This window comes from Pomacea canaliculata, linkage group LG8 (assembly GCF_003073045.1).
Source record: "Pomacea canaliculata isolate SZHN2017 linkage group LG8, ASM307304v1, whole genome shotgun sequence".
Lineage (NCBI taxonomy): Eukaryota > Metazoa > Mollusca > Gastropoda > Architaenioglossa > Ampullariidae > Pomacea > Pomacea canaliculata.
In genome coordinates this window covers 12,024,740-12,096,828 of record NC_037597.1, presented here as the reverse complement: position 1 = coordinate 12,096,828, position 72,089 = coordinate 12,024,740, and the positions used below count along the sequence as shown (strand labels likewise).

The following is a 72,089-nucleotide window of genomic DNA, read 5'->3' as shown; positions in this document are numbered from 1 at the left end:
CAACAACAACAAAACCCCTCAAAAAACACAAAAACAAAAACAAAACAAAACAACAAAAACAAACAAACAACGGAAACAGCGACAAAACAATTAAAAAAAAAACACCGAAAATGAAAATGCAATAAGAAAGTGCACTAGGAATGGTGCTTTATGCCAATTCTGATGAGAACATGCTAATAAATATACATCAACAAATACACACCTACACAACTGCGAATGTATGGTGAGGTCAAGGGTTAGGGGTGTGAGGACCTCCGCCTCTCTAAGGTCACCGAATCACATACAGCGCATGTTGTATTTGTTTTTATGTCATCATCCTCATCATATATCCAGCGTGCCAGTGACACAGTGTCACAGCTGTACTGTCGGAGTGTCAAACATGTGTCGCTAGTGACCTACATGACCTTTGACACCAGCGAACTCTTGCAACTGGCTGCAAGTGCACGCGCCACGTCCGTCTTACAAAGCCGCGTGCACCCGTACAGCAGCCTGGCGTCACCCGACACCTGTTCAGCCGCCGGCTCACATCTAACCGTCTGTTCCTACCCTGGGCTTCTTACACAACAACCGTCAACATAACACGTGATAATAATAATAATAATTTGGATTCCTGTTACAGCTCTGCTCACATACTGTCTCCACCAACAACAACAATTAATGATTTATACATATTAGGACGCACTGTCATGTGATAACTAGTATAGGGCTATAGTGTTGGTGTCTCACTTCTGTCCCCTCCATGAAACAGGCAGTCGCGCTGGTAAGCAGACTGTCAGGAGGTTGAATGGGTAACTGTAAGTGGTGTTTGCGAGACGGGTAGCCGGCCTTTGGCGGCACCGGACCGTCGGTGGACAAAGGGCCAGGAAGTCACCACTCTCCCCTGGGATCAGTAGGCCGTGACCGCGGACCGCTTACATCATGACGGACATAGACCAAGGTCAGATTGGAATGCGGGATGGTAGTGTCGGTACGGGGGATCTCTCAGAGAGCATTGTCAGATTACGCCCGTTAATTATAGAAGTCCGCGGTACACCTGAGACGTGACAACAGCGCTGGACACAGGGTGAATAGGAAGCCAGACTGGACGGCGCCGGAGTCGCCGATCGCATGGCTAGTGAGAGGGGGTAAAGAGGGGGTGTAGTTTGGGCTGGAAAGCCAGAGTGACCACCTGTCTATCATGTGTTAGCTACGTATGATTGGTTGTAGCTAGGTAGCAGAATGGTTGAAGGTAAGACTGAGAGTATGTTGACCAATCACGAGAGAGGATGATCCTCGCAGATGAGGATTTAGTAGGGTGATCGGTCAAGCCTCGTGGTCTTTCGTACCAGCACTCGAGGAGGAAGGTTGTAGCCGAAATCTGTTCAAGGCTGTTCAGATTCTCTGCTGTGAGTTTGTCTGGGAATCGTGACAACTGCAGCACAACCGACTCAGAGGTGTGGAAGACCCGCTCTGTCGCAGAGTGTACGACGCTTCATCTCCAGCATCTGTTTGGTCGCAAACAGTAGAGGGAGGCTGGTAGATAAGTGTTGGTCCTGTTAGGCGCTGTTAAGCTTGAGACAGCAGTCCGGCCTAGGGACGTGAGACAGACACGTGGTGGCACGTGGTGGTGCCAGAGTCTCAGCGCTTGCGAGGGAGTCAGCTACGATCGACGGAGCATCATCAACGGATTCTCGGACGTCAACATCGGAGGGGCCCCTCAAGTGACTAGGGACTTGTGTGTAAAGATAAGTGGCGTGTGGTGTGTGCAGTGTGTAGTTTGATTAAGATTAGTGAATCGTGGCTCATGTTACCTAGACTAGGGATTAGGATAACGGGACACCCTAGATAACGACCATATAGTTATATTTGAAACTGCATCATTGATGTAACTTGTATAATCCTCTCGATGATTAATAACTTTCTTTTATACACTAAATTGCCTTGAGTTGTTCATTGGGGTATGCGTGCTGGGGGCTCGAGCTAATTAAAAGTGTTAATTGATAAGCAATTTAGTGTGAGGGCACGCGGTAAATGTCGACGTGATTTGGTAGAGGTATCGAGAGTGTGATAGACCGAGGGACGGAATCACAACCTCTACCATCTACACGGGCTCTTCCCCAGGAGATCGCGACACGCACCTGCTGACCTCGTCAAGGTGGCCTGGCTGCTAGTGCACTCGGGCTGTGCCCCTCCTCCCAACCTCAGGGGCACGTAGGAGGAGAGGAACGCAGTGCGAGTGTCGGTCAGACTGCACCTGATGAACTCTCTGACGTGCTTCACACCTCAGTGCACGCCTTGCACTCACTCTCACTTCCTAACATTTTACAAAAATAATTTTAAAAACTCCTCCCGAGCTTCTCCAGGCGAGTGTTATGGACGGGAAAACACGAAGCCGCAGGTAACATCCATCAACAATCGTCTTGTCAACACAAACACCCAGCTGCTCTCGCTGCTCTGCCGCCATCTTGCTGACGTCACGAGGGGTCGGATGGGGAAGGGGTGGGGCTTGCGGGGTCGGAGGCTTCAAATAGCCGTTAGGAGTGGACATCCACAGGCAGGCTTTGTAGGAAATAGGAAACAAACTTTCTTCGTCCATTGCCGTCGCTGCTTCCTCGACAAAAGAACGAAATGATTTTGAACAGACTAATTAATGAGAGAGGGAGTGGTACAGGACTGTGATCTTTTGTTGACAGGGTATTATTTGCCAGGCTATGACTTATAAACAATAATATCACATTAGTCAACATCAGTACAAATGCACCAGTCAACATCAGTACAAATACAAAAAGACAGCGAACTCAGCTGCTGACGTAGGCGTTGACAAAGAACTCCTTCATTATTTCTTTTTATCAAGATACCAATACTCGAGAAGCCCCGCGCACCCCACACACCCACCCCACAACGACGGCGCACGTCCCCAATGACCCGCCACCCGGATCTCAGCCACGGCGACGACAGCGCCGACATTGCCGCTAATGCCCGACGTTTGTGAAGTGGAGAAAACCTGTTGAAGCGACTTTTGTGATAAACGAGATTAGACGAGAACTGTTTGGCCTCGGTGTCATCAACTACACCACAGACAACACGGTCACCGCAAAGGCTGGCACAACCGGGTGGAGAACAATGACGCCACTCCGCCACCCGGCTTTCAGATGATGGCTGCACCCGCTTAACGCCCACACAAAGGCGAGAATGACGTAGTGTCGCCGATGTGGTAGGTGACAGGATGCAATGGTGGGCTTGACATGGCCGAGGTTCTACATCGCCATCACACATCACACACCTCTTCTGCTCGATCTCAGGGTGGAAATGTCAGGGTAGCAATCGACCGCGCTGTTTTTGAGCATCTCAAGGCATCTCTAGAGCTTATCTTTAAAAATAAAAAGTAGGGTGAGTAAAAATATAGACAAAGGTGCTCTTTGTTACAGACCGCTGAACGCCTGTCACGTCCTCACAAGCTCGTGACCTAACCGGCGGGCTGTCTGATTGGTTGTTTCTATGCATCGCATGGTCTGATTGGCTGCAATTTTTCGTAGTTGTTGACTGCACTTTCTACAAAAAAATAAAAAAGAAATGTACCTCGGTATTTTCTTGCAAAAATGACAGACATTTTCTCGCCATTTTTCATTTTCAACCACCTCCGTTGTCAAGTAATGCTAAGTGCACTGTCAACAACCCAGCCACAGACGAAGCCATCCAATCAGACCATGCGTTGTATAAATACCATCCAATCAGAGCGCGTCTTGCTCACCGCAGTCACTGCCACTATCAGTCACTGAGTGCACAATAGCAACTCACAAGTGTAGAGACATTGAGTTTTCTTTCATCACACAGCTGAAGGTTTACAAAGTGAGAATCTGGACACTTCACTGGTCTCAGTAACACATCCCATAGGTTCCCCGTAGTGTCTCTCGGGTAGATGCCTAAAACCTAATTGTACTACCCGTCTACCCCTCCAACCTCCAGCTTGTAAGCCTAGAGAGCAAGGGTTAGGGTAGGTCCATCGTCTACAGACTGATGCTGTCTGCCGCTGTCATCAGATGGCATGAGACTTGAGAGTTGGTCCTCTTCCTAAAAAGTTGACTCTTTCCATTTCATTGTATCACGTGGTGTGGTCTTAGTAATGTCCCCCAGAGGCGGCGTTAGGACCACGCGGGGCCTGGGGCCGACCATCCGCGCGGGGCCGGTTACATTGAGTACGTGTATCAACATCCCTATTGATATGATGCCGGAAGCACTGATTTATATACAGTTAGATAGGCTGGATGTATTTCGCGAAATAACACACGCATTTAGTGTTTTAATTGTTCGTAACCGTTTGTGACAGTAGCGGTTTTTTCTTAAAGCGAAATAATATGGTGACGGTAACTTAGTAAACTTCTTGTTATTATTGTCGGGTTTAACATGAAGACATGGGTTCAATAATTTGTTTGATTAGAACTTAGAAGTCTTTTCTGAACGTCATTTTTTGTCACAACTTGTTTACCACAGCTACATGTAGCAATAAGTCAGAAAGATGACCTCGGGTAAGGTGACCAGACGTTCCGGGGGCGAAAGCAGGACGCGTGCCGATGACGGTGACGTCACTGACAAAGAGCGCTGAAAAATAAGGGGGGGGGGACTTTCCTCTGACTTTGCCGAGTAGTGGTGCTTTCAACGGCAGATCTGTCCAAGCCACTACAATATTCCATTTAAAATAGAAAACCGGAATTTAAAATTTAAATTAAAATATTCCTACCTTATCTCCCGCTCAGCCAACTTTGCGGACGTGAGGTGAGGCGCTGTAACAAATTATGGTACTTCGCCATCTTGCGAGGCTGTTACTCCGAAACCCTACTTCATAGACCGTGAATCTCCTTGTAAAGTTTCGGTCATTGCAAGATAGTGTCATAAATTTTTTCACAAGGATTTCGTGAATTTTCCCTGTCAAAGTTGCACTTCACAATTAAAAGTCCTTTCAGTATTTCCACCTTTAACTGTCTTTTCACTGGCGTCTGGCGATGTTCTTATCGTCCCCGACATTAGTTTAGTCACGGATCCGTACTCACAGAAAATGATTACTGGAAGTGAATAAAATGCCGGGCAGCGGAAAACACGCGGGAGGACGAAATGCCGAGAGGTGAGGGGAAATGTGCTGATGTAGGCTTGATGAGATGGCAGGGTATCTGGTGTACCCGGGCCCGCGGTTGTGAAGGGGCCCGGCCTTGGTCAGTGGATTGTTTTCCCTCTTTTTCTTTTCTCTTAAAGAAGGTCTGAAGAAGGAACACCCAAGCAGTCTGCAGTATACAATTTCCAGACCTAAGGTGGGCGGGGTAGTCGGGGTACGGGCCTGGTGTCAGAGGGCCGCTGGACACAATGATTTATCGGCATGAACCGTTAAAAGAACGTTCGTGCATTGAGGTCGCTGGATTAATGTGCCACTTGGGGGACCTGCAAGCAAGTTGGAATCGACAATAAAAAGGTGGATATGTTACTGATGTATGGCCACTCTGTGAATGGAAAGGATGGGGCCCGCCGCTGGCACTGCAACCTCTAAGCCCGAAGTGAGAGTTGTCAAAAGAACTTGTTTCGTAGTTACTTCAGAGATACATCTAAGCTCTCTGGTTACTTCACGACACCGTGAAACTTTCTCTTCCCGTCTCTCCATCACCAAGCAAACTACATTAGTCTACAACTCTATACCCGGGGTGGCCTGTGGATGCCTTTGGATCGGCATCGTCTGCCAAAATGTAAAATGCACTTGTTTTCATTTTTTTTTTAATTTAGCCTAGCTTACTTTTCTAAAAATTTATTATATCAAGTATAACAGAGTTAGAAATCGGCATTCTGTAGCATTCCAACACAAAGTTAAAAGATAAAAAATAATAACAGGGTGACATGACTCGTTAGAGGCTGCCTTCAAAGGAAAGCGAGTGACTTCAAGCAGCTTCATTTTACATAATAAAGTCGGCAGGTGAAAGCCATTATGTACTCATGTGTTGTCCATTCCATATATCACGAGGTTTGGGGTGTAGTCACCTGCCACTGGGAAGTGAGGGAACTCGGACAACCGTAACCAAAGAAGCTGACACCTCAAAGGGATGACCAAACGACCACCGGCGATGTACCAGCTGCGCGTGCAATGAGATATCTGCCGGCAGGTCATTGTCGTCACGGGTCAAACACCGGAGCCCGCACAGCGACGAAAAGTAAAGCGGGATCAAGAAAACACAGCCAAAACCAAAGGCGCGGATCCGAATCAGTGTACGGTATTTTTAAAGACAAGCTGGACATTGTGGACTTGCCACAAAGCGAGACATTGGGCATCCCGCCCGGACATTTTATGAGCAGGCGGGACACGAGGTCAAAAGTGTCTGGTCATCTTACCTCGGGGCTGAAGCGCGGGGCCCCTTCGAGAGCGGGGCCTGGGGCGGCCGCCCCATTTGCCAACCCCTAACGCCGGCCCTGATGTCCCCCTTGTGTGAAGCGGAAAAGAAGGGCTGGAGATGATTAGGTGGAACAGATTTCACTCACGTGTAACAGGTTGCTTTAAGGGTTATGTTCGTCGCTAGCGGCCATAATTAGTTTTTCCCAGTGGCCTGGTCTACGCAACCCAGTTAAAGATTACCGAACTCTGACCTTTATCAAATGTTTTCTCTCCTCAATCATCCTGTTAACATATCAGTGTACACCTAAACCATAACTCTAACCTTAGCTCCAAATCTTCTTACTCTTCTCGAGTTAACGCGCCGTGTGTGTGTGCCTGTGTGTACTTGTTTCTGTGTGTGTCTGTGTGTGTCTCTGTGTGTGTGTCTGTGTGTGTCTCTGTGTGTGTGTCTGTGTGTGTGTGCCCTTGCAGCCGAGTGCTAACTGTGGGCCTCACATCTGGAGAGGCTGTAGAGTCAGCGGTTCTCAACCTTTTACATGTGGCGACCCCCCTGACGAACACCGGTACGTCCGCGACCCCCTTAGCCGGCTAGGTCGGTGGAAGAGCGGGGGGGGGGGGGCAGCTTTAGCTAACGTCGAACGCCGCGTCGAGGAAATCAATGCAATTCAACAACGGAAGAGCAAAGTTCGTATCTGCAAGAAGTATAACTGTTAATGAAATTTTACTAAAGCTAATAAATATTATTTTATTGGACACTCACTTTGATTAATGAGAAGGTTGAGCCTGCTTGCTGTTGCATAGAGAAGCGAACCTGTGTGCGATGTTCGTACCCACTGCTATTCGCAGCTCAGCCTCTGCGTCCACACGATTTCTGTATTGAGACTTCAGTGCTGCCAATGCTGAAAATCCTTGCACACACATATACGAAGTTGAAAATGGCAGCAGAACTTTCATTGCTTTCTCAGAAAGGAGAGGATATTCACCGTTGATGCTAATCCAGAATGTTGGCACTGGTGTTGTGTGGAAGACCATTTTCAGGGATTGGTCACTCGAAAGGTCGATGAGCTCTTCTTCTTCTTGCGTGGACAACCCGCTTGTGCTAGGATCAGCCAGAAATGGATTACGAATCCAATCGTATTTAGTCACATCAATTTCAGCGAAATAATGCTGAAACCTTTCTTGCAGTCCGTTTAGATGGGCAATAATTACATTCTTCACCTGATCAAGATTCAAGTTGTCAGCCTTGCACTTACACAAGCACGGAAACATATCAAAAATATTTTCTTGGCGTATCTTTTGCGTCCACAACGAAATTTTTCGGACGAAAGCATTCATCTTGTCAGTTGTTTGTAATATGGTGGTGTAATATAGGGGAGTCAGCGATGAGAGATTGGGGGAGAAAGAAAGCAAAAGGCGAGAGGAGGGAGATTGGAGGCTTAATTGTTGAGAGGGAGATTGTGTTTTTGAGTTTTGGAAGTGAGAAGTCACTGCATGCCGAGACAGTGTACTTGAATAGGAAGAAGAGATTTGGAGTTTGAGCCCCCGCACCACTCGGTTACACAATGTAAACTAATTCCACTAATACCAGTATAAGAAACTTTTTTTAAAAAATGACCACCTTCGCGACCCCCTTGTAGGCACGTCGCGACCCCTTGGGGGGTCGCGACCCACAGGTTGAGAACCGCTGCTGTAGAGGATAACCTAATCCTCAGTCCACACCGTTTCTGTCTTATCTCGGAATTTTATCATCTCCCACGTTCCCTCCGTGAATGGCCCAAACATTACTGTGTTTATCAGGCTGTGTTCATCGACAGCTTTATTGCTTACACAGCGCCGACACCTATTGTCGTCATGACTTTGCCAGGCTGACTTGGAGTAACGACTCGAGTCACGTGGGAGCCACCTCCATTAGTCCTTGCACCCCGTTACTTGAGTCACGTGGGAGCCACCCCACTAGTGAGGAGTCCTTGCTACCCGTTACTTGAGTCACGTGAGAGCCACCTCCACTACTCCTTGCACCCCGTTACTCTCTCTGTCTCTGCAGGGACGTGTATAGGTGGACTGCTGTCTGTCTGCCGAGACCAACGCTTAGCCTCTTGCGAAGTTCTCCGCTGTTAGTCTCGGCGAGCCTAAACAAAGAATGTGAATAAACCGGAAGCTTTGTAGTTTCATGCCTCGTTTTAGTAGTTACCTGGAAAAAATCGTCTGCCAGCATTCCACTATACACTTTCGTGGTGTGTGTGTCTCAGTGTCGGACTCGATGTTGATGGCGGTGTCGGTTTTATTAATTATCTGTGTGCCACAAATGGATTATTTACTTCCCGCATTCTCTAATAAGGTCGGAAGAGAGATTATTTACTCTTGACACCGATAAATAAACCTTCAGACAACTTCCTGCACTTTGCACAGTCACACTTCACGTGCTCCTACTTGTAACTCAACTTTGTGTTACCAGCAAATGCATGACAATAAAAATTATTTTTAAGAGTTAACTGATGTGTAAACAGCTAAGAAATAATAATTAAAACACTTCTGTCTTTATTTTTACTTTTCTGGTGTTTTATATATTTGTTCACTTTATTTTATTTTTTTTAATTTATTTATTTATTTTTTTTTTTTTTGCTGCGCAATGAGCATTCTTCTGAATGGATACCTGCACATTACAAATAGACATCATCATCATCATGCCCGCATTCAACATCATGGACACAGCTTGGTTCATGCCCAAAGGTAACCTGTTCCCATGGTGACTGGGTGAGGACGAAGCTTGGTACACCTGGTGGCAGTCGGACGAAATAGTTGACAAATAATCACCGAGGCGAGCTAGTGGAGGAGACAGCAGCACCCGCAGCATCCCTGTGTCGGAGGCAGGTGCGGTGCCACAAGCCACCTCTAGTATTCTCGGCTCCCTGGAAACAAGAAACTGGCGCCCTCTGGTTGTCGGTGGCTTTTTAAGTGCTGCTGATGCTGCGGTGATGATGGATGAAGCAAACAGCTCTGGGATAGATGCTTTACCTCCACAGATATCAATACCGACATCCCAACATCTAAATATTTCTTCCCAGGAGAGGCCAGACCTGACAGGTTGAAACACGATTTTTGTTTTCTCTGTCACTGGCAATCAGCAGCTGACATCAGATCCTGCAGTCGTTTGAGAACATGCAGAAGTGATGCTTGCTTTCCTCTCCTGATGCCGAGCTCCAACCGACGCACGCATGCGCACTCTCTTTCCAGCTCACGCATGCGCACTCTCTCTTGTTCAAGCACGCATGCGCACACATTACATAGGAGCGACACATCTCACGGACACGCAAGGTAATGAGAATGGCAACAGACTGTCAAGCTGTGGCTACAGAACCACTGAAGTGAAACTAAAGGACATACCCTGACTGGTCCTGCTTCATCACACGAGCCGCCATATTGTTTCGATTCTCGTAAGACGATAATCACTCGGCAGACGATCTGTGGCCTCGGTATTTGAAATGCCTTGCCAGTGGATTTTTGTATGTTTATTAAACTGTCAATGTTTTTCTTTTCATAACCTGATTAAGTTCTTTGACTGCAAAGGTGAGGAGGCAGATGTCAACCTTTACCTGTTCCATGATCTCTGACATCACGAGTAGCAAGATGGCGGTCAGTCGGTGGTTCCACCCGTGCTGGGTCTGTCCTGTAGAGTTGGTGTACAGACGTAGAAAACACAAGAAGAACCAGTTGGGTATCAAGTAACGGGTATAAAGGTGTGCATAAGCCCAGGAGCCAAAAGGTGTGTAAACAGCCAATGACCTGCTGTACAGGTGGGCTTACAGAGGGTTTGACCCACCTTCCCTCACCTATACCTGCAGCGCTTATTTTTGTGTGGATGTAAGCGGCTGGCGCGACATCGAGGGAGGCTGGCAGGTGTAAAATGTAAAACAACCCCAAACAAAGAATTAAAAGGTGACATGCTTGTGCCAACTGCGCCATTACAGACAACAGTTACAGGCGCAAGATGGAGGTTCTTCCCTTGCAACAAGGTGACTAGTGTCAGATGGTAGCTGACTGCACTCGCTATCGTTAATGAGATGTGAGAGAGAGAAGGAGAGAGAAAGAGAGAGGAGGACCACCAGCTGTGGACCTGACTGCCAATCCCAGCTGACTGTGCGCGAGAGCACTTCCTGTGGATGGCTGGTGGTCCCGGTGTTACAGTAGTTTAACGGCAACAGGACTGAGGTTTGTTTTCATCACACTCACCAGCACCTAATGCCACATTCCAGGGTTCTTGTGTGTTCAGCAAACCCCAGTAGTCCTTCACATCCAAAGGCCACCATGTGGAGGAAGTCTCTCTGGTCCCAAATCATCCGATTCGCAACCCTCCCACTTCCTGATTGGACCGCGGTAAGGTCTTCATCTCTGAGTTGTTGGAACTGTGTTTTATATACATAAATACAAACGAGAAATAATTAAAAAAAATAAGCTTATGCTGCTACCAACAATTACTTAAATTTATTATAAAGAGCCATGCTGAAGAATGATAACAAGGTTGTATACTCTGAAATCTGAACAAAAAAAATATTAGCACTGACATCGTTACATTGAAATATCAACAAGAAGATCGTATCACTAATAACATCCCTGCACTGAAACATGAACAACAAAATATTATCATTAGCAGCATGGTTACCCTGAAATATAAACAAGAACATGTGAGACTAGTGACATGGTTACCCCGGTGCACCCCGACTAAAGGACTGGCAGGCTTCCTGCTCTGGTCAGGACATTTCCCTCGTCTCCACCACCCGATGTTGTAAACATCCTGCTGGCAGATGAACTAGCTTCTTTTATTAGCTTACCTTCCAAGAAGTGGAGGAGGACGATGAGCTGCCAGACTGCGACTGAAATTTTCATGTAAATGTTTTGTTTGAACTAGACGATTTCCAAAATTCAGTAAATGCTTTTTTCCCCCCAAAACTGAGCTTTAAGTATACTTTATTTACTCTATGGACTCTGTATCTTCAAGTGATGTGAACATTTTCAAGTTCTCGGGTTTTTAAAAATTTTTTGGTGGTTTTTGGTTAGTTTCCTATCTTTTAAGCTCAGCAGCTTGTTCGCAGCTTTTAAGAAAGGATGAAGGTGTTTGTTTCCTGGAGTTCAACTTGATTTCTACCAAGAAATCCACTTCTCTGTAAGAATAATATTTTATTATTATTTTTCCAATTATATTTCTACTCATAACAACTGTGAGCACAAGCAGTATTTCCCAGCGGGTGGACATATTGCAATAAAATAAAAACTGTTTCTTGACATGAGGGAGGAGATGACCATAAAACTGTCAACACCAACATCAGTGTTTGCTGCGACTGGTCGACAGAACTTCCAGTAATTCTATCTCGGGGTCTGAAACTCACCAACGGCTTTAACTGGAAGTTTGAAAACCACTTACACTTTATGGACGAGAAACACCGATACAAAGTCAATACAAACCAATGAAGCCAATCACATCTGGAAGAGAGTTCAGGATAGTTTTACGATGTGAACACTGTTGTTTATCCCGGACAAACACTTTCCATTATTTCTATTGTTCCTGACAGTTTAACCAGACAAAACATTTATCAGGCCTGGACAATTCCAGAAAGTGTGATCATCTTCTGTCTAAAGATTTGAAACTCTTGCTGCCATAGAAGGTCGGGTTGTCAACATGTCCTGTGTAGGGTGGGCAATAATGAAAATTCTTGGAGACAGTCTGGGGGAAGGATGCAATGGAGGCGTCTGCGTGGGAGAAGTGAAAACAGAAACTTCACAGAGATTCCATGTTAATTTTATTTCTAACCAGTAGTACCATCATTCTTATGCATTGGTGACCACAATAATAGTCATCTCATTTCCTATGTACTGGTCGCTAAGTGCGTACATACAGTAGGACTCAGGGTTCCACAGCATTTTTCTTGTTTCCTTTATCTGCTCATCCTTTGCTTATTTTATTCCCGTGCGTGTTCTCGCCTTCCACACGCAAGAGCGAGGCTGAGGAAGTCGGGATCTTCCCTTTCCTAGCCTGCAGCCCGTGGTGATGGTGAGACAACCGAGTGTCACGTGCTCTACAGTCAGCACCACCCACCACAACGGTCGCCGGGACAACTTTCATCTTTCTTTGTGGTCTTTGTCGCTGGCAGTCAAAGCATTCCAGTCCCACCTACTGAGGTTGACTCGGGAGGGAAAAGCTTTCACCCTGCAGTCATTTCCTTCGCTCATTTTCGTCTTCAAAAGAAGCAATCGGCATAATAGCGAGATCAAACATGTAAGTCGATGGACGGAAGCACAGGGTGATATACGCGAGGACAACTAAAGGACTTGGCAGGACCGGGACAACACCACGTGATACGAGGTGTCTATAGTGCTCGCGCTACTCTGTGATATGTTTGTCCTTTTCATCTAAACATCTCGCTTATCTAGTGCTTGCAGCAGCGACAACATCATCGCCCTTTAGTCGACACTGTTTTTTATGGTGTACTCGAGACTCGACGACGAGGACCGTTGCCTGGAGCTGTGTTCGTGCTGACAGGCCATTTCTCTTGTCATCCGCTTGCTTCTCATGGTTGCTGCTTTTTGTACATCAAGTCATGCTATGCAGCCCTGTCCCCAACTCCACGCAGTTTCTTTTTCCTATCTTTAACCTTTGAACTGCTTTGGTTGTATGATATGACATTATACGACGTGGCATGACATTACTTGGGCTGATGCACAGAAACACAGGTGAAAAATGGGAAGTCATAGTGACTGAGGGACGCTTTCCTCCCTCTCCCTGTGACTGAGAAATCGCATCGAGCGTTGAAGGAATCTCCTGTGATAACCGTGTGATGATTCTGTGAGAATCCTGTGATGATCCTGTGATGATCCTGTGCGCCAAGCACCAAGCCACGTGGTCATCTCTCCTCCTCCATCTCAGTGACGTGTGCAGGTGAAATGTGAAACACGTGGGGTCTCGTCCTAGTGACTGCCGCCTGCCTCTGTCAGACCAAACACCGGGCAGGTAAGGAGGGACCCAGCCTGCTGCTTGTTTGAACACTTGACCTCAGCCTGTGGGTCACAGTGTCAACTGTTACTTTTCAAACGCGCTTTCTGGCTTTTGGAAGAGCTGCCTGCTTCAACACGACACGACTCTCTGTCAGTACCTCGGTTTCTCTGAGTTTGGAGGAGGTCTGGAGGTGTGTGTAGGTGGGGGATGGGATGAAAAGAAAGAAAAAGCTAGTCCACGGCAACGTCTGAAGGGGGGAGGAGGTGGGAGTGTTGACAACAGCGATGAACACCTGTCCTGCAGTCGGAGCAGACGACAAGGTGGGTGAGTTGTGAGATGAGGATGAGCGCCGTTAGAAGTTCCAGCCGCCCACACGGTGTGAGTGACCCTAACAATCGCCATCCTGTACATTCACCCCGCAAAGCTATGGGAAACCACGTGACAGCAGCGACAGTGCAAACGAGTGAATGGTGCTCACCATGGCAACAGGCTCTCCAGCAAAGCGCATCATGCGCGTGCAAACAAAAACTGAATTCCCCAGCACACTCCCCCCCCCTACACCCTCCATACACTCGGTGCTTACACAATATCATGAAATAGTTTGAAAACTATCCGATTGCTTTAAGAAACAAATCTGTCATCGGCCGGATGGTGAAGGGATGAGTGCGTGTCCCTTGTGATGCTGTAAAGCAAACATTTCAAAGTTCAGCCTGTCAGTCACGTGACTACTTAACTTCAGGGAAATCAGTTAAACGAATTTTCATACGTGTGACCAGATTAGACACTCTGCTGAATTATTTCAATGTATGAGCCTGGCTATGTGCACAAACTGGACATTTTTTATTTTCATTACTTCCGTGATGGGCTCCTTCATCTGGATTTTTTGACAACTCTGAAAACTTCTTGCGACAAAGTGTTTCACTACAAAAAATATAAATTAAAGTCTTAGAAACTGTAGTCTCTAAATTGATGTGGATGTCTCTTTTTATGTAGTGATGTAAAATTCAAATAAGTATTTATAAGGAAAGGACATGCTCTTATAAACTGTTCTCGGTAATGCTAATTAATTAAAATGTGTTTAACAAAGACCATCTTCGCTTCTGGTCACTTTCACCTCACCTGTTGTGTTGCACCTGAGAAATTTAATGGACAGGTGATCGCATGGCATACGTGTTGATGAGAAACAGTTTTCATTTCAATGTGCTGTGTTAGAAAAGTAAATCATAACACACTGAAAAAGCAATTCATTAATCTGTATGAAATCATGATGTACAATGTCACCAACCCACTAGCAAAGTTCAAGGGGGAGGACTAATTGCTGTCCCTTTATTGGGCCCACAATTAACTCAAGCCTCTGTTTGATTTGAATTCTCTGTCGACTACTCAGCAGCCGCTAAGCAATTAAGCTGTGTGAAGGAGGCAGTCGTGATGATGTAATTAGAGGTAGATAATAGGTTCACCGTGTTCTGCGCGTGACTTCTTGTTATTAGACAGCTCTCACATACACACGAGACAATAAATATATGTGTGAAACAGAGTGAACTCTTTTATTGCTGCAATAAAACAATTGGTTTCTTTGTTATGACCGTTTTATGTCAGTTTTAAACAGTTGCATGGAGGCAGCTGCATGACAGGGCCATACTACTGAGCAGGGCGGGTTAGGGAGGGACAGAAGGGAGGGACAGGGGTAGTAAAACAATAATGTGACAGAGTTAAGAACGGTAGAACTTTGTACTGATTGACACATTGACATGTGACTGAGTGCAGTGCTACGTGAATGCAAAGTTGATCACGTGTCTGAAAGTGCTCGTGTCCCCTCGTGAAAGTGCCGGTGACCCTCAGCTCACTGCTGTAGGTCTCTCCTTGCACCTCGCACACCTTCACAGGGTCGGGTGCTTCGTCCTCTTGCTGCACACTTACTGCCACAGTTACACCCACCCCAGACCATTTGCTATCAAGGCCTTTGTTATGTAAGAAGTGTCCGTTCTATTAGTTCTCCTCACAGTGACTTATCTCCCTCGCTGCCTTACCTTCCCCCAACCCTTTTGCTAGCTGGGTGGACTGGAGGAAGTTTGCTGCGCTACTCGGGTATCGAACCACGCGTCTGTCAGTTTGGACGCCAGTGCTCTAACCACTCGGCTTTCTTCTGTGAGTGAGGTGCAGATGGACTGATTCAGATAAAAGAATTTTTAAAAAGGCGACCACAGCTATCCTTGGTGTCATTTCATGAGATTATCCCAAAGCCAGCAAGACACCTGAGGCTGGTCCTGGTCACGAGCCGCAGTCGGCTTACTGACATTTGATGAGGAGAGTTTAAAAAATGAGGAGAGAGAGAGAGACGAGAAAGAACACAAAGAAGGAAGATGGAGACACAGCAAACAGCATGGAGGTCGCATCGTTCACAACAAGTTGGACAAAAATCAAACTCAAATGCATCGTTCATTGCAAGATGTTTATTGGGCATCTGTGACTTTTTCCCGGCCAGTTGACAATGGCACTGTGGGGGCCCTGCGGTGATAAACCTTTCTTTACACATGAAATGATACATCTTGTCAAACAAATCACAAACAACTGTGGAAACAAAACAACAATCGTGTGAGCCACCTTGTAACAGTGTGCATGAAACAGATAAATGGACCTTCATTGTTGTCATTGCTCTCTCCACCCAGCCACCCGCCCACGCACACCCACAACTTTAACCAGAAATTAATTAACTATTCAAATACTTTTGTTAACCTCTCCTTATGTACATATAATAACCGTTGTAGACGTTTGAAAAGCACTTTCAATTCAGTGTACTGACAATCAGAGACAAACCTTGTATGAATGTGACAGGCATCAGTGTTTCTAGAGAATGATTATTTATGTGAGTGCACTAGGAACACAACCCTTCTCACAGCCACATTTATTTGTTTCTCTTGTTCTCCACTCACACATTCAGACAAAACTGAACTGGCGTCCGTGGACCTGGCAGCTTTTTGTCTCCACACTGGAACAATGGCAAACTGTCAAGGCCCGTTAGACAACATGACAAGCACACATGCTCTCAGGCCTGCAGTCACCCTCACTTGTGGTAAACAGGAGCATCATCTCGACATAAACACTATATTCCTTGTCAACCCACGCGCGGTAAACAACAAAGCAACAACAACTTTCTTCACGCAGATACACCAAGGGGGTTGTGGGTAAGTCGTTGGTCTGGACTGACGGACCTCGAGTGTTGGGACCAACTCCTGCTGCCATTCCAAGTTTAGACAAGGGTGGGGATGCGGGAGGAGGGCGAGAATGGGGTCACTTCCGTGGCACGTGACAGCGACAAGAGCGAGAGAGAAAAGCAGCAGTCCCTCCCAACCCTCCTTCACTACTGGAACTGCGCACAACGCGCCATCACACCCACACACACATACACACCTACACACATACACACCCACACACATGCACACCTACACACACATCCACACAACATCTGATACCTGAAGTTCTCGTGCCATTGTTTACGACCACCGCGACCTTGATGACGACATGTCCGTTAGACAGTTGTGAGCTGCTGACGTACAGGGGGAGGGGGAGGACGCTCACCACCACGCGCGCCACCTTCAGTGTTGTGAGTAAAGTCGGTCAGGCCGCGTGGAAAACAATAGAATATTTGACTCAGCAACAACCTGCACTACAACTATTGAGCAAGCGCACGCTTGGGGGCGGGATTATGGGAGTTGCACTCCTCCTGGAATTTTTTTTTTTTTTTGTTAACGGCTAAAGCAATTCCGTATGTTCCCGTACTTTTACTTCATTCTCTCCCTCTCTCCACGTTTCCATTTTTGTTCTAATGGGGGTGTCTCAAGTCAGCGTGCTTACATTTCTACCACCCAACCATTTGCACAACTCATTCATAAGATATTTCCACAATCTCCCCAGCCCTCCCTCCCTTACTATCACCTCTTGTTTTATTACATCGACGACGATGTTCAGGTTTTTCCTCGTTGAGAATGGTGTTGTCTATAATCATTCATGACGACAGTCCGTTATTTGCTGTCAGCTGACCTATTCTGACTGAAATTCCCTTTCGCGTTCATCCCTCTCCCCCACTCACCCGCCCCCTGATGTATTCTGGCCGCCAAGGCTATTTTTAGCGCGGTGCGGGCCACAAATAGACGTGACGCACACGGCGCACAGCGCACGATCTATTTTTGTCCACCGGCTTCCGTCACACGTCAGGTGGGCGGGGCCTGCGCGCGGCGGGTGATGCCAGGACTCAACGGCGACAAATGTCACGTGGGGTCGCAGCGTCTGGAAATAGTCGTCACCGTTCTCGTCCCCTCCACCCCGCGCCAAGTGCACTTTGCTGATGCTAACACCCACCCCAGCCTCTCCAACCCACCGTGCGCGTGTGTACAAGCTGTGACGTCAGTCTGCTCACGTAAGGACGCCGCCACCTTGGGTGTCCATCGATTTTACGATTTGACTGCGTACGACAAGCTAGTCGGCTAATCAAAGAGCAGCCACAGAAATGTCAGCGCACATGTGACGGGTGGATACCCTGACTGAAAGGTTCAAGTCCTTGATGATCATAAAAACACGGGGTAGACATGTACTCGACTTTGACACGACGACCGTTGCAGGTGGGATTTGTCCAGGATCAAAGTGAAGCTGGAGGGTAAATCATAAACAGATGAGAGGAAACAAAAGAACGGGGTGGGAGAAAGAAATAAAAAAATCTGGCCGCAAGGCGATGAGTCTTTTTTAAATTTATTATTCTGATAATATTCTGATAACACCCGACTGACAGGCCGTCCACGAGCCAGGATAACGATAAAGTTTGTGTTTCTAGTCAACAAGTCAGCTTCTTAGTTGGCGAACAGCTCACTGTGACCTGAACTGCTGACCTGTGATGTAACGGCAATACCCGTGGGAATGGTTATTGAGTAAAGCCTGTTCCTGTTATCTATTTCTTCTGTCGTCAACCTCAGCGGGTCACGCTGGTTGACATGACTAAACTAATCCACCGAGACAGCAGGTGTGGGGTAGAGGAGAGCAAAACAAAATGGACTGGCACCAAGCTACACCATTCCACAGACTCCACACATCACAACTTGACAAGGCAGCGTTCTCCTACACCTCTCTTCTCCTACACCTGTTAGTGTCTTCTCCTTCCTATATCCACCGTCTCGGAACCTAAAATATTTATCCAACTACCATAGGATGGCAAGTTTTGCATTCTAGAGCGACTAGAAATCTGGGGTCAAGAGCGGCTGAAAACGGGGTCAAGCTGAGCGCAGGAGACCTGGTACTAAGCAGGTAGTAAGTAGTTTTCACTCGGCACCGACATCTGTCCCCATAAAATGATGACCACAGAGGGCAATCTTTACAGGCGAGAGATCCTTACTACAACCACGACTAGCCAAATACGTGTTTGAACTGTGACCTACGTGACCCCTTACCCCTTACGCACCTTTTGGAGTAAACCTAGCACCTACAGAATATCCGCTTGGAAAATGGCAGAGGAGACATTTTATGGCGAACCAGTTACAAGTCTGGTAAATAATTATCATCGTCATCACATGTCAATCATTAAGGCATATAATTAATGTAGTCATCTTGTTTCCTGTTTTGCACATCCATTCATCCCGTCTTCCTTCCGCCCACCACACACACACACACAGACGATGCACGCGTGTCTCATGGACAGTTCAGTGTCACGTGGTGTCCCACAATGCCGGTGGTCTGGTTAAAAAGTTCCAAGAGCGTTTGTCCACAGGCGCGAGTCACCGATTGGAGTCTGTGAGAGAAGGAAGGTTAATTAATCACCATACAGCGGTCACTCGGTCTCGCTCCAGTCGCCAATAGCAACCGTTAGCTCTCGCCTAGAGCTCGAATCAGGTTGTTGAAGACGACGTCCATATCGGAAAAGAACTGCTTGCCGCGCTGACTCTCGCTAGAACATGACGAGGACGGCGACGGCGGCGAGGACGATATGGAGGAGGTTGTGTCTGGCAAGAGCGGCGACACCGCGAATACGTCATCACTGTCGCACATCACCGCCGCCGACGACGACTCCGGTGCGACAGAGGTAGTAGTAGTGGTGCTGGAGACGGTGGAGGTCGCCTCCAAGCGCGTGACCAGAGCGTCCGTCATGTCGTCCGTGATGCGGTCATGCTCGGACACGGCGAACGCCTCGTCGTGCAGCAGGTAGCTGTTGTTGAGGACGTCGTAGTGCAGGGCAGGGCCGCGGTGGCGGTACAGGCTGTAGCAGGCGGCGGCGGCGCGGCGAGGACCACCCCGCAGCTTCTCCTCCCGAAGCTCTCGCTGCAGGCGCTTCATGGTGTTGTTGATGAGCACGGAGCGCCGCAGGAAGTGCTCGGGATCCTCCACCGCCCGCATCTTGTGGATCGACAGCTTCAAAATGCGCCGCCGCTCCTCCTTCCGCTGTTTCGGGGTGTTGTGGAACGGGCTGATGCGAGGCAGTTTGAACCCGCTCGTCACTGACGACGAGGCCAACAGACTGTCCTCACACTCTCCTGTCGATGTCGGGTCTGTGGAGTCTGGGGGATCTTGGACCAGGGCCACGACGGCGTCAGCGGTGGTGGTCGTGGTAGTAGTAGTGTCAGGCACCTCCTGCTCCTCCATGTCGCAGTTCAGATCACGTTCCTCAATGTCCGCGTGGCACCTACCACCGTCTACTCTTCGTTTCTTGTGACTGCCTCGTCGTGGAGAATCTGCTTGGTCGTGACAAGCTCGGTCCCTGAGCTGACTAGAGTTCACACACTGCTCATCACACACGTCAAAGCTCTCGTCCTCACAGTCATTTCTCTGATGCCGCTTGCGTTTCAAGCCAGAGCCACGACTGGTCACAGAGAAGTGGTCTTCACCCACCTCACCGCTGTCCGACACAGCCACCTCCAGGACCGCATCCGGGTGCAAGTCGCTGCCCATGGGTAGAAAGGCCACCGAGGCATCGTCCACCGGGGGGGACAGGCGCCCGGACACGGGGAGCTCGCACTCCAAGGCCACCATTGGCACAGTGTCCACAGAGCAGGTCAGGCAAGTGGCGAGGGGGAAGTCGGGGTGCTGGGGGTCAGCCTCGCAGGGGTCAGCACCGTCGTCGATGGAGTTGGAGGTGGAGGAGGCGGCGCACACGTCCAACACCAAGACCGAAGTTTCCGTGAGCACAGCTTCTGTTGCCACACCCGTCTCCTCCGTCGCTGTTACAAAGGACAAGGACAAGGACTCCTCACCACTGCTGTAGTACCCAGCATCCACTGCGCCGGACTCGCTCACTCGACGACACGATCTGCAAGCTGGGTGATGACCATGAACGCTCTCCGATTTCCTCTTCCGGAAACGGCACATGACCTCATGCTCAGGGTCAACAGCGTGTGGACAGTCGCTCAAGTGGACATCTGCAAACACGTGACATCTACCAGGTTATTCCAAGCAAAATACCGGAATAAACCGACGGAACAGAGATCACACACACACACACGTACACACACACAAGGACTCAGTGCCAGGCAGCAAACAACACCAGATGGTTTATCTGACACAGTACACAGGAAGAAGATAACGAAAACGAAAAGGTTTTAATCAGATTAAAGCAAAGTGTTTTTGCATGCTCAACATACCAAATAATTAAATCTACACACAATTAATCAACAATAATTAAAAAGTCCACTTGACGGATTGGTGAAGACCGGAAGATTGATGTTCACTGTTTACAAACAACTGTTACCGGTAAGCTAAGCGAACTGAGTAGAGTGATAGCAAAACAAAGCACACAGGCCATGTTTCCTGTTTTTAATGTCATTTAATCTTTTTGTTTGTTTGCTTCTTTCTGAATGTTCCCTATTCCTATTCCCCGTCTTCTCTAACCTATTCCAGTAGATATCGCGAGAAAAACTCTGTGTACAACCTCTTATCTGGTTTCAGCCTGGCGACACTATGACCGGACGATAATGTCTAAGTCCGAATATGATGGCTGAGAACAAGCAAGGTGGAGAAGTATCCTCGACTCACGGAGCTTGGAGCCGAAGCTGGAATCGAACCCACCACAGCGCGGTCAACAAGAAAACGGATCTTACAAACATATAGATATATATATGACCCTAACTCTGCTTAGACCAGCCAACACGTGCTGTGGTGGCTGCTGTTCGTGTTTCTAACACGTGTAACACCTCTCACTCTTGTCATTGTCGCTGATGTCACACAAACCGCCGCTAACCCGCGTGACGTCACCGGCTGCAGATCACCAACGCCCTCTCCAGGGCGGCCCTGTGATCTGGCGTCACTGTCAGGCGCCGACTGTTTACAAACCTCACATCAAAAAGCTGCCGCCAAAGCTCGCTAGGATCTAACGGCCTAACGATTTAGTGCGATGTTAGTCGAGATGGCAGGTCCGCGAACAGAAAAGACAGAAGACTGTAAACGAACGGGCAGGGCGCTCGGGGGCAGAGACTTGTAACGTACTCAAACTTCCCAGCAGGACTAAACTTCTCAGTTCAAACTTCCGATGATTAATAAACATTTTCTTGGGTTTATTATCAAAACAAGCTCAAAGCATATTGTGAGTTGTGCTTTGCAATGTTATATGTTTCGTCATTTACTTTTATTTCAAGTAAAATGCCAATCGAAGATTCACGTGACCGAAGCTTTATTTTTCTTCGCTTCATGACGAGTCAGCCTTCGAATAATACGCTATTCTATACCAGACGATGATATTTTGAAAATATCAGCAAACTATTCGAAGCACAGCAGCGAAACCAACGTCTCGAAGCGAAAAATAAAGCGATCGGTCATGTGCGATTGGCTACTTGAAATAAAAGTAAAGGACGAAACATTATAACATTGCAAAAGCAAAATTATGCAACTCACAATATTGAGACTGCCCACCGTCTCACCCACCTGACGATGCCCCCCACCACACACTGAGCTAGGTGAAGGTGTGCTAAACACTAAAAGTGAATCACTACATAGGTGGCAATCCACCCCAGGCTGGCACCCGCACAGTCAACCCACCCTTAGCCTTCCCACCCATACAAAAGCAATAACGCAAGTTCAGCAGTTGTATGATGGAGGTTGAACGGGAGGAAAGAGGAGAGGGAGGCTCGTGGTCAGACAAATAAAAGCACGTGAGCAAGATCTGTTACAGGTGGTGTGGTCTCAAGTGTAGGTCACGTGTTGTCACCCTCACCCCAGGGAGAAGTGGAGACGAGGCAGGAAGAGAGAAAAAGGAAGGAATGCCTTTAATTGGTTATCGCAGGCTGACAAAACCCGACCCCCAGCCTCCTGCCCAGCTCGATGGGGAGACAAGGAGAAAACACTTGCACATAATATTTTAAATTATTTATTCTCTTTTCGCCACAAAAGATTTTGATCTTTCGGGTTAGTTGGCTACAAACTTTACGAGCAAACAAAACAAAATCTGTTTCCGTTAACTGGTTTAAAACGCCAACAAAGTACAAGAGACAAACTAAAATATTGATTTTCTTTCCGGAAGCTCAACTAAAATCAAATGTTTTCTGTTGACGAGAAAACAAAGGAAGAAGAGTCAGCAAACCTCAGCTTGCGAGCTGCTGGAGCAGACGACAGTGAGCATCACAGCCACACGAGCATCAGCATCGACAGAGCAACGACAGCTGCAACCTGTGACTGATGCACGTGAGGATACAAACAGAAATGTTGTTGACAGCCCGGGGTACTTCCTCGTCGAGGGAAAACAGGTTTCAGTGGCGATGACTGACAATGAGACTGAGTCTCTCACAATCACACACACGCCGCGCACTGAGAGCGAGAGCGGAGTAATACAAATGAGACTTGCTGTGGAAGGAGCAGGAACAATAATAACAAGTAAGAACTGGTCGTGCATGATGGTCGAGAGTCTATGTACAGAAAACTACATCACAGTTCCGCTCGTGATGTCGTCAACCGACTGTTTCCTGCCGGCACGGGTTTCGAATGTGCGTAGTTGACAAAGTCAGCGGCTGGGATGCACGGGTCCAGCACTTGCACTGGGATGCACTTTCTGCACTCGGCAGCCTGATGCCCTCGGACAGCCAAGCTCCGACACGATGCTCCCCCTACAAACAGTGAAGCCCGCTCACGACCCTTGCCATCTTTTTCGCACCACATCTCCTCCTGCCCTCCCATGTTTCCATCACCTGTTATCATCATCACAACCACTGCAACTTTTCACACACAACAAATCATCTCTAACAGGCTCGTTCTTAGCCCCCGCGGGGCCCGAGGCAAAGGGCATGTGCGGGGCCCTCACGCCACGATCACACGGTTTTAGTTGGGATCTAAAGTCACTTTTTTCCTCAGGGATATCTCGTCTTTTATCATTGACAGCACGCTGCATACACATTACAACATAAGCCTACGATTAATTTATTTGTAACGTTCGTCAATAGGTTACAATCAAAAGCGCGGGGCCCTAGGCAGATGCCTCGTCCGCCTGCCCCTAAGCACGGCCCTGATCTCTAAGCTACCACCATCCTCCATCTCTCGTCACGTGCACGTGTGCTGTAGGCACGAGTAACTACCTAAAAACAACTCGCATCGTCATCTTCCTCGGCTCCGTTATCGTCTTCCCTGGTCGCATTTCCTTCGGCCGTTGAACGTGCTTGTAGTCCATTTCACAACACCACGACAACAAGTGCAGTTATTTCCGCATCGCCTGATAACAAAGGCGACGACAACGACGCCTTTCCCGCAACACGTAGGACAGTGACTACAACTGTTGCACCCAGCATCCACCCCACACACACCCAGAAGGAAAAGGAGAGAAGAGCAAACGGGTAAAAAGGTCCACGACAGTGTCTGGACTAACACCAATCAACTAGTGGACCACGGAGGTTGGCAGAGAGGGTCACGTGTCATCAAACAACTGCCGGGCCTTTCATCATGCCGCCCACGCTAAACACACGGGGACTGCCGGCCTTCGCTGTAAAATCCCCGAAAATGACAACATTTCATAAATAAATCCTTCCCAATATGCTCTTCCCACGAAAAAGTCTCCTGGCCCTCTCCCGGGACACTTCCAGTGACTGAGAGTAACGATGATAATAAACATCCGCTTCCTCGTCACTCTGACACACTTCAGCGCAAAAAAATGAAGACATGAACAGATACTGTCGGTCACGTGATTTCTTTTTTTTTTTTAAAGTCACCAACGAGTTGTTGCTACAACCGACTGCCTGGTGACCCACAAACATTATCAAGGCTGAAACTGTCTCTAACTGACCTTTCTCTCTCGAAACGCCGTGGAGGGCAAAGGTCACACGAGGCGAGGCATGACGCGATGCATGCTGGGAAATTGTGAAGCCAGCGTTTTCTGTGTAGAGCTTGTGTATGGCACCTGAAGACAATTTTCCACTTGGGTACGTGTGGAAAATTTTGCGGCTCACCCCACACAGGTGTACAAGAGTTTCGGATCCTTTGATCCAGTCTCCGATTGTGATGCTCTCACCTGGTCCTCCCACCTGTCAGGTGCTCGGAAAGACCGCACGCGCGTCTGACTGGCCGTTGGGAAGACGCAGTAACAGCGCCTCTTGTGTTATTGTTGATGAAGCAGGTGAACATCCGGGGCTTCAGTTCCAGTACGGCGTAGCAGCGTGCTTGCAGTGACCCTGACTCGGCTACTGACCCCGTGTTGACCCCTGAAGACTGGCAGGCCACGTGTCCTGTACCACTGCCATCAAACAGCCACCTTCACCATGACCGCCAAGTCCCCGCGATCCTCCTTACGACCCGCGGGGTGAATGTGTAGTGTGTGTGTGAGGGAGGAGTGTAGAGGTACAGTATACAGTTATAATTAAAATATAACGGTTTTGCTTTCACCCTAAAGTTGTAGCGGGTGGTGCCTGGACTCCCGACGTCTGCTCTCTCGGGATGCCGTACATAGACCGAGCAGTTATACGGCAAGTCGCACAAGAGGGAGATCTGTGCTGCTTACTCCCTCACCCCACCTTCACCCCCCCACCCCACTAAGGCGGCCAGGTGTGACGGCGCGAGGCGACACCAATGACAAAAGGCGGGCACCCGAAGAGCCTACCCGAGCGTCGCGTACATGAAAGATCATCCCTCCCGGGTGTCGCCAGGCAGGAAAAAGAAACGACGACTGAAGCAGGTGTGCGCAGGGGAGTGAGGGTGGGGGTCGGGAAATCATAGGGAGGTACTGGGGGAGGGGGCGAGAGGAGGGAGCCGAGCTAGGAGAGAAGCAGGGTCAAGGGTTAGTGTGTTCTGCCTGCTGCGGGTGGGTTATTGACCGACATCTTGGTTTTGCAGACTTACAATTCTATGTCTAATCGCGCTATTTACCATCCCACAATCCCCTTTCCTTCCATGTTTGAGGCCAAGATACTTTCTTTCCTACCAGCAGACGACTGTCAGAACGTAAACACGTGTCCACGATGACATCATCCTCGCCGTCCCAGCGCTCATCCTGATACCCTACATCCGTACACTGACCGTAACTGCGGTTAGGCTGTTACATCACGTCTTGTCACTTTTGTCACCAAGCCAGGAGTTACTGTTGTTTGTGCACCTCTCCCTAGCACGTCACTCACACCTCAGTATTATCGCTGTCCGCATCGCTCGTCTCGAGCCTTTGCTGACAGAAGAAGAAAGTCTGCTTGTCTCATCAAACGGGACGACAGCTGCTGGAGGCCCCCACCCCATCCCACCCCACTCACTGCCCAGCTGTTCCCCAGACCTCGACATCTGACTACGTGATCCACATACCCAGGCTCACACCAGCCGGCATCAATAGTTGACAGTTAGACCGGGACTGCACTGACGACACGGTCACGTGCATCCAGGTCAAGCGAGACAGAAAAGACAGAACATCATTCTACTCATTGTCAACCTCGTCACTGGGTAGCGGCGTTTCCTCGACATTACAGAAACAGAAAAGAAAGTCATCCCATCAAAAAATCCCATTATATTCCTCAAAAATCGACTCGGCAAAAGCACCTTGCAGTCGTTATGGACGCCGCGCGACTCCATCGGAAACACGTCAATGTTTTTACTGATGTGAGTTTCGAGGACATTTCACTGCCTGTCACGTGGCCTCCGCAGGTAATACGCGCACAGTTGCTTGTGTCTACTCATCGACACCCTTTTATCTCGCCGCCAACCCCCGCAGGCCTGTGACAAGTCATTGAGTACCCACACCCACAGCTTGATCACGAGCACAGCCCACTACCTACCCGATCAATGCTGACGAACAGAGTAGCAACCTACCCACATACACCCAACAGTCTGGTCCCACTTTCTGCGTGCGTGTGTCCACCCTCCACACCTCCTCTCCACTACACGGAAATCTCTCGAGGGTCTCGGTTTCCCATGACGCTAACGGCGACAGTATCACGTGGGGACAGGAGTCCTTTGTCCTCTCCCACCTGACACAAAGTTCGCTAGCAGCTCATTTCATCGTCAGAAATAAAAGCTCCGACCCTCACCTCCCTACCCCCAAAGAATCTCGGTTAATTATTCCAATCAAGTAACACCTTCGGCAGGTGTTTCTCTGGCTGATATTGCTGACACGCAATTTTATTTGTTTGTTTGTCTAAACTAGCTAAAGTGCGAGCTACCTCCACGAGGTAAACATTGGATGAGAGGCGGTAAATCACGCAGATAAAATTTTTTTAAAAAAAAGAGCAACTGCCGAACACAAAGAGGTTAGTACAAAGAACGGTCGCGAGGCCCTCAAGCTTCCTCCCCTAAGGTCAGTTATCAAAGTGAATTTTTCTGGCTCCTCCCATCAATCATCGTGACAGGTTGTCACCGTGGTACTGCAGCTGCCGACGACTGTAGGGTGTGCTCGTGGTGTTTCCTCCAGTCAGGGTACAGGCGCACCCTGGTATCCTCAAGTCTGTTGTACGGGTGGGTGCGTGGGTACGCACCCTCACTACACCTCGGGATGAACTCTCATGGCGGCTCTCAATAACTACTTACTAACCCTCCGTGTGGAGAAAGCTTGCCGCGCGTGCCGCTGGTGGAGCGGAGCACCCGGGACAAAGAGATGGCGAGGGTAGAGGCGGTTATGTCCGCAACAAACACAAGTAGCTTTTTATGTGTTGCTTGTATTTAAAGTTCGGTTGTGCGTAGTTTGCTGCAATACTGCGATTAACAACCATGTGTTTACAACAAGTGAAGGATAGAAGGCACTCGGGAGGGAGAGTGGTGGAGGTAAAGAATGTGAGGAGGGAGGAGATAGAGAGAGAGAAGGGGATGGACAAACAAAGAGAGAGGTGTGACATTAGTTCTTACAAGGTCAACGACGTGCCAGTAAGCAGATTACTCCCCACCACACCCCGCCACCATCACCCACCCGACCACCATCTCCCCCCACACACCGTCCCTACCCTCACTAAGTCGAGTGGAAGCCCACAAGAGGTCGTGACGATTACGAGGCTACAAGACGTGTCTCTGCTCAGCACCCTCCCACCCAGGCACCACTTTCTTCTCGCCGACTGTACACACCACTTACGTCACAGGTAAGACAAGGTAACTCAAGATAAAGCAGTATAGAGGGGGAGCACTAGGACCACCCTCACTCCCCCGCCACCCGTATCACAAGCACGCTAATAATAGTGTCATTAGCTAACTTCTCCAAGTAATGGCCAATCAATGCCCGCATTCACTCATCGCCAGGGGTTATCGTTCAGGAGAGGAAGAAGAAGAGACACGCACGCGCACATTAATACTTTCAGTAGACAAGACTCGATCTATTTCCAGCGTCTGATGCAGTCCACCCGTCTCTCCACCCTACGGAAGCACCAGCTGCTTGATGGCGCCATTGTGTGTTTTGTGTAAAAGAAGCATGACATAATACCGTCTCCACCCCTCGGAAGTGCCAGCTGTTTGATGACGCCATGCTGACATGTACAGTCACGTAGCGAGAATGCTCTCGGCAAGCAAAGCCTCGCCAGTTAATCACCAGCAAGGACCGCAACAACCTGCACGGTGTCGGTGAGTCAGGGTCGTCTTCCCCGAATTCCTCCCAGCACAAAGTTTCCTTTTTAGGGACAAAAATAGTCAAGCTCACGTCAGCAGGGCCACCCCACCCCCACCCCGCATCAGACAGTCGGCGATGACGTCGCTGGCTCCAGTCTGACGTCACGCCGCTGGTGACTGGTGACGGGCAAGGCGGCGCGAGGAGCAAGTGGAACGCGGCGGCTGACAAAGGAACAAAGGATGCCCCGGAGTCTCCTCCGCCTCGCAGCACGCGTCACACAGAGCGACCCCCAGCTCGCTGTCACACTCAACTGACATGTCAACGTGCCAACTCATCACATGACAGTGTGTACGTGTGTGTGAGAGAGAGAGACTGATATGTCGAGAAACAATGAATGGTATGTCTGTGATATTTAATAAACAAACACACGGTCTCAATATACACCAAAAAAAAAATAAATAAAAATAAAATAAAAATAAAATAAAGAAAGGAACACAAAACAAACGGGGAACGAATGGGAAAGAACAAAACAAACAAACAAAAAAAAAAAAAAAAAATCAAGAAACAAAAAGAAGAAATGAAAAAGAAATAAATGCTAGACCTCGCCAAGTGACAGGAGAGAAAAGCAGGTCAGAAGGATAACATCTCAGGATCAACCAACCTGCTTCCACAGGGTCCGGCAGTCCCGACTGATCCCTTCTCGCGACAAAGTACTCCCAAGTCCGAACACAAAGTCGGCACATCCACGCACCTGTCCAGGTGAGCCGAGCAAACCTGTCTTAGTTACTCCAGCAGGGAAGAAGAAAGGAAGAAGAAAGTGCAGAGAACTCCCAGCACAGCACTTTAACCGCCACACGGGGTATAGGGGTGGGGTGGGTACCCACACCTTCACACAACACCAGCGACTAGAAGTTCACCTCCGATGTAGACGATGTAATCCTGGCGCAACCGTCCGTGGGGCGAGCGGAGCGACGAGTGGTTGCAGCCTGACGCGACAAGTCAAGTCGCTCCTCTGTGCGCGGCAGTCGTAAACACAGCGGATGGTGGCGGCGGCGCGCGCGCGGCGGGCGGACGCGGCGAGTGAGTGAGTGTGTGTGTGGGGGGTGCGGCCCTTGCTTCCTCCTCCACCTCCTCCACCACCTCCTCTATCTCTCGCTCATCTATATAGCGACGTGCCGCCGACAACAAAAGCGGGCCGCCGAGGGTCCCAGCACTTTTCTCTCGTCCGCCTCAAGCTTTGCTGCGAGTGGCTTGCAGTGCCGCACAAAGACGCAGAGCTCGCATTCGATCACACAATCATCTTGTGGAGGAGAAGACAGAGAAAAGACCGAACAGTGTTGTTTTTTTGTTTGTTGGGGTGAAGGGTGACCAACAGAGAGAAAAAGTAGTGGAAGTTTCGCCGCCCACTGAGCTATCGCGGCGTCAGGAGGGCAAGTCCGGACAGAGAGAGAGAGGGAGGTATGGAGGGGAGGGATGAGCGGTGGTTGTGGAGAAGTGCGATACGGACTGCACTACACGCCGCAAGGACCTGCAGCTGTGGGCTTGCCTCGCTCCCAGCATCCCACGCACGCAGACCCTCCTCTCCGTGGAACTGACGCCACGGCTCCAAGAGTTCTCCTCCCACCTCCGTCCTCCCACCCCGCAAAAAAAAAAAAAATGTGCGGCGTCTGCCTCCAGCTGATACCCGGCATGTGAGAGGGAGAGACAAGGCTGGAGGAACACGCAGGCGGCTGCCATTGAGCCCCCCGCCTCGCTCCCAACAACAGCCTGCTGTTGTCTCCCTTGTACTGTGGTGCCACTAGATGACGCCAGCGATCACAAACAACGACCGCAGCGAGAAAGATACGGCACACACACATGGCGGGGGGTGGGAACAGGGAGGGTAGCTGGGGGGAGGATCAGGAAATACGATGAAAACGATAACCTTGGTGAAGTATAATTTGCGAGGAAGAAATGGCCACGGAGAGTGAGACGGAGATGTTGGAAGAAACATATCAAACTTTATTTGTTTACTTTGACTTTCTTTGTTTAACCGAGAAGATAACAAAGTCCACGCAGAAAAATCCCGAGCATCAGTTTAACCTCGAGAAGATAAATTTTTCGGTTAACCGCTAAAACTTTGTCGGATAGCGAACAAAATTTCGGATAACGACTTTGTCTTACAAAATTGTGAACCACACGTGAGACTAGTAATCAGGACACACAGACGATCAGCTGTGATTTTTGTGAAGATAATCCTCAATCATCCAAAGAAGATAGCAATTAATAGTAGTGAGGTAATGCCAACAAATTAAATGATTTCAAAGTTTGGCACTGTGGATATGTGATGTCGTATTACTGAAGAGTTTTACAAAAAAGACAGAAGAACAGGACACTGACAAAATTTTTTCCTTTAATCAAAGCCACAGAAAAGGGAAGTTGCCCCGATTTTTATGTCACTCGAGAAGTAATACACGCCTTCCTCCCCACACCTGCTTCCCAGTCTACACGCATGTTTAAAGAAAATTGAATTCCCTGTAGCCTGTAACTTTCAAATATTAGCCAATCAGAACAATAAATCTATTTCCTTTATTTCTTATGGAAAAAATTGTTTCGGAACGAACATAACGAACAACAGAACAGTTCGTTAACCGAGGTTCCACTGTACAAGCTTTCATTTTCCTCTTTGTTTTCCAACAACAGTCACAGTTCAGCTCACTATCAGGGTGCAAAATGGCTGCTAATGAGATATAACAACGGCCGCCTGGTGTTTCGGAAGCCAGGTCATGTTATGGGAACCCGAGCACGCTGAGCTCGACTGCGGGGGTCACCTCTCTGACCCCGGGGTTGGTATGCACCTGTAGGCACAGGCCTGGCTGCCAGTACAGTGGCAGTGTTACAACACACACACAGCGCCACACTGTGTCCCTCTCTCACCCCTTGCTCACCCCAAGCACGCGTGACATCACAGGGTTATGTAGGTCACACCGCTGACCTCTCCGTCATCCTGTGAGGTCACACCTCTCCCTACACGCTCTCTCCTAAATAAAATCCCCCATAACTTTATTTCCGACCGCTGCAGCCTTAACTGCAAATCCGGATACGTAACACAAGTGCGAGTGTGACGTTGGTAAGCTTTTGATAAAATGGTCACAGTTGAGGATAGGTCACGGTAAGCGGGGTCACAGCTTGACCTTTCACTCGAGCAATGAAATGGAGCCGAGAAGAGCGTTTATCCCTTGAACAATACATGTGTGTGTGTTTACATACAGGCATACATTGGTACAGTTTACTTATATACTCGGTGTCGTATATAAATATAATTAAGTAAGTATATGATAATTATGTCACATAACGAGGACGGTTTTCGCGTGCCGACATTTGTTTGTGAAGAAACGACTTGTAAGTAAAGTTTGTCTTACCTTTATATACGAGCTAGTGGTAAATATTTCAGCGGTTGTCTTATCGTCGTGTCGTTATCACCGGGTGGCAACTTGTCAATAACCTCAGCTCCGCTGCACTTGATTGTCCCGACTGTTGTCGCTCGGGGAAACTGCGCGCACCACGCAGCGACTGGTGTTGAAACTTGTTGCCATCCTCGTCAGGTCGACTCGCAACAACAACAACAACAGCAACACTTGTCGCAGTCTCCGTGTGGCGGCAAAGTGGCACGGGTACTTTCCTCGGGTACTTTCCCAGGGTTCCCGGCTGTTTCGTGTGTGCCAGAGTTGCTAGAGTTAGCTACAAAGTACCCAGTGTGAGGCAAGTAGAAAAGAGGTTTGTACAGAGTAGAATGTCAGGACCCGGGTGGCTCCCCACCCGAGACGCCATCTCTGTGAGGATGTCATGTGTTGGGAGCCGAACCCCGAATGAGAGAGCACCCTCTCCACCTCTCCCTGCAGCCACCCAGGGTTAACAATCTCGCGGGCTGACTCACTGAACAGCGACTAATCGATGGACACCGACATCGACAGACGCGCCAACGTTGCAGACAGCGACATCATGCTGACGACGACGACGTGGGAGACGCCAGCCTCCGGCACATCGACCTGTCGTCTGCGTGACAAGAGATTCGTGCCGCCTGTACACACGGCTCGGGGCGATGTCAGCGTGCGTGTATACCTCCTCTGGCACCAACAACACATTCTCTCACTTTCTCTCCTTCATCTCCCTCGTACCCTGACACAAACATACACACACGCAAACACTCCAACACGCACTCACAAACACACCTGCAAACTATCATAAAGTCAGGCTGTTATGGCAAACAGTGCGGGAGCGAGTGGGCGTGCACGTATCCTGCTCGACTTAGGGTACCAGTCACAGGATACGGGTGGCAAAGAACGACATGACAACAGCCCACAGACACGAGGGTCGAGTCGTACAGCTGCCGCAGTCCCACGTGCAGCACAACGCTCCACCACCGGGACACGATGGTGTTGGTGTCGGGTGGGTGGGAGCTGCTGCTGGTGGATGTCAATACAGACTTTGTATATCATAATAGACGTTTTATCATTCGAGGCCAAAGGTCACAGTCCTGTGACAGCCGGCAGCCGCGAGGGTGAATGTGAAAGAGAAATATCAAGAGAAGACAGAGAAGACAACAGATCCAGAGAGACCATCCATCATCCGCTCTACAACAGGTAATAATCTCCAGAGGAGGCAGACATTTACCTGTGTTTCCAGAATTGTCTTACACCTATCAGAAAAATTAAAACTAGTTTCCTTTCGCGCTGAAGGTGAATGTAAACATTTCTACTTACAAACATCATTTAACTGTGTGGACAGTTACCGGGTTTACACGTTTCCAGCTGCACACAGCTTTACAAACGGTTGTCTACCCGAAAAGTGTGGTACACATGTAAACATTATCATGTCATCTTATTGAAGACAAAAGCGAGGTCTGATGTGTGGGAGGTTGTACATGAAGCCACACAGACTTACTGGCTTTTCCACAGGAAGCTGGTGCTGAGCGAGTTTCCGCATGGATGTAGCAGGCAACCTCTGACTTTCTACCCGAGGTGGGTGAGACAGCTCCTAGCTTGCTGACTCCAGATGAGTGGAGAGAGAGGGAGAAGAGAGCAATGTAATGTGGACAAATTAACCGAATTAATGAAGATAAGGAAAGATTAGGCACAGCGCGAGAGATAAGCAGCGGAGGGTCTTGAAAGAGCAGCACAGCCACACAAGCCTCGGGTACTCGTCCTTTACAGTGGCTGTAGTAGCGACATCAACCACACCAGTGGCTGTAGCAGCAACATCAACCACACCAGTGGCTGTAGCAGCAACATCAACCAGACCAGTGGCTGTAGCAGCAACATCAACCACACCAGTGGCTGTAGTAGCAACATCAACCAGAGCAGCCTACTGCCCGCCCATGAGCAACATCGGTCCAACGATGACGTCACGACAGGTGCCGGCTGCCGTTGGACTACGTCACATGCTGATTCGACAAGGTTACGGTGCCAAACTCCTTTTATCTCCCAACCAGCCTGGTAGCTTACCGTTATCTGTGGCTGGCCAGTCTCAGTGTATGTCAGTAAGTAGTGGAACTTTGCGACCCCAGCCCACGTCACGGTGCTTTGTGTCTACACACACTTGTCTCTCAGCGATGTAGACAAGCAGACCTCTATATTGGACATGTCTCCACCTGCTACACTTTCGCACCTGTCTCTTTGATCAGCGTAATTCTATGTATAATTACTTTTTTAATTTAGGTTTCTGCGGATGCTGGTGAAGATATTGACTTGGACTGCACACGGGTGGCTGTTGGTTTGTTGGTGTTATGCGCGCAGTCATCTGACGGCCATTGCACGTGACTGTGTCCGGGGCGAGGGCGGAACCCACAGTCCATGCACTCCTCTTGGTGTGTCAGGACCTGCAGCTGTCTGCTATCTCTTCCCCGTGTGAACATGAACACGGCTTGTTCACACACACACACACACAGTGCACTGACCCACGTGACACTATGCACGTCCACGGTCAGCGCGTTGGGCGGTGTGACGTCTCGTGTCTGCCGACAATCCTACTTCATTCACTTCCTCTTTGCCCAACAGTCGGCGTGAGTACACACTCACCGTGCGCCACGTTTTTAACAGTCCTCGGGTGACAATGTTGAACGAAGTGGGTGGGTGTTAGGAAAACAAAAGCTTGCGGGTGGTTTTTTTTTTTTCGGGTACTTTATGGAACTGCGCACTCGTTTCGGTTTTCGTCGACCTTTGTTTCTCCACAATGTTGGCGCGTCACCATGGTGATACGGAAGTCTACCTGGCGATTTCCTCAAGCTGCCAGAGGACAAATCCACCAAAACTTCTCGTTATGGTGGATATTGGGTGCATGGGGTGTTATTAATAAGCTCCCCCTCTTCCCACACACGGAGGAGGTGCAGTGAAAGGCACCCGCCATCAGCCTGGTGTTTATCAAAACTGTGGTGTTGACCTCGCAGGAGGTGTGAAAGGTCGCCTGACCTCTTATTTCCAGTGTAAAGACCAAGTGACCACCCCATGTGTGTGTGTTTAGGGTAGGTGGGGTGGGTGGACTGGGTGGCGGGTATCGATCTCGCCCCAGTCGTCACTAGAATGAAGCTCGCGCCGCTAGTACCCACCCCTCTCACCCTTCACCTCAATCCAAACCTCACTGAAACCGGAACAACAACTCGCTCGTCTTAATCAACAATTTTACACTCCTGACCTTTACCTCCTTAACCTCTCCCGTAAATTTATTCTCTTATCACACCCGCCATTCGTGCAGCGCACGGACACAAAGAGTTGCAGATATGACTAGCTTGCCTCCCTTCTCTCCATCCGCTCTCCTCATATGGAGGCGAGTAAGGTTGGATGACTGGCTGCAGGCGGGTAATAATGTCGGCGAACATACAGCCCCGGGCCTGGATACTCGCTGCACATTACAATCAATAACCACAAATTTCTAGCCTGCTCACTTCTCATCTCTCACCTCCTCTTCTTCCCTCCGTCTGCCGATGGCGCCACAGGCTGCGCCCCGCATGCACGCGCAAAAACAAACAAACAAATTGATCGCACGGAGAGAAATTTTGTTGAACAAAAGTCAATCAATGACAATGAATAAATCAATTAATTATTCAATTAACTAATCAATTGATAGTTAATGACACTTAAATGAGTGAATAATCAATCTCCATCATGTTTTGATGTTTGAGCGCGCATGCGCATACACAAACACACACAATGATCGTCCGGAAAGCTGCAAAGATTTAAAAGTATTTATTTTCAGAGCGAAGACAGAAAGTGTGACCTTGACCTAGAAGAGGAAGAGAAGCCAGTGTGTAAATCATGTCTACGGCCTATTAACGGGTCGTGAAGTGCACCCGACAAACGGCGGGTGGAAGGCGCACACACCACCAGTGCCACCCTGGCAAAGCCCCTGAACTCCTCCCCCCCTGCCAGCAGCCCTCCCTGCCATTGTGTCAGACAGTGTGGCCATCATGCCGGAGCACGCTCATCTCACAACTCAATGCCGTTAATCGATGAGACTTTGTGTTAAGAGCGGAGAGAAGAGAGACGAGAGACGAGGAGAGGCTCCCGGGAGGCGATATAACGGTTTTCCTCTCTCCATCCTCGGCCTGCCTCGCCTCTCCTCCTCCTCGCCGCTGTACACTTGTGCACTCGTGCGTGCGAGCGTGCGTGGCAAAAGCCAAAGATCGAATTAGATAATTGATTTCTCTTTGTGCTCGTCTTACGCGCGTGCACGTTGCTGAGGAGTTTACAAAGCCGGGGGACCGGGAGGGAGGTGTCCGACTTGCCAACTCGTTTGTTCATCCGACGCAGGGTCGCCATGGGACTCTCTCCTGTCCCCAGCCGTCTATCTCTGTCCTCGCAGCTGTTCCGGACTGAACACTACTCCTCTAGTCGAGCGGAATTTTAAGCCAGCGGATTGAAAATAAGTAGATTAGGCACTCTCATTCTTTCTCTCTCTCACTCATTCTTTCTCTCTCACACACTCAGATTTTTTTTTCTCTCTCTCTCACACAGGGTCATGAAGCCGAGACGCTGCACTCTACTCACTCACAGGCTGGTGATCCAGGTTACAGAGCTTTGTTGTTCACACCGCCCCAGTTGTGTGTACACCTGATTGTCGTGACAACAAGAGGGAGGCAGTGAGATGACACAACAATTTTCTTGTCGTCTGTAACACCTGCGCCTGCATCACAACGGCCCGCTAACGATTCATTCAGACTGACTGCCACGTGTAAATAATGCAGGGCGTGGACGGAGAGACAACTTCGACACAAAAACAAACACACACACGTGACACACAATATCGCATGTAAACAAACCGACAAACATACTTTGAACTGTGCACAAGCGTGTAAACAAATGTGAACGCTAATTTAATGGAAAACTTTACTTACCCAGCGTTGTGAACTTAATTTCCTCCGAGACAGGAAAGAGGGGGCCCGGTGGCCGGACACGAGAGAAAGACAGGAGTGCTGTAGGTAGGGTGGGTGTACAGTGTACCTCACTACAAGACTGCACTGGGTCAGTGACGTGTTGTGACGTCTGCACACACACACACCGCCTCCTCCTCCAAGGAAGACTTGTCTCTTTGTCTTTCTGTACATCCAGTCCTGCCACTCAGCCTGCCCAGCCTCCCTCTCCACCCTCCCACTCCATGTGTTTGTTGTGGAGGTTGGGAGGTGACAAAGTTTGCTCACGATGCAAAAGGCAGAGGTAGAGGGGTTGGAGGAGATCGGCCAGGAGAAAAAAAGGGAAGTGGTTCACTGATGAAAATCTCACGCTGTTCTCAACGCAAGAGAGCGAGATTATAACTGTTACACTCCGTTCTCCAACTTTCTTCTTCTCTCTCTCATTAAACCACTCCATAACAAACTACCCAAACACTTGGTGTTTTCAATCCAGAATTTTAACCAATCTACTCGTTGACAGTCTGGGATAGTGGCTGGGAATGTCCCTCCCCCACACACACATTCCCGAGGGAAAGTCCGTGATGAAACTAAATGACAAACTTCCATCAGCTAATTAAGATCGGCCAATACAAGGTACCTCCACCAAGTGTCCAAGTGACAGACGGTTGATATACCCTGTCAAGGAGAGGAAAGGTGAGAGGCTGGTTGACCTCAGTGTGTCGAGGAGGGACCCAGATCCTCACCCACACCAGTGGAGGGTCGAGTGGACCTGACGGCGCGGTGCTGTGTGAACAGCGATTATACTTTCACCACAGATGCCGGGAGGAAAAGGCAGGCAAACAAACAGACGGCCAGGCAGGCCAAATGCTTGCATGGCCACAAACCTCTCCCCCCCAACAAAAAAAAAGCCAACTAGGTGTTATTTTTAAAGAAAAGATCCCCTCCACCCCTTCCCTCAATCTCTTTCTCTCAGCTTCTATTGATATCTCCTCTTCCGTGCCCGCAAGCAATGTCTTCCACACTGAAACTAACTGAACTTCACAAGGCGAGAGGGGCAACTATTATGACACTTCCCATTTATTAGTGAAAATACCGCTTTCAGCGATAACAGCTGCAGGTGTTAGCCATCCGTAGCTCGGTGAGCGACCGCAGTCTCTTTGATTTCCCACCGGAGCTCGTTTTTTTTTTTTGGTTGTTGAGTCACAAAGAAAATATAAATAGCGGCGGTGCAACCTCTCAGCCCTTGCTCGCCAGATAAGGGGCTAAGGACCGTCGTCAGAGAGTGAGTCTTGCTCACTGGCGAACGTCAGCACGCGCACACACATTGACGAGAAGGACTGTGTGTGGGGTGAGTGTGTGGGTGGGTGGGAAGCTAGACGGGTGGAGGTTAGGGTGTGGGTGGAGAGGGGTTATATTAGAAAGGTAGATGTAGAGGTAGATGCTGCGTGCATCACCATGCTCTGGCTGCTTCCTGTCCTCGTCAACCGTGTGACCGACCCGGCTGGTGACGTGCAGTGACGTTACACCTGATCTCGAGGGAATCCGCTTGACAGACGCGTGCGCACAATAAACACGTCACTCATATCATAGGCACACGACTCATGCATCCAGTCCCCTCTCCCCCCCACACAACCTTCCTACATGTACACACACACACGTGGATCCTGTCACGACTTCACACTCTTACACTACTTCTCCACCAGCCAAGCCCTCTCAAGGAGACGTTCCTCATTTCGCACCTGACAAACACAGGTAATATTGTCACATGACAAACCCATATCACGAAATACACGGATTTAAACAGGGTGGGCAGTGACTACCCCTCCCTCCCGTGCGGTGACTAGTCAAGGTGGGGAGCAGTGGAGGGGAGCTGAGTGGTACGGTAGTGTTCGTGTGGCTGACTGTCACACAGGTGACCCTCCCGGCGCCCTCTCCTGCTCGAGCTTCGCTGATTAATTCCTGCTTGTCTCTACCTCACCGCCGCCCCAGGCCAGTTATCGCCTCTTTGTCGCCTGCGCGACGCCGCGAAGACCTTCCGGGGGGAAAGATAACTCATGCATAACGCCATCGCTAGTGTATGACATAAGGAAGTCTACACCAACATGGAGAAGAAAGGTAATCGTGGCACATCTCTTATCACCGGGGTTATCAGCTCGACACTCGTCTCTCATCATGTCCTCCCTGCCACGGGGACCATGATGACACAATGTTAAATCACAGGTTCACGTCTATTCCCCCATCCCCAACCTTTCCCATCCACTTCCCTTCTCCTCGGGACGCAAATAAACATAAAGCAATGTGTTATCGAAAGATGACGACGTCGACAACTTAGCTAACCGCTACACCGACACTACCTCCTCGGTTACCGAGCCCCAAGCTACCCCCGCGAGAAGACAATGTTTATGAGGCATGTCTGCAGCTCTCCCTCACGCTCCATTAGTCGTCTCGTCTTTCTTCTTCAAATAACAACTGGGTGGAGACTTGTATGGCAGGTAACAGAGCTCGGGTACCCGACTTACCCGGCCATAGCGACACGAGGGCCTGACCTACCCGGCTCCTCTCACCCTGCTCCAATGTTTCTCTGGTATTAGCACCAGTGTAATAAGTCATGGTGAAGTCATAACAAATAATTGTTCGTGCACGATACATCTTTCCTGAAAAAAAGTCTGACATTAAAAGTCACGAGCAGAAAATATTTTCCAGAGCATCTCACTTTCGGAAGCAAACTACATTTTCCATCTACTTTCATCGAGGCTTCCCTCGTTACCCCCACAAACACAAACAAACGTGAAGATGTCAGCTGAGAGACTCCGAGAACAAAAGTCCGCCATCAGATGGAGGGGAAGGGTGGCGGGGAGGCAGGGTGAAGGCTGGTGTCTGCAGACAATCTGGCATTAATAAACAGAACGCGCAGTTTATTCCGGTGCTACGCGCATCTGCCAAGACATAAAGAAGCGGATGTGACGTCACTGAGTTTTGTAATGGCACCGAGGCTGGTAAAATGTCGTGGACGTTGTTAATGCAGCCGAGGGTCATGACCTGCCTGTGATTGAAAGCACGGAACCAGGCGAACCTCCTTTCATAATGGTCGTGCCGTGCTCGTGTTCTTCTATCCCAATAAAGAGCCTCGTCTTCATAGAAATAGGTCAGCGAACAGTCTCGTTCGTTGAAACCTACAATAGTTCTATTCTCCTAACAAGTATGTGAGAATAAAGACTCGATACTGTAGTTTAAAACAAGTAACTATGATTTATTGCAAAGTGCAAACCTTAGGATCACTCCTCCCTCTAATTGTCGCCACTTAACGGAAACATTTCTCTCCCCTGTTAGTGGACACCCATGTGGATCTGGATATACAGCAGGCATGCCAGACTCGTGAGCTCATAAAATACTGCATTCTTGTGGTGGATGGGGTCATCGTTAGCAGCTGAGGACCGGGGAAAGTAACATCGTCTGCGAGAAGCTGATCTCGGGCAAGCCTCGAAGGTCGCGCGCCATTCAGAGCTGACGCCCGAGGTAGGCTCTCAAGGCTGCGTGCTCTGCACGAGTTCATTTTTGCAGACATGTGTCTGCCTTTCACATTCTGTGGCCTGCTTCCTAGGAAAAACACACTAAGCCGGAAGAACAAATCCGTCCACAGAGTTCGTTTGAAATTCGGCATCAGGAAAACAAAGTCTGAGTTGCCAGAAACAAACATTTCTTTCAAGTCTTCTAGCAGCACGAGAGGATGTCTACATCACGTGACCCTGGGTTATGGTCCTCCCCGATCCTGTCTCATCAGTCATCATGCATTCTAGGAAGGTGGACGGGGTGAGGGGTCAGCGTGGACTCCTCGATCGTCACCCATCACATCCGATGCACGATCTTGATGACTCAGGTCACGCCACACACTCGCCACGTTCGTCGTCGTTTGTCACGTTCTGTGGCTGACCAATCAAATCTCTCGCTAAGTACATATTTACTTTCGTCTCAGTCTGCTTTGTATCAACCTTTGTTGCAACGAGATGCGTATTAGCAACAACACAAGGGCACAGCGCAAACGAACGTCAGGTCAAGCGTTTGCTGACCTGGGTTATGGGGGGTATGGGGTGCGGGGTGCAGGGGTGGGTTTCGGGATGTGGTAGCGGGTGTGAAGGTGGGTTTGGGGGTGTGTGAGGTGTGGGTACCGGGGTGTAGGGGTGTGTGGACTGGCAGCCCGGTGCTACTGTACCGTCTCCACGTGTCTGTCTTGTCCCCGGACGCCCGGTGTAGAAGGTAGCAGTGACGCTGTACTGCGTGTCGGCCTCACGGCAGTTGGGTCACGCCATTAGTCGCAGGTGCGAGGCCAGGACACCAGGTAAGCCCGAGATTAGCATAACCTCCACCGAGAGCCTGTAGGAGGACTGCGCACTCACCCGACACCTGACAACGGAGAAGCCGCCGGGGCAACAACCTACTAACTGATGGACAAAGGAATCCATCCCCACTACAACCACCACCACCGCCCTCGCCATGCAACACCTGGACTACGTCACGCACGAAATGACGTGAAACACAACATACGCGCGCGCACTCACATCGACAAGGGCGTGACCGAGAAGTAAACAAACACAATGGCTGACACGGAGGGCGATGTGGGGTGGGGAGGCTACAGCGTATAACACTGACCTTTCTTGACCGCCTTCTGCGTCGTCAGCAGCAGCGCCTTTATCAGCGAGAAATAAAACGATAACTGAAAGGTCACTTTGGTTGAAGCCGACCATTGCTGGAAATCATCAACCTCGTGAGACTGGTTCACAGGCTACCCACCACCACCACACACACACAGGGGAAAGGAAGGAAGGGAGGAGAGACAGAAGGGCTTAGCACGCGGCACGTTGCTGGAAGTTGCGGGTGCATACATGACACACAGCATGGACGTGGGTGGAGGCTGTCGGGAGCAAAGAATTACCGTAGAATAAAATGCAGGGAGTGAACTCTAATGTTACACCTAAGGGACGCTCACAATCGCAAAAAGACCCATGGTGCCCTCCGTACTTCCTGTCAGAGAATAGAAAGTTTCTCCGAGCTTTTTGATTGGCTAGAATTTCATTGCCTTATTGGTAGTGGGAAGAACAATTTCGCGGAACAACACTGTCAAATAAACAGTAACTTGTCTATCATAGTAGACAGACTGACAGACAGCTGTAGCATGTTTATCAAGGGTCGTGTGTCAAGGGTCATGTGTTTAGGGACAACGACTCCTAGAGAAGAGTGTCAAAGGACTGGAGTATCGCGACTGTATGAGCAAAGGTTCCTTCAAGACAAGCCATCAAGGTAAGCCCGTGGTCTTAACCTCCATTTCATCTTGCAGCCAGAGCTGACCTGCCATTGTTTACACGGCAGTCTGGCTGTAAACAACAAGTAGGCCGGGGCCACTCATGTATCACCGAAGGCATTTTGTTACGGACAATCTGGCGAGGGCCCACCTGACACTCGAGGGTCCGAATGTAAGACAAATTTAACTTTGGCTGAATCGAATTACCTCCACATTAATATCCACGAGTTCATGACAAGAAAGACAGGTGAGGTGACAGAGAGGTGACCTGTGACAACCCGAATGCTTTACGATTGTCAGTCGCAAACCCAATATACACTAAGTTTGACCTGTGTATGGAGTCCTCCCCGGGTCACGGATTGGGACTCCAGACTACGGATGTACTCCGGACAACAAATATGTCAGTTGATGTCCGTCAAACGAGAAATGTTCGTTTAGGTTAGGGTTAGCTGAACCCCAGAGGTAAGATACAACAACCTTCAGACAATAAGTTTTCCAACATTTTTTTTAAATCCGGAGGAGATGTCACTGGCGGTTAAACAACAAGATTGTTTACGAGTCCACTAGTCGTTTAAAAACAATTTTTTTCGAGGCTTTTCTAGCGGTAATGGAACAGGTCAGTAAGCCATGGAAACCCTGGTCCAGCAGACGACAGGCAAAATGTTAGCCAGATACTCGAGCAATTAGCTAAACTGTTCCCCCACAATCACCTCACAACACGATAAACGCCGACAAGGTGGCTGCAACATTGTGCACGTGTGGCAAGTGCAGTGGGGGGCCGACACCAGCACCTGTGAGTGGTCCCAGCGCCAACGATTTCTTTCTTCTGCCTCGTGGCACACGCAGGTGGGGCTAGGGCGAGGGGAGGGCACGGGGAGGCACAGCTAGAAGTGTGTCAGCGGCACAAAGGTTGCTCGACACTTGTGGGTTATCGCATCATCGGTCATGAAATTCATTTGCAAGGCTGTCTCTTTCGATAGGACTTCTCTCTCTCTCCCTCCCCAACCCCGACCCTCTTTACCCGCAGGCTGCAAGTAATTACTGCCAATCCCTTGCAGCAAGACGACTACGCATGCGTGCCCCTTAAAGTCGATAAGCTATCAAACAGGCGGACAGACCCGCATACAGGAGCCGCCAATAAAACGGGATCCTCCGGACCGCACACCCGTTACTGACGGGCCTCCTCCGCCTCGTTACAGCAGGCGCCTCGAGAGTTAACCCTCCTTGTAAACCCGCCGGGTATCGGCAACAGGACCTTGTTCTGCATCCTTCACCATCCCCCGTGCACCCGACCCCAGGCCAGATAAGCCAAGCAGGGGGTCGAGTCCAGGCCTGGCGTGTGCCTGCTACCCTCCCTGTTGTTACTTCTTGTCTGGCTGACAGATGACAAGATGGGTCACGACAGACCATCCTTGCCCATCCTTTTTTCTTTCATTTATTGCGTGCGTTCATGTGTGTCTGTGCACGAACTGATATCCCTAGACAACTGGCAGATTATTTTTTTTTCTAGTTAACTTCTAAAACGAGGCATTAGACGACATAGCTTCCGGTTTATTCACAGTCTTTGTTACGGCTCGCCGAGACTAACAGCGAATCACTTCGCAAGAGGCCAAGAATGAGTCTCGGCATACAGAATCATTTTTAATCAAGGTTTGATGAAGCAGGTTTGATGAAGTGAGACGACAAAACTTCCAGCTTTGCTATCTGCCACAAAGACAGAACACAAACTCACGGTCGTCTGGCCTGATGATTCGCCATCAACAAGTCTGTAACGGGTTTCAGTTTGAAAAGTAGATCGACCTGAAGTTAGGAGCTTGGCTGTCGAAAGATAAATGGTCCGTGAGCACGCGCTCACAAATGGCAAAGGTGAGTACAAGGGGTGGCGGGGTGCGGTCCTCAGGGCGGATGCTAGCCGGGTGGATGATCACATACCAGTTTCCTCAGTCCTTCACCGAACCGTTTGTTACAACGCTTTGACCAGACAGCATCCGGGTCTTAGGCAGCTTAGGACTTCTTAGACTTGACATCGCAGTTAATAGGATTGTGGCTTGGGTGACAGCAAAGCCCACAGTCGGGCTGCAAGTTCTTGTCATTTTGTGAGGAGCATCTTCCGGGTAATGACGAGTGCCGACATCGGGCGTAAACATCAATAAGCCCTCCCCTCAACCCCCACTTCTGTGTGTGTGTGATTTATTGCTGGCTAACGCAAGGTTGTGAGTCTCCAGCCCCACAAAACAACCTGTATGTGTGTGTGTTGATGTAAAGGTTCACACACACACACGTTACTCTAAAACCACCATACTCGTCTATCCAACTGATTTCCGTTTCTTGTCCTTGTCCACGTAATATACAAAACAGCGAATACACTCGTGAAAAGGATTAGAAACCAATCGAAATTACATGAGTGTAAACAATCTGTAAACACACACACACCTCCTAGGGGTATGATTTTGTGCACCACAGGGAGCTAACGGCACATCGGTCTCGCTATGCAACTGCTCCCCCGGCGCCCACTGAATGCCTCCCTCCTTCGCATCAAGACCGAGAACTCAACAACCTCATCTTCGCTCGGCTGAACATCAACAACAAGTAGTTTCTTCTCTTGCTGTAGTAGAAACAAACTGCTCTGTCGACAATATATGATACAGACATCTACAGACTACAGTTATAAACATTAAATTTTACCCTTCTTTATTCCTCCCTTCATATCCACCCGCCAGCGCACCCACACAAAGCTTCATAGGATTCTACGAATGCGAAGGACGTATACACGATATATATATATACAGGGCTTCTGCTAAGGCTAAATTCTTTGGGGTCTCAGGGACCCCGTCTTCAGATTTTTAAGGGGTCCCTGTTCTTCGCCCAAATTTGAATGGGACCCCATTGACGAAAATTGAAGGGATCCTCCGAACTTTTAATGCGTATTGTACGCAATTTTTTGCGTAAGCAGAAGCCCTGATATACACATGTATATAATGATGGATAATCTCGTTTACAACTTCTATACGACTATTACAATCTAGTTCACGGTATACCGAAAGGTTTCGTGCATTTACTCTTTCTTATATATAGATAAACGCGCGCACAAACATATATATATATACCCGCTTATTCATACATATGGTAACCCAATCTCTCACTCACATACACACGTGTCTACACACGCGCGTGCACACACACAAACACAAATAAAGGGGAAGGTGGACACAGCACTGGATGCTATGTCGCTGTTGACACTGTACTGTGGATGTCCTTCAGCACGGCCATGCGCTGCCCCTGTGTGTGACTTGGCCTGTGTCCCTGTCCGGACTGCTTACCTCAGGGCCAGGGGAGATTACCTGGCTGTCCCTGGCTGTGGCGGACAACTCCAGCCTGACCCTTCAACCGCACTGGAGGGAAAATAAAAAAAAAAACCCAACAAACTATCCACGGTGAGTGCGAGACGGAGGCCAGTCGCGACAGGGTGCGTGACCACTACGTCACAGCCTCGCCAGCATCGATTGCCGGCCTTCGCTTCAATTGCTTCTAGAGTTACCTCCCATCGAATTGGCTTGAGTAATGGGAAATGAAGCTCCCATCGGGAACATACTGACTGGATGGACAGGAGTCTGTCGGGACAGGGACTGACAGGGCACCGGAAGTTTGCCCGCAAAATGAGTCGAACTCCCAGTATCAGCATTGCTAACCCGGGTAGCTAACGTACACTGCTTGTCTACCCGCCTACTGTAAAAACACAAACATAATCCAATGTGGCACTTTATGTTTGGGCTCACAACATTTAATGACCGACAACTTGCCTTGTTTACTAGCTCTCAGCCCACCTTTTCTCCATTTATTTTTCTCACTTTTTTATTTTTACTGTTTTTATTTTCTTCTGTAACCTGCAAGAACATAGCTTCCGCATAATAACTCGCTTTTATGTTGTGGTGTTGTTGTTGTTACCTTGTTGATCCTGATGTAAAATGTTTTTCGTGTATGTGTGAGTGCACGTATATCCCGTTTTACCTGCTTATGAGGTGCTGGGTCGATGGTGCTGACATAAACACGACATAACCAAGAACAATAACCCCGATCCAATCAAGAACATTAAGCATGATGTCACCAAGAAAAAGTGTTTACCTTGTCAGTTTTAATGTACATACGTCCCGCGAAGAATTTCCATTACGGAATATTAAGCTGAAGCAGTTAATAATTCACCCATTTGCTGGCTGGCTTGTGTAGACAGTCGATTCCTGTATTTCCCACAGCTCCCTGCGCGCCAGGTACTGGCAGCCGCCATTGTCTGTCGGCGTCTGACGCGCGTACACGTGGCGCCACCTGACGTCCCGTTGGTACAATAATTGCGAGTCTGACCACAATACAGCTTGTATTATATTGTCAGCTGTGAATATTAACTTTGCCTGCTATCAAAGATTAAAGCTTGTCAAAGGTAAGAATATTGACCGACAATAACATCTGCTCCATCTTTTCTATTTATAGATGTACAAAAATAATATTTGATTGATACAGCAAGTGTGTGTATGTGTGTGACAGATTGGTGGGTTTGACTAAGATGACATCCTCGCAGTAACCCACTCGCAGCTCTGATCCGGGCATCTTAGCCTCACGTCAGTCCCACGTAGGCAGGCGAATGGCTGGCCAAACGTTGTCTGATGCGATGTGAACCTCGACCCCCAGATGCTGGCGGATGAGTAACAAATCCTCATCGCTCTTTCAAAAAGCAGACGACAGGAGTGTGCAAAGCATGGCGGCTTTCTGGCGAGGCGTGATTGCGTCAACACGCGCTTCATTTGCGCTGTTCCACGTGCCGGACTCATCACGTGGCTAAGTTACGTGATAATCACGTCAGGAGGCTGCGCTGCGTTGACGTGCTTTTTAAATTAGGCATCCGAGGATTTAGGAACCAAGGAGAAAAAAAACCAAAAAACCCCAAACCAAACCCGGAAGAAGCTAAATTAATCGGAAAAATAATTAGCAAGAAAAAAAGCTTGCTAAAATTAAAATGTCATTACTGATTACAACCTGTTGCCTTTTGCGGACACACACAGGAACTGCTGAGCTCGCTAGTGCAGCGGGACAGAAGAACAGAAACCGATCACACATGGCTAGTGGTGCCGGAGAAAGGTTTTCATCACGGTCGGTTTAACGGTTTCATCCTTGTTCATTGATTCAAACGTCTATAAGTTTCAGAGAGCTAACAGATACTAGCCGTGGAATCGCCCTACCTTCAAGACAAAAAAAACAAAAACCAAAAAAAAAAAAAAACAGAACAAAACAAAAAACCACCACCAAACAACACAAAAAAACAAAAAACAAAACACAAAAAAAACAACAAAACAAACAACACAACCAAACAAAAACAAACAAAACAAAAACAACAAAAACAAACAAACAACAACAACCAAAACAAAACAAACAACAAAACCCCAAACAAACAAACCCAACACACAAACAAACAAACAAAACAAACAAAAACAACAAAAAAAACAAACAAACAAACAAACAAAACAAACACCAACAACAACAAAACAAAACAAAAACAAAACAAAAAAAAACAAAAAAAAAAAAAGAAAAAGAAAAGAGGAAACAACAACAGGCGCGATGTATCAATACTAAGATATCGTGCCACTTGATAGTCTTGAGACTAACCCTATTTCTTCGTCTTATCAACATTTTAAAGCATGTCACGCTCAGCACACCATCACACAGACTCACACATGGCGAGCACATAAGTATAACAGCTGTTGTGGGTTATCTCTGACCTCTAAATAAATCCACAAACTCTTGGCTGTGGAGTTCGGGTCTGAGCAAATATTAAAGACCCACCTGTATCGATCACCTTTGTGTGTGACATCACGTGTGACGTGCACAATCAGGTGCTAGATTCCCGTTATTCGTTTAGAAAGAAGGGAAAGAAGTAGACTGAAAGGGTGAAAGAAGGAAGTTGTCTGTCAGCACTCTGACAATCAGGGTGGGGTCAAGAGGGTAAATTACCCGTTACACCACCTACCCTGTACTTCCCGTTAACCGAGGGTTACGAAAGTGCTCGTACTTATCTCCGATCTCCCCATCACTCACATTTAATCACCATAGTAAGTTCGGTAACCTCGTCGTGGAGGCAAGTTTCTCTGGCATCCTGAGATGTGGAGTCCTGACATGCAGTGGTTTACCGACCTGCCGCTGTTCGATTTTAACGGCTCCTGGTGCTCCTCCTCCCATCCTGGGCCAAAGTCCTTGTTTCAGCCATTCTCCCACTCCCCCTAGCAACCAGATCCCAAGTGTAGTTCTGGATGGACTATTATTCCACAACATCGATGTGTCCTTTGCTGCACCTTGTGCACTGGACGACTTCAGTCAGTGTGATGATTGTGTCTGCACACGACACTAACTGATTGTTACACAGGAACAAAGCACGCGCCGGTACAAGGTGGACAACAGACGACCTCCACCTCCAGGTGTCACGACACACGACGGGGGAAAGCTCGTCAACACTCGGTGTGAACCTCCCAGCAGGATGTAGCCATGAAAGTCTCAATGGATTTGTTGTTTCTTTGTTCTTGCTTAACGCCGTGTCAGCAGCAAAGCCCATGTCACAGATAAGGAAGTAGGTTAGAAAAGATCACAGGAGAAACACTTGTGGAAATGGTAAATGAATATTAGAGCTTGAAAATCATTGAAAGACATTTTCATTCAATTTTCCCTCCCCCTACCTCAGTGCAATCGCTCGTCGAACTTTGTCCAGGCAGCTGTTAATAACTTTGAGTTTTGTAGACAGGTCATCTTGAACAAAATTAAGTAAGTCGTATTTATGGCAAAAATCCAGTTTGATAAAGCTTGTTATGGCCGTTATTATGTGAAGATGTAGTTCATATTTGTATAGACCGGGTGAAAAGAAGGAAACTTCTGTGACTGAGGGTGGGACGAGGATTATTATTGTTTCATGCCGAGGAAGGAACAAGGACTACATCACACAAAGCAGGTGCCACACGCAGTTCTGTCTAGTGAGAACAAACAATGGAGAGGGGTAAGGAATCACCCAGGGTGTTTTACAGGTTACAAGGCTTTGTAAAGGTCACAGGCAGGTCAGAGGTGACCCTGGGATCCCTATTTACACACCTGCTCTGTCTCTAATAACAAATCTTTATTTACAAGAGTAATACAATAATGAAAGTTATGCATTTTCACATCTAACCCTCGATATAAGTACACGGAGTGAGCAATAACAGAAGCAAACAATACTGTTTAGGATTGTGGTCTGTTATAACGACTGTAATATATATATAAAACAGATACGAATTAAACAGTAAACAACAACAAATAACACAAAATAAGTTATATAAAAAGAGAGAGAGAGAGAAAGGACGAAAAAAAAACCACCAACCTTGCTACAAGGTGTGTTCCGCAAACACTGGCTTCCAGCAAAGAGAAAGAACATAAGCTGTGATTACAAGGCTACCAAACAAGCTCGTAACTTAGTAGGCGGGCGAGAGTCTGTTCATGATTCCAGAATACCCTCCCTGGTAGGCGGGTGTGAAAGCTATCTGCGGCATGTGCACCCTGATTCATAAGCAGAACTCTTAAACACACGAGTGAACCGACACACACGCACCGACACACGTGCACCGACACACAAGCCACACAAACATGAATACCAGGCTCCTATATCGATGTCACTGTATGTGTGTGTGTGACTGTGATACTAGAGAAGGAGGTTTATCAGGCTTTTATAAGCACTAATTATACCATTTTCATACATATATACTGCATCAATATACATATGATGTCCAGAAGCTGGAGACCTGCACTCAATGCCATGAACTCCAGTACTGCAGACAAGATGCGAAAGGAAGAGTTATTTTTAGAATTATTTGTTCCTTTGCCTTCATAATGCTTGTTCATCAAATTCTCGCTAGTAAGCAGGTTTTACCTGCAACTCGTTGTCGCCCTTGTTTGTAGGTGTCACCGCCAGGTAGGACCTTGTCTTGAGCATGGATGTCGACAGTGTTCGCATTGGTAAGTAATAAACCGCTAGAATCAACGAGTTTTGTATCGAATGTCTGGCATCTGGAGTTGACCTGCACGTGTGACCTCATCTGACGAAACATTATGAACCAAGTGCCGACGTTCAGCTTCATCGCCGAAATCCTCTCCACGATTCTCTACATTCTCTCTCTCTTTCTGTCTGTGACTCAATCACCGACACACGCGTTGTGAACGGATAACCTACCCACGCACGCACGCTCACACGCACACACGCACACACACACCAGACTGGAGGCATGCCGAGCGAGGAGCAATGCAGGACATGATGAACATGTGGTATGAGTTTAGCCGCCGCTCACACCGCGATTATTGCCCGACAAGCATCCGCTCGCACATACACCAGCTTCTCTCTCTCTCGCCCCTACACGTGATGGCGGTTGTAGGTATGTCGACGAGTTCTTCTCAGGAGAGGGAATGTGTGCAGAGGGAGGGGTGGAGGAAGGCAGACTATGCTCCCACCCACGCAATTCCACGATGGAGTCAGAAGTCAGCTAATGTAAGGGGCTACCAGTTTCTTAACGCCCACCCTATTAACTGGCGTGAGTGAAAAATGTTTCCTTTCCTCCATCCGGTTAAGGAAAGAAAAAAAACCTCCACAAACATGGAATAGACCGGTAAAGACAGGCCGATAAAGGGAGGAGAGATCACATATCGCACTGCGTCAAAAGGTCATCAGTTTAGACGCCACATTTAGTCAGCTTTGACACTTACTTTTGACGTCCATAAGTTAGTCAGCTTGACGTCACATGTTAGGCAGTTATGACGCCCACACGTTAGTCAGCTTGACCTCACATGTTAGTTATGACGCCCATAAGTTAGTCAGTTATGACGTCTACACGTAAGTCGTGACGCCACAAGTTAGCTATGACGCCCACACGTTAATCCATTTTGACGTCAGCTAAGCATTATCTGAGCTGACGTAATAATCACGTAGGAGGGCCGCACTGACGTCTCCTCACTTGCAGCGCGCGAGCCCTGATGCGTTCGAGTTCTGACGCCTGCGCACGCATCCCACAGGAATTCCCCAGACCGAAGCAAACCGCCAAACTACGAGTTACATCTGGCGTGTGGGCGTCACGACCCCACGCGACATCCTTCACCCCAACAACTGGAGATGACCTTCACCCACAGCACACAATTATCGGTAATTCCTGTTGCCCGGAAGTTGTTCATAACCCACCTCTCTAATTTCTAACATCAGTTAGAAGGAGCGAGAAAGTGAGCGTTCATTGGAATTGGACCCAACAACTCGTCGCTGCCTGCGGCGGAAACCACCACCAACACCACCAACACCTACGACGACGACGACCACCACCACAACCCCATTTCTCACATTACAACAGATACCAAAAATATAACAAAAGCCGCAAAGCCACACTCGGGACGACGATGATAAGTGAAAGGTCAATGAGAAATATTTCTGTTCTCCTAGTCTCCTGCATTTCGCCTGATGATGCGCCTGACAGGAGTCCGGAGGTTACTTTCCGCAATATCACGTGATCGATAGCCCATCACGCATGCTGTGACCTTTCACTGATGCTGCTGTATGTGTGCAGCCACCTGCCCTCGGGACCACAGTCATTTTGCTAAGAAAAGGGTCGTCGAGAAACAGAATTCTCTCGCCTTGTACATGTTTTAAAAATAGAATCATCAGAGATAATAAAGTGTAATGGCGGACTTCCGGTTACAATCATGGCGCGAGTCTAGTCATAGGCTGTTTCACTACCACTCGCTTTTAGAAAGAAATGTGATGCTAGCTAGCACTGTGCTCCTCTCTCCCACTCTCGCCAACACTCTTCCTCTTCCTCCCGACATACTTCCTTCTACATTCCTTCCCCACTATTCCCTCCTTCGCCTTCTCCAGTGCATGGAGGTTGCTGTCTTCCGGAAGTGGCAACAACTAGAATCGGCTTTGCAAGGTTGGATGACGAAGAAAAAACCTGAAATCAAAGTGTCCCGCTTGGTGAGAAAACATGTCCAGCGTCTGAAGACAACTCAAAAAGAGGAAAAAAATGACAATGATGTGGCGTTCTTGTCATTTCCCTCTCTACTCAGACGAAGGACAGTCTAAACTTAGTAACATTGGGGCTGACACAGGGGGTCATGATGTCACGGGCAGGGGGAAGCTCGCAGCAGCCGCAGCTTGTTCCCCAGCAAAAAACATTCCACTTGTGTATTTCGCAGTCTTTATCATTCTGCCAACTGTTTTCATCCCCACACGAAATCGGAGATTTATGTCAGGCTCGTCCGACGTTTGGTTACCAGCAGACAGCAGACGACAGCTGACAGCCACCCACTGCCCTGGTGCCCGGGCATGGCAGTCAGCAGGGGGCACGTACACACTGTGCCATGGCATCGTCCGCTGTCATCGTGTGAGTGTGTTTACAGGGAAAACGTTGGTAATTATCATCCCCGACCCCTGTAGTCATGGTGACCCCGCGGGCTACAGTCGCTAGGATGGAGTTTCAAGTTTCTCAAACTGACTTCCGCCATCGTCCGGTGCAACAGGCATCAACAGCACTCAGATAACACACACAGACATACACATCACTCACATAACACATACACACCACTCACATCACATGTTGCCAGCAAGTGCGGGGGTGGCTATTCCTCCCCTCCCCGAGAAGTAACGATGGCGTGGACTGCTGTCTGATGTTTGCCAGTCACATCCGGTACGGGGGCCCAGACGACACTCCCTGCATACATTCCTACACCACGGAGTGTGATGGTGTACTCACCACCTGTAGCCTGTAGCCCTGTCAGCACACCCGGTACTGCACTCTGTCAGTTCCTAACATATGTACATCTCGTGAGGTCACTCAGTGCACCTCCCTTCGCCCTCACCAACAGGTTGGCCTCGGAGTCTGACAGCGAGTTGAATGCCACTTAACCTTTTGCAAGTCTCTTTAGAGAGTATGTCATGAATGCGATTTTACAACAGGTGGGGATAATATATATATGGAGCCTGAATATTATGGGGACAAAAGTGAGTGATACTTACGTGTGGGACATCCCGAATGACGAGAATAGACAGAGCGAACACACAACACAGAAAGCAGAAATAACAGTCGTGCACATGTACATAATATACTACATTACAGTCTATTGCTCTCCCCGATAAGAGACAGAGAAGATGAGAGAGATGACAGGACACACGACAGGCTGAGAGAGAGGATGACACATGTCACACTTGCAGAGAAATACAGACACGACACACAACAGACACAATGACAAACAAGCAGACACACAAAGCAAAGACAGGCTGATACATTAAGTGAATAATTATTAACATTCAGTCAACAAGAGAGATTCAGTAAAAAAAAAAAACTCAACAAACTGCCACTTCACACAGGAGGATCATTAATTCTCCCATTAAGCGACCACACAACAAAAAGCTTTATTCAGCACTTGCAGCGATCAGAAATAAGCATCGGCGCAGTTACAGTTGAATGTGAGGAAGAATAAAACTCTTCTGCTTCAAATGTCATTGGCAAAGCCGAAGCAATGGCCATGGAATCCGTGGATTGTCATCGTAACGAGGGCTCAGTGTGTGCAATATTCTATCATACGCCAACATGTACAGCGTGTGTGTCTGGTATTCCTCGACTCAAATAGATAAGGCGATGACAGTGGATGTTCCTGATGATAGGAGGTGTCTCTGATTTTCCACATTTTCCTCTCCAATCAATGCATTAACTATGGTGAGTTTGAATATTTGTCTCTTCAGAAAACTGTTCCTTCAGCTAATGATGTCTGGCTGCCTGTATCACGTGTTAATGTTTCCAGTTTTTTATGATTTTTTGTATCAGTTTTATGACTTTCACACCAGCAGCAACATTCCGCTGATGACAGTCGCTGACCGAGACAGTCCGAGTGAAAAGCTTGCAGGCACAGTGACCAAGGACCGAAGACCCTAAACTCCTCTTTGTGACCTGCCCTCGCTGTTAAGCCCTCTCAAATCAGGAAACATGGCTTTCTGGCTAAGCTCTAGTTCCTTTGTAGTGTGTGAGCTTTTCTTTGTGGAATGACTAACGACTATGTTCCAAAGACCTGAATATAGTAGGTCAACACCTACCGTCAACGTTGGCACAGATGGCAATAGGACACAAGCTATTGAACAGACGTGGGAGACTAGGACTAAAAAAAGAATAAAATATTATGGGATTCCGCGTGTGTTTTATCGTCGATGAAAGCCGGTGTGACTTTTTGATGGCCAATCTTTCATCTGACTTGTCCCTCTTGCCCATCATGAGTGGCAAGCAAGACAAGAGTGTTCTTGTCAGTTGGATGAGCAGGACACGTTAAGCACAGGGCATGACTGAAATACTGAAATATATTACAACTGAAGTGCGTATTGAAGTATATTATGACCAAAAAGACATACTGAACATAAAACCTGGTTAACAATGTTTACTGATGTTCACAATTTTCTGTAGGTGGGGTCGAGAAGTTGTTCATTTGCGCATGCCTATCATCTGGCAAGATGTGAATCACCAGCAACTCACTTGCCACGGGTTGCTTTGTTGCTGTGATGCACACTGTCGGACATGGCACTGAGGGAAACGTCACAAACTGAGCATGCAGACGACAGTTACAGTGCCACGTCACACACCGCCTGCCGATGACTAACGGTTATGATGACGTGTACCTACCTGCACGGCCAGGACAGGCTCTTTGTCTCTTGCAAATTTGCCGTTTTGTAAAGGAATGTAAAAACTTTTAAATTAACCGAAAAAATGACAGAACAGCACCAAAACTGTAACACTCAGATACCGAGCACTTATAAATAAATCACTTTCATCTAAACTACAGCATGTTGCCTGAATAACGAGGGTGAGCTGTAGACAGTCTCGTGTCAGGCAGCAGTGTTCTGACAAACATCATCTTGGTCCGCATGTCCCCCTCCAACAACAAGAACAAAATAAAATAAAAAAACCCCGTAATAAAATCTCTGCTATGCCATCAGGCAACAATAAAATTTGTCGATGAGTTGATAATGCGTGTGCACTGAATATGAAACACGCGGATCTCGCTTTATCCTCCACTTTATTCCATCCGTGCCACAGAGCCTGGCGAGAGCTACAGAGAGGTAGTGTGAATGATGCATTCTTGGTCCTTGATGGCAACTACACGACTGTAGCCTGCAACTATATACGACTGTAGCCTGAATAATATAAGACTGTACCCTGCAACTACACGACTGTACCCTGTCCACATCAACGTCTCTCTCCGGGACTGTGGCGGCTTGGGTTCCATGACGTCACGGCATGCCATGGCGGACACCTCCGACTCCATCTCCCAAAAAAAGGAACGCCGTTGGTGGAAGTGGGCGGTGGTGATGGTGTGTCTGTGCGTCTACCTGTTTCGCGAAGATGCCCTCCGACAACATCGACAAGCAACCTCCACATCTTGCTATCGCTCCCGACATTATAATCTTCGATGCCCCCAAGTCGTCCCTTGTTCTACCGAATGGTTCGGCGCTCGACATGTCAAACTAACCCTCTCCCCACCACCCCAACACACATCCCAGCCCCTCTCCGACCTCTGTTAGCATCAGCGACATACAGAAGTAACACCTGACAGCCGCATACACTTTTAATGATGCTGGCTGTCGACAGCCACAAGTGGGGGCCGGTGTCAGCAGCACAGTCCCCGAGGAAATCAATTCCTGTGTGCGACATGGTTCGCAGCCAAATACAAAAGTTCGCCGAAATTTTTTTTTACTCCAATTGTGTCCATGGTACGCCGATCTGGGGTCAGCCTGCACACTGACCTTACAGATGGCGGATGAGGGCGGTCTACCTCCATGGCGATGACTGAGGGTCTGTGGGCACGTGCGACATCTTGGTACTAAAGTTGCGATCATCACTGAGTGTCGCCAGCGAGAGATCATTCATCTTCGTTGTTTACTCTAAACAGTCGCTGCAAGCAAGGAACTGCGCATGTCTTAAACAGCGGAAGTTGATGACTACTGACTGACAAACTCTCAGGGATCTGTGCTCCACTGACCACTACTCGAAATGGTCAAGCATGAATGATTTTCCTGATCCTAACCCTCATCACCAACATCATCATCTACCTCCGACTTGCTACTCTGCCCTCGCAGAAGCTGAGCACAATGCAAACTTTAAGAAAAGCAAAGAAAGAAAGCAAAAACACGTTTCGCACCGTCCGTTACCCTCGGACCACCTACGATTCGCTGCTCCACATCTTGGTGTGGACTTGCCTGGCGCTTGGGAACCTCCTCCGAGTGGCTGCCAAAGTCAACACAACAACTAGAACTGAATTATTCTCTCCAGGCTTCCGAGAAGAAGTGGATGCCGAGGAGGAAAGAAAGAGTGGAGAAAGGAAAGGAGGTGTGGGTGTGTGGATGGGGGAGGGATCGGCAGCGCGGTAACAAGAAATGGTGGAGGTGGGAGGTGGAGGAGAGAAAGCTGGAGGTGCAGACAGGCCGGCGCGGTGCCATCGTCATCCACGACACAAGCGGCTGTTCCTAGAGTCTGAGTTCCTACAGTAGTCCTCCAGGTTGTGTCAGCTGACAGCAGTTTATGACGACATCAACGTCCTCATTCCTCCCACTTCTACCCGCCACCAGGCGCCGCCACTGCTGTGTGCTTGCAGACACCAGATGATTGGTGCCACTGCTGTCTACAGACACCAGCTTGCTGGCACCATTGTTGTCTACAGACACCAGCTTGCTGGCACCATTGTTGTCTACAGACACCAGCTTGCTGGCACCATTGTTGTGTACAGACACCAGTTTGTTGATATCTGATTGTCCCGTCCCTCGTCTCTACCGAGCTCACACCACTTGCTGTTGGTGTCGGGTGGCGGTAACAGCTTGGCACTGTCAGCCATTTTGTTGGTTGAAGTTTGCTGAGCGATGCCTTCTTCTGTTCCCAGTCCTCCAGCTTGATAATTTGATCGAGTATCTTATGATGCTGCTTTGTATGGGCTGCTCTACATACAAGATACTAACTTGATTTTCTAACAGCTGCTAAAAGACGGGTCATGACCCTCGAAAGGGCTTTTTCTGTTGGACGAATGATATCAACTCTTATCTTTGCCTCACAACACCCTTTCATCCTTTTGATGCAAAATGTTCAACCTATTGTCATAAAATGTTCCGCCTAGGACCACGAGAAGAAACAGCTGTGGCTGCAACTAGGAAGAGAAACAAGATCTTTCGGAAAGAACGATAGACCAGAGACAAGGCGGATAACTCATAAAGTGCAAAAAATAAAAAAAAAAAAAAAAAAATAAATAAAATAAAACATAAAATTAAAGAAGCAGATGACAAGTGGAAGAAGTGCTGAAGCTGTTTTAGTTTATAGATGCATGTGGAGGCCTTTACACAAAACAAAGCAAAATCTGAAGCGGAAAGGTTACCATCAAGTTGAAAGGAAAGAAGAAAGAAATTCCTTTAAAATAAAAAACAAAAGCAGAAACACCAGCAAAGCTCCTGCAATAAAATATAAAAGTCTCTTGAGGTTTTTGGCGGACAAGATACAGGATGATCGGCGACAGGTTATCGATTCTCCTCCGCAGCAATAAAAATTAAAAAGTCTTAATAGAGCGCCACGATGTTTAGTGGGCGAGATACAGGGTTATCGGCGACAGATCATTGATTTCCCTCCCTTGCCTTGCCCACCGCACCACTCCACCCCTCCTGCCGCTCATCACAACGGTCGGCGGTGTATCGTCGTCTCCAGAAGCAGAAGAACTGCAGCAGCTGCACGTCGCTGCAGGCGGTCTGGAATGTTCTTTCCCGTCATCAGAGTCCCGCCAGGCGGCGCTGCTTTGAAGAGAGGTGTGTCGGTTGGTGCAGGAAATCTCTCGTCGGAAGGCACTTCACAGAACCACGCCACGTGAAGCGCGAGAAGGTGAATTAAATGTACTTCGCCGTCCTCTCCTTTGAAGACTATCAGCGCGTGCTGTCACGTCACGCACTGCTGCCCCCTACAACAAAGTGCCGCTGGTAGGTGTACCGACAGCAACGACGACAACAACCCACCCACAGAAATTACTGTGTGTCGTCAAACACCCACACAATATGTCCAGCAAGCTTTCATTCACACAGGCTTCATTATGGCCGTTGTCGTGCCCCTCCCTTCCCTAGTGTCCTCCCCCCGTGTCTCCCTCTGGCGGATGTGACAGCGATGAAGACAGGACCTCAGTGTGCGATGTCTGAGGGAGGGAAAGGCCTGTAATGAGCGCTGGTGGGTGGTGGGTAATGGGTGGGAGGTGAGTGCGAGGTTTTATTTATTTTTTAGTGTTTCGGACAGAAAGGAGGATGGTAGATGGAGGGGAAAATGTCGCCTGTGATCCTGTTAATGCTTTATAGAAATCTGTTAAAATTTGATACACAAAATGTTCACATGTTAATATTTACACGGTTTCCAATAAAGTATTCTCATCGTTCACCTTAATTCTAAAAAAAAAATTTACTTAATAAAGTGTCTGAAATAGTTTTGATAATTTTTTTAAAAACTTTCCTCACAGACAGAACATCTTATAATCTGACAAAACTTTCGCAAACGCCCCTTAAGTGGAGTGTTTCTGTTATGTATGGCGAAGACAGGCCTCGAGCAATCATTAAATTTCAAGGAAGATGGATAAAGACCTATTAGCCTATAGCACGTCACCGCCACGGACCACCCAGCACGTCACACAACACTTCACTGAACGACACGCCGGACCCTCGCCACTGTAAAGGTCGCAGGTCAAACTAGGAGCTGGGGTTCATTACAACCACCAGGCCACTGATAGCCATCTCTCATCAGCATCTTTCACACGTGCTGACGGTGAGAAGATAAAAAAAAATTGTTAAATAAGTTTACATTATTAACAACAAAACGTACGCGGTATAAATAATGCACGAGGCGACCTTTACAAGCCTTGAAACATTTACAAAAACACAAGTCCAGCCATCTGCAGGTAAAGATATTCTTAAAATTTATCTTAGTCGGGAATTTAAAAGTGATCCCCCATGTCACTGGACGCATGCTGCGTCAGTCCGTCCATCATACACTCGCACACACAACAAGATGTAAGACGTCAGTCTGACGCAGCTTGAGCAAGCAAGCTTCATCATCTGATGTTTAAAGGTGGAATGGATGGCGAGAATGGAAGCGATGGAAAAAGCATGCTTCTTCCTCCATCGACAGTAAACTTCTTTCCCCTGGGCAAATCGATTTCTACTCAAGGCCCATCATCCTAAGCACCGCTGAATAATTGATGAGTCTATCTTACGGAAATGACGTAATCCTCTTATCTGCTTTATTATCGGCATTCATACGAAGTCGACATTCCTTCTGATCTTCATAATAGCCTTCTTTTTTTTAAAAAAAAAAGCTGACGGTGCATACATGTGTCTGTCATTCACTAACTGCTCCAAGACGAGTCAGCAGAGATTCCTGACGTCCAGCAACTATTTGCTTCCCACGGCAACACAGCCCTCGCCAAGTCTCCATCTCCACGTCTCCCCCAGACAATGGATCAGCTACACGGGCCAGTATGGGGCCCGAACCTCACCTCCTTCTGCTACTTTGGACTTTTTTTTTCTCTCTCTCTCTCTGGCTCTGGCGTGCCAAGTCCACAACACGCGACCACATCATGAACAGCATCTGGGAAAAGAAGTGCGCGCGAAGCAAAGGGGGTGGACAGGGGCGGGGGAAAGGGGTGGATGGGGTGGAGTTAATTTGGAGGTTGGTTGGAGCGGTCTCCTGCAGCAAGAAACCTCTGTTAGCATTGCAGCCCTGACGAACTGGGTTTGTCGACACCAGCGTCCTTTTTGCTGATAGCGACTGGCGCGTGCAGTTTAGGAACCAGGGGCCGCTGGCCTCCGGATTTCCCGGCTGTTGCTCGGTTTCCAATCGATTTCCAATAAAAATAAAGTCGTGGTGTCGGGGTTCTTATCTCTCTCATCATCAGTACTCAGTACTATGCCAGTCCTCGCGTGCTCCGTCTTGTCCAAGCTGAGGGGCAAAGGTCACACTGTCGGGAATCATGGACAATGTAGGCACATGTACAACACATCAAGGTAAAACAAAAGTAGAGTAAAAATAACAAGTTGGGTTAGATGACATGTTAAACTGTATACCCGGTGTACTTTATATAGATGAACACAAGTATGACAACAAATGTGTATACACCAAAGCTCTAATCATTTTCACTGGATCGCGTCCCCTTTATTCAAGATGAAATGACGAAACAACAACTATTGTCCTTTCTAAATAAAAGGGATTTTTCTGCTTAAGCAAACATGAGTTCACCATGATAGTTATTTGTTCAGGAGAGCTGGTGAGGCCCTCCATGTTCTCGCTCGTCCTCAATGGCAACAGCTGTCGAGCACTTCTCCTGATTGTCTCCCGCTTTCTAACGGAAAACGAACACATGTGGCGTGATCGGTGTCCATCATGATAAAGGGGGGCTTTCAATTCTCTTTCTTTTTTTTTCATTCCTTTTAATTCTTTCTGTCGTCGTTTATAAAGTCTAGACAGTTTTTTTTAACTGGCATTTTTTTTAGGCTGACGTCAGCAATTTCGATTAAACGTTTTGACATTTTGAAGACAGGGAGATAGTTCAAGGGTCAGCCTAACACTAAGAGTAGTAAACCATCATTAGTTGCAAAAAATGACAGTGTTTGGGTTTTGTTGAATGCCCTTTGAAAAGAGAACTAGCGCTTGCTTTGTAATCCCGCTGATGAAGATGGACAGCAGCCGTCAGCAGGCGCGTGCAGTTCGAACTACAGGAGGAGAGGAGGGAGGAGGGGCAAGGCGGGGCACTGGGGCGGACGAGACGTGTCACTCTCTCTCGATTGCTGGGTACACCCAAAGTCAGGTCCCTGCAATCTAATCAGGGAACTGTTTTCCCGTGATTTGAGTGAAACCACAGCTGTGTACATGTGGCTCATCTCAAAATGTCTGCCGAGCTCTCCTGTCAGCCTCCGCCTTCAGCATGTTGCCTCCCGGTAACAGAAATCCCGTACAGGCTGAACTGACAAATAATACATTTTAAAAACATTTTTTCGAGGGTTTGCGCAGAGAAGAGGTATGCTGGAATTTACAGTTATTGACCTTGTAAGGTCAGGTTTTTGAGCGGAAATGAACTAAGGTCAGGGTCATGAATAAAAACCGGAAGCGGATGTACGTTTTCACATCTCACAACATGGTCTTTGGTCGGTGGAGGGAATAGACTCAACAGAGGAAGGCACGGAGAAGGGCAGCATGCCATGTAAGCTACAGCCCCGGATGTAGCTACAACGCTGTGTAGCATCAGTGTCCCACGGCTCCGACCACTGCCTGAAGATGGCGACACTATCTCGAGCTCTGCTAGGGAAAGATAACACAAAGCCCGTTACTGCTTTTGCGCCTTCCGCCGTGAGGGATGGCGCGACGTTCACGTGATCTATGACCTGCCACGCGCAATGTATTAATTCATGAGACGTGAACTACTTCCCCTCCTCTCCAGCGGCTGGGTGTTCCGACAGTTATGATAGGCAGCACTTGCTTCTGGGATCCTGATGTGGATACATTTCCCTGCTTGGACTCTTGGTGTGGATAGATACTGGCTCTTGCCTCTTGGACTCCTAACGGCTAGTATTGGTGGTTGTTGACGTCACCACGTTAACCCTGCTTAACCTTTCATCTTTAACCCCGTCACCGTCCATCCCCAAACTTAGCAGCGGGATGATGTCCCGCCAATAGAGGTGGGATTTGGAAATGGACATTTAACGAGGGAAGACGAGAAATACGCTGACAGGAAGTGATAAAGGAATTCAGTCCCTAGTGAGATATCAACAAAAGATGGCCGACACTGTAGGTCCTTGGCTCAGCCAATCATCTGCAGCATGGCACGAGCACTGAGGACTTGAGCCATCAGAAGACAAATAGTTCTGTTCGCTCAGTCAGCAACAACAGTTTCTTTGCAACAAGTAAAAGTCTCTTTGCAACACGTACCGGTCTGTTTGCAACAAAGTAACAGTTTCTTTGCAACAAGTACCGGTCCGTTTGCGACTTCTGTCGATCTGCTACCAATCTGTGGAGGTGTCACAGTTAAAGCTCAGCTACTAGTCGATAGAAGATGACAGTCATCGATCTGCTGTCATCACTGTCGTCGACTCGGCTCGTGTCCGCCAGGCGAGCAGCGTGACGTCTGTGAAGCGTCACGCACAACTCTCGTTGTAACGAGACTAAGACAGGGATTCCATCTCTCTAACGTGCTTTTCTAGCGCACTCACAGGATTGCACGTAAATACACCCACGTGTGTGTGTGTTCAAATAATATCTATAGACACAGGCAGCTGTTACATCAACATGTGACTACTTTAGGACAGTCCACTACAAGTATTTAAACTAAAGCTGCCAGTGACGTATGACGACATGAGTAAGCTTTACATCTCCAGTGTCTGTATCAAGACACGAGTAAACTTGTGAAATAATAAGCAAGCTTACGGCAGGCGGATGAAAACACATCCTTGACCTGGCGAGTGAATAATGAATCCCAAGTGCCCTACGTGACAGGTTGAGTGGCACGTGACGTGCAGCTGTGCGCTGTGTTTGTGTGTGTGTGCGCGCGCGCTGTGTTGCTACATCCTAACATGACGCATCATTGTTTAAAAATAGCTCAGCGTGAATAACTGCCAACGAATTTATGTCATGCATTTATTTTATGTTTATGTGAGAGAGAGAGAAAAAAAAAACCCAAGTTGAGACATGTCCTCAGAAGCTCACCTTTGTTTGTGTGCGTGCACTGTGTGTAGGGTGTGCAAACATGTTATGCATGAGTGTCCGCGTGCACGTGCACGTGCCTTTCTCAGATATACAGGAGACAGGTTACAAAGCCACTTCCCTGTAAGTACAAGGTCACATGACCAATTAGCAAGAGTGAGGTTGGCTTCAAATAATATAATGATTTTTCAAGGTTGGACCATCTTGAGTTTGCACTGACTGAACCTCGAGTTTCAACCCTCGCCCAGACTGTATTGCATCATCATAACAACACTGTCAGTCATCACTCAGTGTGCACTGACAAAACTTATTCATTTAACAAAATTAGTTGTGATAGATTTGATAAGTAATGTTGCTGGCTTAGGTCATGTTAATGTTGTACAAACATTATTAACATCATCGCCATCCTCAGCACCATTACTATGCCTTTAACATTGTCTTGTTTTATTCAGTGTTCAGTTCAGCTCTATGTAGATTTAGTTAAGCTCAATAGTAAATTGTATGAACTGCTATTTGTGTATAATGTCCATTTCTCCAAACCCCTCAGGGGATGAATGAATAAGTTAATGTCTAATGTCAACCCCATCTTGACTGCTGTGTGTTAACAGCATCATCAACCCTCAGCTGAATGTATACAGTCATCAACCCCACCCTGAAGGTATTGTCATCAGCCAATGTGTTCAAAGTCTTCCTGTGGCTAGCCTTACAACCACAGACATCTATAGACAGATTTCGGTGACAGAAGGAGAACAGAGTGTGCTTACACAACCAGTTCCCAACATTTCTTATCATTAGTAACAAAGGTTAGTTCCTGCTCTGTTGCTGTTGCACCAACCGATAAACAGGTGTAAGTACGTGTACTTAGACTATTTTGATGTCAGATTGTGCAGACGTTTGTTTGGCAGACTTTTTGCAGTTATAAAATTATTTAAAATAAAGTAAGTTGGTGTATTTAGAAATTATGAATGATTGCTAAATATGTGTCAGCCTAAAGCTGTACTCAAGAATTTATTATGAAACTATAAATGTTAATTCAAAGTAACAATTTTTTAAAGATTGTGGTTATTGTGTAAAAAATTGTTTGGACTACATAATATTATTTTATTTATTTTAAATTAAGTTAATAGAACTACGATTACAAGTAGGAGAGAACGACAGAATAGAAGAAATTTTGTAGGAAAAAATTGACAAAGAAGATTTTACTGCTGTGAATAAAGATCATATTTCTGCAACTGAAACAGTAACAATTTATAAAAAATATGAAGAATACAGAAACAGCCTAGAAGTGGGAAGACAACATCTGAATAATACCAAAAACAAAAAAACAAAAAAACAAGAGGCAAAGAGCAAAGGTGAATTTAGGAGCATTCTGGAAGAACTGAAAGAAATCAGACAGCTTTCTGGGAAAAAAACCTCAACAAATGCCAGACAGCTATCAAGGTATTTTTATTATCCTTTTATCACACCACAAGATGCGAATCACACATAACCAGATAGTTATCTGTTGATTCATAAGTAAATAGGCCTGCATAAGTTTTCTTAAATTGTGGAACTAGATTGTCTTGTTGTGGTTTACATTTTTGTAACCATGAATAATAGATAATAGTTCCTGTAATGCTCATGTTGTCAGCATGTACTGCTGTAAATGTTTACAGCCTCTTGACACTAGCTAAAAGATGTTTATCGACCATGTCTAATTTTAGACCATGTCCTGACCTGTAAACTATCTCAGGATTGCTTGGACATAGTCTTGTCAGCAGTCTGATGAAGCAGCATTGTAAGGATTAGCCGCATTGTGGATGGAAGTTAAGAATACATTTCTGGGTGGGTGGTAAAGAAAATTGCTTCTAAAATTATCTGTAATGTAATTGTACAGGCGAGACTGGCATCTGAGAGTCCATCTGGTGTTCAAAGTTCGAGCTATAACGCAAGACTTTGTGATACTTTATACCATCGACTGTGAATGTTATAAAAAAGTACAGTGTGGTTAGTGGGAGAAAATTGTGGGTTAGAATGCTGACTGATATTCCCACAAAGGATTTGTTTCAAGAACTCTGCGAACACATAACAAAGGAACTGAAGTTAAAGTAAACTAATATGTATTGAATTCCTTTGTGTGAAGCACTTTCACATAGTTCATCTAACCAATTACTGTAACAGTTTTATTGCTCAATACATTGAGATGCAATTAATCTTAAGTTCTATGTTATTTTTATAATGCCTTCAATCTCTTAAAAAAGCTACCATGTTGTTTTGTGTAATGCCTGCTACTTAATAAAAAAAATTGTTGCTTCAATATTGTTCACATACAGGAGTAATTTAATTTCAGTTTCCAATTTTGTATATCAAGATTGTGATCATATTTCTCACTGAAATCAATATGATTAGCACGAAGAGAAATATGAGACCATTTTGAAATTAATATAAAGAATAAATCCACATTTCCCATTTTAAATTTGCTTGCTGTCTTTGTGTAATATAAATATATCTGTGTGTGGTTAGTCTCTTTAAATAGTCTGGTGTGGAAAAGTCTTTAAATAGATATTATTTTATCCCAGCCCAGCCATGGATGCTAAACACATTGAATTAGACAGATCATTGAAATCAATCAAGCCATCAAGCAAGCGCAGGGATCGACCAATCCTTTGTTAAAAGCAGTGAGACAAAAACAACAACAATAATAATCCCAAAGAACGGAAGCGGATGGAAAAGCAATGTTGGTGAATAGTAAACAGCAATCTTTTAGCAATTAAGTTTCCAATAACTTTGACATACAGGAAAGATACATCTATGTTCAACTTTTAAGCCTACATAATAGTTTTATTTATTTTTTTTCAAGCTGCTGGAAGCGTTGGCTGCGGCGCGTGGAGGATCAATTGAGCGCGGCGGGCTCTGATGCTGGGGTCGCTGGTGGCAAAGCAAAGCAGTCCTTTATTCTTGGCAACAGGCGGATCAGTCATCAAAATCACAGTTAAAAGTCAGTTTCCGCTGCCACCTACGTCTCCATCAACCAGCGGAAATTGTTCATGTGATGTTGTTTGAGTCTGAAATAAATAATGAATATCGCACGGACAGCAATCAACCAACGAGCATTTGGGGAATCGCGCGAGCAATTAGAGGAGATTGACTGGCGGGTATTGGCTTGAGACAAAGGTCTGCTGTAATATATCTTTCCCTTTCACTCCCTCCTGCCCTGCCTCACACAAGTTTCTAACGCTTAATTCTTGGGTCGTGTTGGGCTTCATAGTTTATAAGAACTGCCTGAAGCGATATATACATACAGTGTATGTACAGTGGTTGCAATGTACACACCCTGGATGGAAACATCCTAGAGGTGCAACTGTCACACTCACGAAGTCTTCAGTGGAGTCAAATGAAAAGGAACAACACTAGGTCATGAACGATGTCCTACATCTCTGTGACTAAAGGAAGGCGTTGAATGTAAGAAAAAAACCAAACATGAAGCAGTTTTCAAGTATAAGTACAAAGAAGGGAATTGTGCATCAGGGAAGTGATAAAGGGAGGCAGGGACAACTGGATCGAGGGCCAATGTCGAACCATAAGAGGAGGGAATGGCACTGGGTGACAGCATAAAGGCCTATCTGCTATTATGGACCATCAATAAAACAAGTCAGCACAAAAACCCTCGATCATCAAAGACGGCAACGGCCGCCTACTCGCAGAAAGCACTGTTGAATACAGCTGATGAGCTGAATATTGCAAAGACCTGTACAGTTTCCAGCTGAAGACAAGACGCTAGACATCCTTCAAAACAACCAGACTAGAACCAGCAAAACTGCAGACCTTCTAGTGAATCTAGTCCTAGGAAGAGACTCAAAGAGCGGAACGCAGTGTGAAGACAGGAAAGTCACAGGACGCTGACAACGACACACGTGACCTGCTCCAGCAGGGTGGACAGGAAATAACAAGGCTTTCATTGCTCTGTGCCACATAATCTGGGAATGCAAGAATGGTCAAAACAATAGACACAGTCACTAGACACACTTTTCAAACAAAAGAAAAGCGTAAACAATGGCACGACTACAGAACAATCAGCATGATCAGCCACCCAAGCAAAGTCCTGCTGCAGGTCATCAGAACCTCAACATCACCACCGTTAGGTTCAGACCAGGTTAGGAGCACAGCAAAGCAGATCTTCAACTGTTGCATCCTGCTAGAGATGCACCTTCAGCATCAGAGGGGCCTCTACCACAGGCGGCATATGACAAGAGTCTGGCATGAGGGGCTTTGGCATGTGATTCAAAAATTCAACTTCGAAGAGGGTCTTGTCCAAGTCACTCAGCGCTGTGTAAGAGCTCGTGAACACAGTATCGGGAGTTTTCTTTCATGACAGTAGGCGTCCATCAATGGCGCCCTCTATCACCTGCGCTGTTCAACATCCTCAAGAACACACAGGGAGCATAAACCAGCGACTTTGTACCCCTCCCCCTCCAACGACCGGTACCAGTCGAGGGACGATTGACTGACAGAGTTCATTACCTGCATTCTGTCGTATTATTAAATTATATATTCATTGACCTTCTATGATTTTCAAGCATTCAAGTCTGCCCTCCTTCAACATGGCTTTTTATAAACCAGATGTGTCGATAATGTCACTTTTTTTTCTTTCTCAATAACACACAGACCCACATGCACTCGAACACCCACGCAAACACCTGAGCATGTGGAATACATGTTTATTCTCTGTGTGAGTGCATCAGAGACAGAATGAGCGAGACAGACAAAGAGAGTGTGTATTTTTCTGCAGACCCAACTGAAAAATAAAAGTCTCGCTGTTTACAAACTACAAACCTTAATATTTGCATGCGATGCAAATGTCAGAGAGACAGAGAGACAGCGACTGCGAGTGTTTTGCTCGCTTATAAAGCTGACAACACCTGGAGGCCTTGTCCAACCCCCTCATAAATTTCTCCTGTTTTTTCCCTTATTACAGCACCTGGCAGTGTGTTCTGACTGCCGCCAGTTGATGCTCGGCCAGCAAGTAGTGCCCGTGAACTCCCTGTGTTGTTTCTTGTACACAGGCGCGAGCAGGCCCCTGGCGCGCGGACTTGCGCAACGACTGTTCGATGCACGTGCTGCACGCCAAGATGTCACGTGTCGAGGCGGATCCTACCGGAAATGCAGATATCTGTTGTCAGTTGAAGGAGGTGGCAAATCATGGCTTAATGGACTCACCGCTGTCTTCTTGCGTTTTTAGAACTCTCTCCCCAACCCACCCTTGCCCTTCCTCTCCACACAGGTGAGCACACAGCAAAAATGTCTTCTCCACAGTAGAGTACCTGACAGCATGGAGCTCATGTCGAGAGGGAAAATGGAGAAAAAAACCAGAACAGTGCACAGAGAAAAGGCTGGAAGACAGGACGAGCAGCATGAACAAGACCAGCGGGTATGTGAGAACCATCATGTTGTGGTGGCGCACATCGTCGGTTAACGAGAATAGACGAGTGACAGCAATGTTGTTGCCTTACACCACTCTACGGCGATAAAGTTTAACAAGAAGCATCAACCATTGTCATAAATGTGGAACATTTGAAACAGCGAGCCTGTCACTGTTCTTAACTCGGTGATGTATAAAACGAAAAAAAAAAAAAAAAAAAAAAAAGAAAACGTTGTCTACGAACACGATAAGAGCTTCATTAAAACCGGTCAAATATAAAACATGGTTTGCGGTAGGTTGGTGAGCAAATAAGTAATGGTTTAACTTCTCGTAAACGTCTTCTTAAAGTTAGTAAGAGTAGTCGTTCTTTGTGTAACAAAGTGAAAGCAATAACGACAAGCAGAATAGAGAAAAAAAATTAATGAATAAATGAGGGTTAAACGACTACGCGGACATCGAGAAGGCCTGAGGTACAACACGGAAAGGAAGAAGAAGAAGAGGAGGCGAAATGAGAAGCAGGCAGTTGGTGCTCTGCACATTGCAAAGGCAAGAGGAATGAAGAAGAAAGAGAAGGTGGAAAAGCAAGGGTCAAGTGATACAGGACAGGGACAGGTAATGGAGAGCGAGAAAGAAGGACTTGCAGACAGGTTTTCTCAAGAAAGCAAGTCGCGTATCTTAAACAAAAAACCTCCTTAGACCAAACAATCCCATTAAATCCCATAAAAAAAACTACAAATCTCATCTTTCAACCACATTAGCTGGAATTTCAGACCAAAATAATGAAACTTTAAGAGGCCAGAAGTTTCGATAGCAGATCGAAACTAAAAAAGGAGAACAAAAACAGAGAGTCTCGAAACGCAAGAACAGAAAATGTCGATGAAAAGGAAAAAAAATTCTGTAACGACTGAGACGAGGTCAATAAAATGTAATAATAAGCAGTGATTTACCTTTATTTCGTACTCAAGAAAAAAGATGACAGACGTCACCATGCCCAGAAACAAACAACAGCTGCGACGTCACCATGCACAGAAAAACACTAAACTATGACGTCACCATACAAGAGAACACCTAGCAACTGTGACGTCATGGATTGAAATGAGTTTGCTTACACTGTGACGGTGTCAGAACTAAGGTATACGTTGAGCCATGACCGTACACATACACAGCAGCTGTGACGTCACAGCTCTAGCCTCTTTCTGGGCATGGAGGTATCAGAAGTCAGGTCGACAGACAATCATGTGACATAATACGTGAGCAGTACTCACCCTCGTTTTGTCCTGCTCCTTCCTCCGAGGTTACCAGCTGCACGACACAGCTGCCCGGCACTTCTGTCTGACTGTGTGACGTGCGCGCCGCCCCTGGCGAGGTTTGGTGGCCGTGGGGCCCGCCAGTCTCCACCAGCGTCGTCTCGCACACCACCTCCACCACCGCCTCGCCGTCGTTGTTGTCAACGTCGAAGTCTGTCTCACGTACGTATGTCTCGTCGATCTTCAGGCACGCTTCCTCGTCCTGTTCGTCGTCCGCGATGATACCTGCCACGAACTCCGCTGACATGCTCTCTCGCTCGTACATCACAACCTGTCCATCGGCCAGCTCGTCGACCCCGTCATCGCCGTGCCACCTTTTTGAAGGCCACGCTTCCGGTGACGAGTCTGGCCGACCGCCTCTCGCCTCTCGGCCATCACACTGACCAGCGGACTGTCAACACACTCGCAGACGTTGGCGGCAGTCGTGACGGAGTCAGTGGCGATGTAGTCGTCGTCTTCACTAGCAGAACTTCCAACTCCCTCCGCACACCTCTGCTGATCGACCGAGGCCTCTGGGGCAGGAAGACCGCAGGCTGTGGGATCCTCTACACCCGCTGGGTCGCCACATTCGGATTTCGGGGTGCCAGTGCAGTCTGTCAGCGTGAGATGCGGGTAGGAGCTGTAGAAGGCACAGACAGACAGCACCATCATCATCGTCTGGTGTGGTAGCCCCCTGACCACAGGTAACGTCTGTAAGATTTACATCCACCGCTGTGAGGCGGCAGTGGCACCACGGCGATCGTGTCAGGTAAATTCCCATGCGTTGAACTCTGGGACCAACAGTGATTGTCCACCTGTGCACACACCTGCTTCACAAAGCCTCACTTCAGAATGTTATCGCCGAGACTATTCCTGGCTGCCAGACGACTGAAGGTCCGAGAAAGCATGTAAAGTTCAGTTAATTAGTGTCAAGCAGGTTCTGCAAAGTTCGAAAAAAATTTTTATTTGCAATATCCATGTGATGCAAAACACGACACAAATAACAAATTATTTACAAAATACTCAAAAAAATACGACAAAGACAGCAAGTATCTACCAAATACTTCAAGAAATATTGAATCTGAGCAAGCACTCACCTCATACAAGAAAAAAAACCAAACAACAACAAAAACCAAACAAACAAACAAAAAAACAAACAACAAAAACAAAAAACAACAAAACAAAAACAAAACAAAAAAAGAAAAAAAAAAAAATAAAAACAACAACGATCCCATCACAAGTTTACAGGAACGGAAACAAAGTATTATCTCTTTACTTACTCTCTCACTTTCCATCTCTCTGCAAACAAACAACATCCTCATTTTCATTTCATCCATTACTGGAACCGGAGATTCGAACCACGCGCTAACAAATGCAAGTTTTCCTGTTTAAGGGAGGGAGGTATAAAGAAGATAGGTAAAGTTCTGTCAACCCGCCTACACTTCAAAGGCGGTCACCTGAGTGGAGACTGGAAGCCGGGTGCACAAAGGTGTTGTGTTGAGTAATCTGTTGGAGCTGACCCTACAACACAACAACCTGTTGTGTGGGATCGAGTTACACTGTAGATGTCATCATCTCTCAAACATGTCACTCGTCTGACAGGGGGTGGGGAGCACTCACACCCTCCCTGTCACCCCGGTGTCCTTGATTTGACTAACTACCCCATAAAAAATGTCCTTCCTAGTGAACAAGTCTGTGAGTAAACAACTGTAACGGTGACACTGCTCACTGTTGATTAAACAAAACTGCGTAGTGCTAAAAATAATTTTAAAAAGGTCAAATCAGGTCACACTACACATTTATTGTTGACTAAGTCTTCTAACAGTCAAACGGGACAAACGTTTAGTCGGTAACGGTTAAGTCTGTTTTTCCACTTTTAATAATTTTCCTACCCGGGAGCGGGTAAACAATAATGGATGATGTGTACGGATGTTGTTGATGTATGGACAGTCGGGCAGCAGCACTCTCCCTGCACAATAAGAGCCACAAGGCAACGGATGTTCGCATGACTGCAAATTAAATTATGTCACGTGATCTGACTTATGCAGCGGTGAATGGTAATCAAAGAAAGTTAAGAGGCTGAGAGGAAGGCGGACAGTCGCCGTGACAAGCCGCACGAGCACCGAGACACGTCCTCCATCAAACATTCACTTCCACAGTCTTCTCACTTTCAGCGCCGTTCCCCAAATTAATATCTTTAACCGTTAAGACGGGGGCAGCACTTCACGGAAACCAAGTACACACCCGACTGTCTCTAATTCAACAGCATGATGCATTCATTATAATATTGATGTCGATGTCTGGGGTAGGTGTGTTATGTGTGGGTGGTGGTGGTGGGTGAGAGAGAAAGCTTTGCCAAACAAGTTGTTCTGACCTTTACATCACGTTCTGACCTTCGTGTCACGTGTGAAAGTGGAGAAGTGGTGAAAGGCAAGGCAGGCAAGTGAACGGGGCAGCCGGCCTGTGACGTCATGTGACGTGAGCGGCCCGCACTGCCGCTGCTGCGCCCTCCACACCGACCGTCGGCGCGTGGCGGCAGAGCTGAGAGACGACCGAGGGCTGGCCGACAGACCTATGATATTTACTAACTCGGCCTCCTGTTGCATGTAAATATTCCCCACAGCTGTTGCCTTAGGATCCTTTTACTGCCTTATATTCA

The 72,089-nt window shown here is 47.6% G+C and overlaps 1 protein-coding gene across 5 annotated transcripts; it reads right to left on the bottom strand.

Annotated features, from left to right (window-relative positions):
- Positions 1–15,771: 15,771 nt before the first annotated feature.
- LOC112570005 lies at positions 15,772–70,323 on the bottom strand. Of its 5 annotated transcripts, none has more exons than XM_025248153.1 (2): positions 69,410–70,323; positions 15,772–20,731 (listed from the first exon to the last, which is right to left on the bottom strand). In XM_025248153.1, the coding sequence occupies exons 1-2, from the start codon at positions 69,714–69,716 to the stop codon at positions 19,185–19,187; spliced, it is 1,854 nt and encodes a 617-aa protein (XP_025103938.1). In that variant the 5' UTR covers positions 69,717–70,323; the 3' UTR covers positions 15,772–19,184. The 5 variants fall into 5 exon arrangements, with proteins under 5 accessions (XP_025103938.1, XP_025103942.1, XP_025103941.1 ...); XM_025248157.1 differs by lacking the exon at positions 69,410–70,323 and adding an exon at positions 46,089–46,112; XM_025248156.1 differs by lacking the exon at positions 69,410–70,323 and adding an exon at positions 31,689–31,893.
- Positions 70,324–72,089: the final 1,766 nt, after the last annotated feature.

Coding starts and splice junctions, on each gene's coding strand:
- LOC112570005 (XM_025248153.1), bottom strand. CDS start 69,716: ATGTACGAGCGAGAGAGCATGTCAGCGGAGTTCGTGGCAGGTATCATC. Junction 20,732..69,409: donor AGGAGCAGGACAAAACGAGG/GTGAGTACTGCT, acceptor ACGTGTTTGCAG/ATGTCCACTTGAGCGACTGT.